The sequence below is a fragment of the Pinus tabuliformis genome, chromosome Q (genome assembly GCF_031772625.1).
Source record: "Pinus tabuliformis cultivar Carrire ecotype Pingquan chromosome Q, CPIR1, whole genome shotgun sequence".
NCBI classification, from domain to species: Eukaryota; Viridiplantae; Streptophyta; class Pinopsida; order Pinales; family Pinaceae; genus Pinus; species Pinus tabuliformis.
The window spans coordinates 18,477,246-18,549,334 of NC_142296.1; the positions used below are offsets into that span (position 1 = coordinate 18,477,246).

At 38.6% G+C, this 72,089-nt stretch overlaps 1 protein-coding gene, 1 long non-coding RNA gene and 1 pseudogene across 2 annotated transcripts; 2 read left to right on the top strand and 1 right to left on the bottom strand.

Annotated features, from left to right (window-relative positions):
* Positions 1-20,442: 20,442 nt before the first annotated feature.
* LOC149218062 (hsp70-Hsp90 organizing protein 1 pseudogene) lies at positions 20,443-36,369 on the bottom strand (annotated as a pseudogene).
* Positions 36,370-38,357: 1,988 nt separating this feature from the next.
* Positions 38,358-38,669, top strand: LOC149218063 (protein GLUTAMINE DUMPER 2-like). The gene has a single exon (XM_089386467.1). The coding sequence runs from the start codon at positions 38,358-38,360 to the stop codon at positions 38,667-38,669; it is 312 nt and encodes a 103-aa protein (XP_089242593.1).
* A 9,268-nt stretch (positions 38,670-47,937) lies between these two features.
* On the top strand, positions 47,938-48,986 carry LOC149218064 (uncharacterized). Its single transcript, XR_016248606.1, has 2 exons — positions 47,938-48,472; positions 48,610-48,986. It is a non-coding gene; the product is annotated as an uncharacterized LOC149218064 (long non-coding RNA).
* The last annotated feature ends 23,103 nt before the right edge of the window (positions 48,987-72,089 follow it).

The following is a 72,089-nucleotide window of genomic DNA, read 5'->3' on the forward strand; positions in this document are numbered from 1 at the left end:
CAACTGCAAGAATTGGCATCAACAACAAAAGAAATTGGAACTTGCAGCAGTATATTGGTTGAGTACTTTTGGAGCAGGGCCATTGTGGGGCACTGGTACCCAATAGTTTCCATTGATTTCCATGAGCATGCTATGACCGATATGATGGTTAAGGCAAGTATATGACTTGGTTGTTTTATCTTCCGATGTGATGAGTTGTTTGATCTTCTGATGCGAGAATCCTTGCCAAGGGATGGACCACCCAGGATAAGGGATGTCGGGGAACTTGGAAGGTGGGTGACTGCACAGAAGAGGTGACTGGATTACCCGAGGGACTGTGTAGTGGAAAATGCAAGGTTAGGGATATATTTGTTTTGGTCATGAGCGTTGCTTGATAGAATCAGATGCACATTGGGAGTGTGCCCTCGAACAATGAGTTGGTAACTGTTTGCTAAGGGGACAAGTGGCGTAGGATTATACCCCTAGACATTGGATGCAGCTTTGACTGTGGCAATGGATTCTCGAATTCCTAGGAAGAAGGTGAATCCTTGTACTACTTTTGAGGGTGGAGGTGTGATCCTCTATATTCCCTTGTTGATTGATACAGGCATCGTATCCTTTTATTTATCGGTTTAACAAATGTGCATGTGTATATGTGGTTATTGTAAATACGATAATGAGTTGTGTTATAAAACTCCAATATGGGGTATATTGTCATGTTGTCATGATGATTTACTTTTGAACAGATCATTCATTGTAAATACTGCAAAGAGCTAAGTTATAAAGCTCCAAGGGCAGTATGCTTTATTTTCAACAGTCTTGTGGTTATAGGTGTTGTTGAACACCGAGGACAATGTTCCCCCAAGGGGGAGGGTTCTTTAACATACTTGATTAAAAACTCACGTAAAATATATAAACACCATGGATGATGGGACACGTATTCCAAGCTGAATTTTGGGGAAGACATCCTAGTGGGTGTTCATTTGGTTGTTTATGGCTAAGGAATTTGGCAAAAGGCAATGGCTAGGGCTTTAGAAAGACAAAATGGCATTTTTAGCACAATTATTTATGAAAATAACGGAGATTATGAGAAAAAAGAGGTGAAAGGTCACAGGTTGCATGTGACGAGGAAAATGAAGGAAAATAATGGAAATTTAAAAAAATAGTGGCCTCATTCATAAAAAGGTTTATGAATATCAGTTGGTAACCTTTTGTGAGTTCAGTTTTGGAGCTCTCTCATTATTCTCTCTCTCTCACTCACTCTTGGACACTTAGATTTTCTTGGAGCACTTTGGCATTGATGAAAGAAAGGCAAAGAAGGCAAGAGGAAGCAAAGATGAAGCAAGGAAAGGCAGGATCAAGCAGCTGCAACATTATTAATTGCAGGTATCGATTTGCATTTGTATTTGCCTTGCTATATTTGGCATGCATGGTATTTCATGTGGTTATTTTCTATCATGGCATGGGTTTTTCCAGGTGTGACAGTGTTCTTCAGCCTATCCTTTCCATTTCCTAATACCTTTGATGAGACAGGTTTTCATACTTCGGTTGATGTGGGATGGTGGGATGGATTCGAAGTTGAGTGGGGTGGATCTCCGAAATAACAAACACATGGCCTAGCAGTCCCTAAACTAGACTATGGATCACGGTAAAGCCACTCGCCTAGTAAACCCTGAGCCAGACTGTGGTTTTTGGTAAAGCCAAGATTGTGTGGCTCGGTGAGCCTAAGAATCCTTGCCAGTGAATGGTGGCATATACAGTAAATACAGGAGGTGGATTTCTCTCTGTTGGGCCTAGTAGTCTCGGGATGGGATGTACGGTAAAGCCTAGAGAGTGTGTCTCAGTGTAGGGCCTAGTGATCCCTAGATTGGACTGTGGATTACGGTAAAGCCTAAGAGACTAGGAGGCACTCAAATTCCTCACGGTGTAGGTGGAGAACTCCGGTGGCATCCATGCTTGTTTGGTTCTTTTGTTGTATTCTATGAGTCCCACATTCATGCTTGGAATATGGCACAGGGGTGATTGGTTGAAGAGAGACTTGGCTCATCCAATCTATGGTTGGGTGGAACATGGTAGTCCCATCTCTGGTTAGTTTATTGCATTCATTAATTAGAAATTCATTCCCTTAGTTTTCATATGTAAATGTATTGATGTATATGTGGATTTTATGGTTGATATGTTTATGATATTTTTGTCTCTATTATGTTGGTTATATGTATGTTCTATGACAACAACTATGTATGGCTCTCAGCATGTTTTTACTTGTAAATGAATGGATAATGTATCTATGACCTAATAGATGATAATGCAACAAATGACATGAGGAAACAATAGTTCTTAGCAATTCTCAGATAAGTACGAAATCCATATGTTTAATTTTGTTGGTTACGCCTGTAGATTACATGTTTGAGATATGTTTGACAAAATGTTTTTCATGGCTAGTAGGGATCTAATTAAGGTCTTGTTTAACTTATTGATTTTGCATAATTATTTCCCTGTTCTTTTGCTGGTCTTAAGTTATCATTCCATTATGGGCAGTGACCTAGGAGTTGGGCTTGAAAAAGTGGGTCAAATTTCGGGGACACTGGCACAGGTCTGTTGAAAAGAGTCCAGGGACGCTGGCACATAGGCCTGTGAGAGAGACTTTGGCTTTTGGACGTTGTCATGCCTATAACATGAGACCTACTAGGGGTTAAAAGTCTTAAGACTTCAGTAGGACCCAAGGGAAAGCTGTCTAAAGTGTTGGATTGGTTCATGAGGGTCCTGAAGCTAATGTGGAATGTATCTGTGTTATGTTTCTGTTGATTCCACTTCCTTAAGGTCACATAGGAGGTTGAATCCAAACATAGTAGCCTCTCGTCGCATCTTTACCCTGGCTGGCCGATTGCTTGGGTAGATGTGGGAGGAGGATGTTACAATACTCCATTCTTGTCTTCTATATACTCTTCACGATCCAAGAAGTTTTTTTCTTGGCAAGAGTAGTTTCTTGTCTTTCTTATTTGCCCCATGGGATCCTAATTATCTCGCTTCTTATCTCTTCATTAAAAAAAAAAAAAAAAAACAAACAAACAAACAAACAAAAAAAAAATCATCTAACCCCTTCACTGTAGTTACATACTCAAGTCCCTTGTAATTCTATAAATTCAAGGCAAATTCTAGAGAAATTCCATCATAGTAGCCCCTTAGTTTTTTAAAATATCTTAACCAATGACTCATATGAAAATTCTCCACCACCTCAAGGTTTTGATAGACCCTCATGGGGTTTGTAGGTTCTCTTCGATTGAAACTTGTCTCCATTATTACCAAAAAAAAAATTGTAGGTTACCTTGCAGAGAGGGTCTTTCTTATTTTTATATTGAAAAGAATTTAAGTTGTCAAGCGTTTCGTGTAGGTTAGTTTTGATTGAAAATAAACTTGAGAAGATCAATCTAGTGGGGTTCATTACCCCAAGTAAATATTACTACAATGAGGGTTTCAAACAAAAAAATTGATAACAAATAGGGAGGAAAGAAATTTATGCAACATGTGCTTTATATAAATGTCTAGCAAAGATTCCAATAACCAATGAAGATATATATATATATATATATATATTGTTTGCGAAAAAATGAACCAACTTGCCCCACTTAGTGTTGTATTCTACGTCTGCATCACTTCTTGTAATGTTATTTGTAGCTTCTTATAGGAGGAGCATGTTATTGTAGCTTGTAAGAGAAATATGTCTTGGTTATTGTAGACTTCGATGACTTGCATGCAAGCAATGGTCGAGGAAAAGGTGATGGGTTAGTTCAAATTTAGCTCGATGATCCAAAATGGATCCAGTTTTGCTTCCAGATAAAAGTCTTCAAATGTAGATGAAAGTAGGATCAAGTCGAAATGCTCGTCAATACGATTCCAATGGTGTGAACGACGTGTAAATTCGAGTCTGAATGAGGAAGTTAGAGGTAGTCAAAGTTTTTGGGAAAATTAGGGCAAAAGTAAAAAAAGTCAAAGGTCAATAGTCAATGGTCAACAGGATGATGTCAGCAGGACATGTGTCGTCCTGGGAATACACCACTTGTCCAGGATGATGTCAGCAGGTTGACGACGTGTCGCAATATGATTGGTTAATGTGGGCCAATCCGGGGCTGACACGTGGCAGCTCGAATTTTGCCCAATATCACCTATTTTCCAAAATTTTGGGGATCGGGGAGGATCGAACCCTTGACCTCCCAGAAGGGCTGCACCGGACGGGCTCTGGTGGATCTTGTTAGGCTTATGGATGACTTTGTATTTATGGTGGCAGATTGGAGGCGCTAGAAAAAAGGGTTGACGGCCAGGGTCAACCCCACAGCCGCCAGACCCCTTAATTTGTTTCAAGTATTATCCCACATTCACCATAGGACATAACCATATATGGTATATATAACCATATGTTCAATGTGTAAACCAACGGAGCGCAGAGATGTATGCCACCAAAGTTTCATGTGAATATATGTTGCTATATATGAATGTCAATCCATATCAAAACGCCGAAGTGTCGGGCGGGGGTTTCGACTCGCTGACCTCCAACGTTATATACCAATGCCTTCAAACCTTCGGGTTAACCAACATACCCTCTGTTCAGGCTTGAAACAGAGCCGAACCAAATTTTTATTAACTTGTTGCAGATCCAAACCTGCCAAAACCAGGGTGCGCGGACCGAGATGGTTTCCACAACACAGAGTGCAGTTTCTGGTAAGCGAAAAGTGGTTTTACAGAAGGCAGAGGTGGTTTTGCACATTCCATGGATCTGGAGGTCACAATGGCCAAATATGGGCAAGTTTATACTCGTTTGACTCGAAATTTCGAGCTAAATGCAATGGTGAGATCCTTTTTCTCATTTGAGTCTCTGTTTTTGAGCTCATGTATGTAAAAGAATTTTGAAGACTAATAAAGCGGTCACACTGGAAGCTAAGGACCCAGAGAGGTAGCCAGGAAGTCTGGTGAACTCCGTTATCAAATTGTCTGTCAGGCCAGGCAGTAAATCCATTAAGCAAAAACTGATTCGTATATTCATTCAATCAGGTAGGTCTGTTATATACATGAGGGAGAGACTTTTCAGTTCATCTCCCGATGCCTGTTCACATTTCTCATTTATTTATTTACATATATTTACCCAATCACAAGGATTAGGTGTCAACATTCCCCCCCTTAATCTGAAGGGATGTTGGTGAGTCCAAGCATCGTTCTGAATCGTTCAAGCTTTTCTCTTCCAAGCGCTTTGGTGAAGATGTCTACAATTTTCTCATTTGTGGAACAATGACAGAGATGGATTGTTTTGGCCTCAACATGATGTCGAATCAGATGATATTTAGTATTGATGTGCTTTGTTTGATCATGGAACTTTAGGTTCTTGGCCAACTTTATTGCAGAGGTGTTGTCAATCATGAGTGGAGTTGATTGTACTTGTTTTACCTGCAAATCTTTAAGAATTTTCCTAAGCCACACAATTTCTTTTGTTGCTTCAGCTGCTGCCACGTATTCTGCTTCTGTTGTGGAATCTGTTGGAACTGATTGTTTGCGTGATTTCCAGGAGACAGCTCCTGATCCAAGACTCATAGCATATCCTGAAGTAGATACCCCAGTTTCTTTGTCTCCATCGAATTCTGAATCAGAGTATCCGATCAAGCTAAAGTCGTCCACCTGTGTGTACTTGATTCCAAAGTCTTGAGTTCCCTTCAAGTACTTTAGAACTCTTTTTGTAGCAGACCAATGTCCCTCACAAGGCTTTTGCATAAACCTGGAAAGGATTCCAACAGCAAATGAAATGTCTGGTCTGGTAGTAGTTAGGTAGTTGAGACTTCCTACAAGCTGTCTATACTTTGTTGCATCCTCAAATTCCTTTCCTTCAATAGATGTGAGCTTTAAGTTTTGTTCCATTGGAGTAGTAAGAGGATTGCACTCTGTCATGCCAAACCTGCTCAAGAGATCTCCAATGTATTTTTTTTGAGAAAGAAATATGGACTTTGGATGTTGGGTTACTTCAATGCCAAGATAGTAATGAACATAGCCCAAGTCAGTCATTTCAAAACTTTTCCCCAATTCCTTCTTTATGGATGCAATGTAGCTTTCATTGTTCCCTGTCATCAAAAGATCATCTACATATACCGCAAGATATACAACTATTTTGCCAACTTTCTTGAAAAATAAAGTTGCATCATCAAGATCAAAATGTTTGAAATTGAGTTTCAGAAGATGCTCAGTCAGTTTTTCATACCAGGCTCGCGGTGCTTGTTTGAGGCCATACAAGGACTTCACAAGTTTGCATACTTTATGTTCATGTCCTTTCACAACAAATCCTTCAGGCTGGGACATAAAAACATTCTCTTTTAGATCTCCATTCAAGAAAGCAGTTTTTACATCCATTTGATGGACTTTCCAACCGTTCTGAGCTTCTAGTGCAAAGAGTGTCCGAATGGTAGCCCATTTTGCTGTGGGGGCAAAAGTCTTCTCATAATCGACCCCTTCTTTCTGTGCAAAACCTTTTGCCACAAGCCTAGCTTTGTGCTTGTCAATTGAGCCATCAGCTTTATACTTGTCCTTGTAGACCCACTTGTAGCCAATTGGTTTGGTTCCTAATGGAGGATCAACCAGCTTCCAAGTGCCGTTCTTTATGAGGGAATCATACTCCTTTTGCATCGCTTCTTTCCATTCATCATGAGAAGCAGCTTCTTTGAAGGAAGTTGGTTCAAAATCTATAGACAAGTTCAATTCACAATCATAAGAAACATCCATATCAACAGGTGAATTAGAGTCATCTACATCACCTCCATTTTGCCGGTTTGAATTTTTGGTTCCTGTCTTTCCAACTTCATCGGGATGAACACTTTCAAGGGTCTTTGTCAGCCACTTTGGGGACCTTTCTGAGATGGTCCAGGCTGCTCCGTTGATTGAGTTGGGACTGAATCAAGATTGAGTCTCCCAATTCTATCAACTACATCACTTAAAGCATCATCCGTTGGGGAGTTTCATGCGGGGGAGAGTGTTCTTCAGAAGAAGATTCCACATGTTGATATAGTATAGGAATCCCCCCTTCAAGATGTGGAATCTGATTATCAAATTCTTGAAATGATTTTTCTTTTGTGAATATATCCAAGCGATCAAGTTGCCGCTCAACAACATTGTCAGTTTTGGATGATTCAAGAAAAATTACATCTCTAGATACAACAAACTTCTTATTTACTTCATCACAGAGGTGGTATGCTTTGGAGGTGTTTGAGTATCCCAAGAAGATACACTTACGACTTCTAGCACCAAGTTTGTTTCTATGTACCTTTGGTATCAAGGCATAATAGGTGGAACCAAAGACCCTGAGATGCTTTACTAAAGGAACATGTCCATACCACATTTCATATGGAGTCATGTTTCTTATAGCATTAGATGGACATCTATTCTTTATATATGCAGCACATAGAACAACATCAGCCCAAAACATTATCTTTACATTTTTGAAGAAGATCATGGTGCATACCATATTTAAGATTGTCCTATTCATTCTTTCAGCTACACCATTCTGTTGGGGATTATAAGGCACAGTTGTTTGATGTTTGATCCCATGTTGGCGAAGATAGTTTTCAAATTCATTTGATGTGTATTCTTTTCCATTATCAGTGCGAATAGACACAATATGAGATTGTGCATCATTTTCAATCCATTTATGAAAATTCTTGAATGTTTGAAAAGCATCAGATTTGTTCTTCAATAAATAAACCCAACACATTCTGGTGTAGTCATCAATAAATGTCATGATATATTTATTTCCATTTGCAGAAGGAACAAGCATTGGACCACATAAATCTGAATGAATGAGTTCAAGTTTCCTATGTGCTCTTGAATGTGAATCATGAAAAGACTGTTTGTTATGCTTTCCTAGAATGCAAGCATCACATTGCTTAAGTTTCCTAGGAATTGTAGGCAAACCAGCAACACCATTTTTCTTCAACAAGCGGAGACTGTCATAGTTCAAATGTCCAAATCTAGCATGCCATAATAAACTTGATGGAAGTGTACCTTCTTCATGATGAGATTGCATGAGAAATGTTGTGCATGAGCAGAGGTTCCTTGCAGTTTGAGAAGCCTTTCTTCTTCTATTCCCCTCATGACAAGTGAATGGTCAGATGCTTTTCTTACCTCAAGCTTGCCATTGGACATATGAATGGAGTGACCTTGCTGGTGGATGTGGACCAAGGACAACAAGTTTCTCTTGAGCTGTGGGAGATATAGAACATGATCCAGAAGAAAGTCTGGAAGACCAGGCAGTTTAAGCTTGATTGTGCCAAGCCCTGATGGTTTGTTTTGATTGATCTGCAAAGTATACTGCTCCATCAACATTGTCAGTGAAATCTTCAAAAAAATCTTTTCTATGAGTCATGTGCCAGGTTGCTCCTGAATCAAGCAACCAATCATTTTTCTAAGAAGCAAGTGAAGCATTAAACAAATCTTCATTTACTCCAATGTTACATTGTGACTCAACATAGTGAGCGGATTCAGGTGCTTTACCTTTGTCTGTATCATCAGTTTTACCTTTCTGTTGATTTCTCTTCTGCTCAATTTTGTCCCATGGTAGCTTGCATGTAGAGGCATCATGTGATCCATTTATTTTGCAGCGAATGCAGTGCAAATCTGCCTTTTCTCCTTGAGAGTGTCTGCCCCCCCTGCCTCTGAAATATCTTCCTCTTCCTCTTCGTCCACCTCTTCCTCTTGTAGAATCTTGAGCAGGATGCTTTTCTTTATGAGCAAGGCACACAGTCTCTTCAGAAGATTCAGGCGCTGTCTTCTTTCCAAAAGCTTTCTCTCTTTCATCAAACTTTTTCACAAGAGAGTCAAAGGTTATATCTTTGAGATTTCCATTTTTGTTAAAATTTGCAACAAGGGCAAAACTTCATGTGGGTCATCTTATTCATGGCTAATAATATTTTTATTAGATTCCTCTCGTCGAGAGGTGTAGGATTGATATAAAGATCATCCAATTCCGATAAGTATTCATGGAGATATGAATTTATTTTGATTATGGAATTATTATCAAGCCGACCTACAACTCATGTAGGCTCAGAAGCCCAACAGTCGCATCTATTCACCCACCAACGTTGTGTATAAATATAAGAGGACTTTTCCTCATTTGGACTCACTCATCTCATCACATATCTCTCTCTCTACTGCGCAGATATGAGTCTCTTCTCTACTGCGTTGAAATGGGTCTCTCTCTCTCACACATGTGAAGCCGGAAGCTGTTGAATTTGAAGCTGCAACTGCAGAAGTAAAGATTGACTTGCGTGGCCTAGAAGATCTCCTCTTTGGAACTGCACTGTAGGTTCATCTGAACCTCCTTTGAAAGCCGCAACTTTTGGTGGTGGAATGAAGTCAATCCGACGAACGGTTTGCAAGATATTGACTGCCCTAGTTTGAAGCCGGAAACTGCTGAAACTGAAGCTGTAACTGCAGAAGTAAAGATTGACTTACGTGGCCTAGAAGATCTCCTCTTTGGAACTGCGCTGTAGGTTCATCTGAACCTCCTTTGAAAGCCGCAACTTTTGGTGGTGGAATGAAGTCAATCCGACGAACGGTTTGCAAGATATCGACTGCCCTAGTTTGAAGCCGGAAACTGCTGAAACTGAAGCTGCAACTGCAGAAGTAAAGATTGACTTGCGTGGCCTAGAAGATCTCCTCATCTGAACTGCGTTGTAGGTTCATCTGAACCTCCTCTGGAAGCCGAAACTTTTGGTGGTGGAATGAAGTCAATCCGACTGTCGGTTTGTGAGATATGGTATGCCCTAGTTTGATAATGAAGCCGCTAATGCTGATGCCACTGATCTAGGGTTTGCTACTGCTGATATGAATCAGATTTATTGTACTATTTCTCTCTGCCGAATTATTGAAGATAAAAGAAGATTTGATCAAAGGGTTTCCCCACACATTGTGGGGTTTGTCCCTGGCTAGCCGCCACATCTTGTGTCTCTTGTCTTGGCTTGTTTTCTGTCGATCGTTTAATGTTCTATCTGCACTTTACTTTATGTACATGTGATTGCTAATCGGTGGAATATAATAAGAAAAAGAAGTAAACTGTTATAAGCATAGAACATACCATAACTTAACATGGTATCGGAGCTGAGGTGAAGACAAAGCCCGAGCAAGAGCAAGAGCATTCATTGAAGAGAAGATTGGGAAGGCTATCCTAAAAGAACTATGGGGTCCTCAACACTCTTTCCTGTCGAAGACAAGCTCCGTGAGAAAGCTGACTATCACGGATAGAAGATGTCTATCGATCTAACCCTTGAAGATCAAGGAGTGTTGGACCATGTAAGAGGCAATATTGTTGAGCCTTCATCAAATGCATCTGCTGCTGCCTGGAACAAATGGAAAAATGGAGAAGTCGAAACAAAGAAGATCATCTGGGACTCTATCGACAAGCGCTTGGTGGCCTACATCTCTGATCTAGACACCTCCAAGGAAATCTACGACAGACTGGTGAGTTTATTTAAAGTTAATGATGCAAATCAAGTTTTGTTTCTTAGAAATAAGCTGAGGGAAATCAAGAAGGGTAAAGATGAAAGTCTGCAAGCATACTTCTTAAGAATCACCGAGATCAAGAACGATCTCCTATCTATTGGGGAAACTATTACTGACAGAGAAATGTCACTCACAACTCTCGGAGGATTACCATCTGAATGGTATGTGTTCAGGACTACTCTTCTGAACAATAATGTAATTCCTAGTTTCGAGGAATTAATGGCTAGATGCATTCAAGAAGAAACAAGGGAAGAAGTGAAAAAAATGCCCATGCCTAAAGGTCCTCCTGCTGCCTTTTCTTCTCATGTAAAGAAAAGAAATAATTCCGGGACTAAATCAAAAGGAAAGGCTGGACCTAAGGCTAGAAGAAAATGACGATGTTACATTTGCGATAAAACAAGTCACTATGTATGAGATCATGAGCATCATGATGAATGAGATCATGGACATAAAGGGCAACATGAGATCATGGACATATAGGATAGCATGATGATGATGCACACTAGTTTAAGCAGCATTATGATGGATAAAATCATGGACATGGGCAGCATGATGATAATCATGATTGGAGAAGCATGGTACAATATGCAGTGGTGCAACTCGAAATCCCTCTAATGGCAATCAAAGGAATGACAAATTCAACAGCAAAGGTAAGAGGAGAGCTGGGAATCAAGGAAGAAGACAAGCATTCAAGAAGGCTAGAAATTCTAGGATGTATTAAATGCACCTGACCTCAAAAGGAACCTAGTGTCCATCTTGGCAATGGAAGACAGAGGCTACAAGGTAACCTTCAACAATGGCAAGGTATGTATATGGAAATATAATGTTAAAGATGCCTTTACTCTTGGGTTTAGTGTTGATTCATTATATCAGGTCGATGCAAGTCCGCTAGGTGTCATGTCTTGTGACACAACTCTTTAGTCCGAACTTTGGCATCGGAGGTTTTCCCACCTTCATTACAAAGCTCTACCCGATGTAAGATAGATGGTAACAGGGATGCCTGAATTCCAAGTAGAGAAAGAAGGTGTATGTCTGGGATGTGCCAAAGGAAAGCTCAAAAGGGGACCATTCCCCTCAAGCCAAAGCAAGACCTCCGATATATTACAATTGGTTTACTCAGGCATACCTGAGGTTGGCATTAAGAGGGAGACTACTACACCACATACTCCTGAGCAGAATTGTGTGGTGGGAAGGAAGAACCACACGATGATGGAAGCTGTCCGGGCCATGCTACATGATCAAATACTTTCAAAGTTTCTATGGGCTGAAACTACAATCACCGCCGTATATGTACAAAATCGATGCCCTCATCAAGCATTGGGTTCCAAGACTCCTGAAGAAAAATTCACCGGTAAGAAACCTGATGTTTCTCATTTTAAAATTTTTGGAAGCCCTGTATACTTTCATGTGCTGAAAGAGAATAGAAATAAATTGGGAGCATCTGGAAAGAAGGGAATTTTCGTGGGCTATGGTGAAAATACTAAAGGCTATAGAATCTATGTAGCCGGTCAAAGGGAAGTCATAATTAGTCATGATGTCACCTTTGATGAAGATATGGCTCTCAGCAAGGTGATCAATCTTCCGACTTTGAGGAGCTCTCAAGAAGCCGACACCAGGGAACCGAAAGAAAAGGATGATGAATCAATCCCTGATGTAGAAGAACCCATGGATCCGATTGATCCTCCTCCATATGAGCCTTCCTCTTCTAGGAAGAGGCCTTCATGGCTTAAGGGGTTACTTGATGATGCTGAAGGACATGCTGCACCCCAAGGAACCTTTCGTGAAAGTAAGAAACCTAATAGGTATCAAGGATACCTGACCATCATGAGCACGATCATACAAAATGAGCCTTCGTCATTCTCAGATGCCGTCAAGCATCAAGTATGGAAGGATGCTATGACCGAAGAATATGAGTCTATCATAAAGAATGATGTTTGGGAAGTAGTTCCCAGACCCCGGGACAAGACTGTTGTTACTTCCAAATGGCTTTACAAGATAAAGCATGCAGCAGATGGAAGCACGGAAAAGTATAAGGCTCATTTTGTTGCTCGTGGTTTATCCCAGAAGGGAGGTATAGACTATGATATTTGCACCTGTTTCCAGATATACGACCATCCGCTTGATCATAGCCCTTGTGGCTTCACAAGGATGGAACCTACATCAGATGGATGTTAAGACCGCATTCTTGCATGGTTCTATCAAAGAAGAGGTCTATGTGGAGCAACCTGAAGGATTTGAGATTTATGATTGAAAATCTCATGTATGCAGGTTGAAGGAGGCTCTCTATGGGCTGAAGCAAGCACCCCGAGCATGGTATGAGAGGATCGATAGCTACTTGATGAAGCTGGGATTCACTAGGAGTGAAGCTGATCCTAACCTCTACTTTAAGGTTGAAGATGACACGCCTCTCATACTGGTGTTGTATGTGGATGACCTCTTTGTAACAGGTGCAAACCCTCTCATTCACAAATGTAAGAGGGAGATGGCTTCTGAATTTGAAATGAAGGACCAAGGACTTGAAGTGTGGCAGAAGCCAAGGGAAATTTTCCTATCTCAAGGAAAATATGTGGTAAATATATTGGAAAGATTCGGTATGATGGATTGCAAGCCTGTGACTACCTCGAGGATCTTAACTTTTAGAAGTTATATGGTAGTGATGTCGGACTAGACTTGGGAAATGCCTTTGAGTTTCAAAAACTCATTCGCATTGATGTTCTTGGTGAACCTCCGTCCGAACATATGTTTTGCAGTTAGCATTGTGAGCTCATATTTGGTTGAGCCTCACTGGATTGATGCCAGGAATCTTCTGAGATGTCTTGAGGACACAATCTCTCATGGATTAAGATACACTGCCGGAGATGTGAGACTACTTGGATATACTGATGTTGATTGGGCAGGCAGTGTGGTGGACTGTAAGAGCACTTTCGGGTACTGTTTCACCTTGGGATCTGCTTCGATATCCTGGATGAGCAGGAAGCAGAAGTTGGTGGCTTTGAGCCCCGCTGAAGCAGGATATATTGTTGCTAGCATAACCTCGTGTGAGGCAGTCTGGTTGTGAAAGCTCTTCAGTGAGCTGTTTGGATTTATATTGGATACCACTGTGATTCTCTGTAACAACCAGAGGTGGGATTCGATTATTGAGGAATCCCATATTCGTCAATTGCTCCAGCAGATAGACATCATCTGGGATATGGTAAGCCGATGAGCAAGGAAGCTCCATCACATTAAGATGATGTACAGGTTCATACACCTTGTCAAAGCCCCGAGGAAAGATCTAATTTGTGATTTTCCCAAACGACTTGGAGTCGGCAAGAAACCTTTGTACAAGGGTCCTGCATGTTGCATACATTGAGCTCTGGGAGCTCTGAGGGCTTGCGGTTCCTACTGGAGCAACATATGACCACAGGGTGACTCACCCTCCCCTGGTGGTGCACACTAGAACAAGATGATTCGCTCTCTTGTGGGACAAGATGATTCGCTCTCTTGTGGAACAGGATGATTCGCTCTCCTGTGTAGCAGGATGATTAGTTCTCCTATGAGGCCTGGATTGATGTGTTCTCCATGGCAGCCTGGATTGATGTGTTCTCCATGACGATTGTAGCAGGATTGATGTGTTCTCTTGTGAGGACAGGATTGATTAGTTCTCCTATCGAGGCATCCTACCCATGCAGTCTGGGACTCATGGGAAGTACCTCTCATCTGATCAATGAGCAGGGAAATGAAGTTAGGGACCATAGTAGTACCGATGGACGCATCGTTGTAACTACTGTACTCCCTACGCTAGGATGACCTCCATTGATCTGGGATCAATGATACTGGTCTGGGACCAGTGGTAGGAGTTGTACCATACTATGACGCTGACTTCGGGTCGGTTGAGACTGGTCTGGGATCAGTGGTACATACTCTGAGACTGACTTTGAGTCAGTGGAGGATGATATTGGTCTGGGACCATTGGAGTTGTACTCACTATGACGCTGACTTTGGGTTGGTTGAGACTGGTCTGGGACTAGTGGTACATACTCTGAGACTGACTTTGAGACAGTATGATACATCCTCGATCATTTCTTCTTCTTCATAATTCGGACAAAAGCAGAGTAGAACAGAACAATGCAAGAGCAGAGTAGAACAGAACAAAACAGTACAGATCAGTGCAGGGCAGAACAAGACAAAGCAGAACAGGCAAAATAGAGCAGAGTAGGGCAAAGGTCAGGCTGTACAAGGCAGTGCATTTGATGGATGAATAGTAACGACCGATAGACAGATTGCAGATGAAGTTCTCCATGGTTGAGAGGGAGTGTTAAAATTGGCAACCAGGGCAAAAACTTCATGTGGGTCATCTTATTCATGGCTAATAATATTTTTATTAGATTCCTCTCGTCGAGAGGTGTAGGATTGATATAAAGATCATCCATTTCCAATAAGTATTCATGGAGATATGAATTTATTTTGATTATGGAATTATTATCAAGCCGACCTACAACTCATGTAGGCTCAGAAGCCCAACAGTCGCATCTATTCACCCACCAACGTTGTGTATAAATATAAGAGGACTTTTCCTCATTTGGACTCACTCATCTCATCACATATCTCTCTCTCTACTGCGCAGATATGAGTCTCTTCTCTACTGCGCTGAAATGGGTCTCTCTCTCTCACACATGTGAAGCCGGAAGCTGTTGAATTTGAAGCTGCAACTGCAGAAGTAAAGATTGACTTGCGTGTCCTAGAAGATATCCTCTTTGGAACTGCACTGTAGGTTCATCTGAACCTCCTTTGAAAGCCACAACTTTTGGTGGTGGAATGAAGTCAATCCGACGAACGGTTTGCAAGATATCGACTGCCCTAGTTTGAAGCCGGAAACTGCTGAAACTGAAGCTGTAACTGCAGAAGTAAAGATTGACTTACGTGGCCTAGAAGATCTCCTCTTTGGAACTGCGCTGTAGGTTCATCTGAACCTCCTTTGAAAGCCGCAACTTTTGGTGGTGGAATGAAGTCAATCCGACGAACGGTTTGCAAGATATCGACTGCCCTAGTTTGAAGCCGGAAACTGCTGAAACTGAAGGTGCAACTGCAGAAGTAAAGATTGACTTGCGTGGCCTAGAAGATCTCCTCATCTGAACTGCACTGTAGGTTCATCTGAACCTCCTCTGGAAGCCGAAACTTTTGGTGGTGGAATGAAGTCAATCTGACTGTCGGTTTGTGAGATATGGTCTGCCCTAGTTTGATAATGAAGCCGCTAACGCTGATGCTACTGATCTAGGGTTTGCTACTGCTGATATGAATTAGATTTATTGTACTATTTCTCTCTGCTAAATTATTGAAGATAAAAGAAGATTTGATCAAAGGGTTTCCCCACACATTGTGGGGTTTGTCCCTGGCTAGCTGCCACATCTTGTGTCTCTTGTCTTGGCTTGTTTTCTGTCGCTCGTTTAATGTTCTATCTGCACTTTACTTTATGTACATGTGATTTCTAATCGGTGGAATATAATAAGAAAAAGAAGTAAACTGTTATAAGCATAGAACATACCATAACTTAACACATTTGCTTGCAATGGCTCAAGATAATTGGAGTAAGTAGGATAAAGTGCCTTGAGAAAAGTAATAAGAGGAATATCCAATTCAACCTTAGTGTATTTGATATCATGCATTATAGATTTTACTTCAGATGCAAGAGCAAGAGGATCATTATTTTGCAGTTCAAGAGTGAAGAGTTTAATCATGAGTTGGACAACTTCAAGTGCAGAATGTGAGTCATAGAGTTCTTTCAGCTTTTGTAAGGTTTCAAAGGCAATTGAATATGACGAAATATGGCGACTCACCTCTTCATTTACAGATGTTGCGATTAATGCATAAGCTTTGTTGTTCTTGTTTTCCCAAAAGACGAGCTCTTTGTCTGAGGTAGGCTGTACTGGGTCATTGTCTCCTTCTCCGACACACACTCCTTTCCACAACTCATTGAAAATGAGGGTATGTTTTATCATCCAGGACCATTCAGGATAGTTCTCCTTGCCAGTGGGAACTATTCCCACCATGGATATGATTGAATGCATTCTGTAAAAAAAATAGTTTTGCTGATAGAAAAATACTTCTGCCAATATACAGTAAAAATGTACTCAAAAGGGAATTCTCAAAGGGCATTATCGTCCACTAAAACTTCTAACACAAGGTTTTCATGTACCCATTGAATCACGACCATCACAACTTCAATACACAGAGAAAAAATGATCTTCAAAACGTACACGGCTACCAATAAAAAAAATCAATGCATACGCAGCATACAAGTCCAATTCTTCATACCATACGACCTCCTTTTAAAAGAGCTCAACGCATCATGGACGTTCTGCCTCCACCAAACATTCTGCCATATCAATATAGGATTATATAATAAAATGTTACTGAATGTTGTGTTGCTTTCACAATGTTAAGACCTTCTCTGCTCTGATTGCGAACTACATATTGCCACTGGCATTGCGTACTATCAGAATTCAATAAAACAATTATGCTACTTCTACAATTAAAAAATGCTTGCTGAGAAAATTATCTTGGAATTATTGGATGTGTCCTCAGGCCAGCGTTCAAATGTCAGCTTTCAAACGCCCCTACCATGTCAGCGGAACCATGTCAGGCCAGCGAAACAAACGCCCCTGGAGGCGCAAACGAGCCCAAGAATCACCGATAGGATTTACTCCAATACTATGAGACCATGGCTGTGCAGAGACCTGACGTCTCAGAAGAGGAGCGCCTCGCCCAAACTCAGAGATACGAGGAGATAATTGTTGCTGGAGGTGGCATGGGTGTTGAGGTATTCAATCGAGGTATGATTCCACTAGCATATGCTATAAAGAAAAAATCTGTCAGGTAAATCAAACACATATTTGGACGGGATCTACCTGCTATTCACATACTTCCCAAGCCAGAGTCCATACCAGAACTTGAAAAGAAGCTCAGAACAGATCGGCTTTCAAGGTGAACGCAAGGAAATATTAGTTTCTCTTTGTATATGTTTCATGTGGCTTCTATCGTGGCACCTGTGAGGAGTGCAGCAGTGTTAAGCTTTAACAACGATGGTGTTAGAAGCTCATCACCTCGTCCTCAGCAGAAAAGGAGGCAACGGTTCGAATGCCAGCTCTCACGGAATATGAATAGAGTGCAGGTAAAGGAATATGAATACCATGTGAATATGGCAGCGTAAGAGTAGCAGGCTTGACAGATGGTGTGGGTAGGCTTGACAGAAAAGGTCAGACACCTGACACCAACAATTATATGGGCAACGAATTTATAAAACGTTTATGGACAGAGAGCGCAGGTATGGCAGACAGAACGCAGGCATACAGACACTCAATCACTGAATTATATGGGGAGCAGTGGAGCAGACCAGGAGTTACAAAGACATAAAGGCTAAAAAAAGGAGCTAGCTCTGATACCATGTCAGGCCAAGCAGTAACTCCATTAAGCAAAAACTGATTCCTATATTCATTCAATCAGGTAGGTCTGTTATATACATGAGGGAGAGACTGTTCAATTCATCTCCCGATGACTGTTCACATTTCTCATTTATTTATTTACATATATTTACCCAATCACAAGGATTAGGTGTCAACATTGTCGTTGTGTTGATATGTTTGATTATGTTTCAATTTGCTTATGTGTTTATGTTATTTGCAATCTTTTCAATCCATTGCACCAAGTAACATAAACAAATTTCACATAAAGTCTATAATACCTTTTCCATTAACGGATCACTCGATATACAACTTTTCATTAATGTCTCTTATTCATGTCCTCAACCACCATCACACTTAACTCGATTTTCACTTCAAACACTTCATACTTAACGCTCCATAGTCATCATCTGTTGACACCTAATCTTTGGGATTAGGTAAATCCATGTAAATATTGTAAATAGAAAATAAGGAGAATTAGAAGATTAAGAGACACTGGGAGATGAAACCCAAGAGCCTCTCCCTCCATGTATATATCTATGATCAATCTTAATGCAAGGACACAATTCGACTTGGGGAGTTACCTCTTGGCATGATATGGTATCAGAGCCAACCCCTTCTTTTGGCTTCTTTTCTTCCCTTGTAACTCCTTCCTTCCTCTATTCTGCCTATTTTTTAGAATTGCCTATATTCTGCATATTTTTTCAGAATTGACACCTCTACCTTCCAATCAACCATACCTCTCCAAAGCTATCCCAACAACCAATCTTGACATATGACATACCAAGTCTACAGAAGAGCCCACAACAACCAATGTATGTGCATTACATTTCCCTCCTCTCACCTCCATTCCCTTCCCTCCTCACACCTATATTCGTCTCCCTCCTCACACCTCTGAGCCTATGGCTGTGAAATCACAACGCTTTCGGGAGACTCATCACACCTCCATTTGCATGCCTCCCTCCACCAGTGCGCTCTGCAACTCCTTTCCTTCATACCTGCTACACAATGGGTTGTCACAGCGTCGAAGACTGTCGGGGTATTATAGTCTCTGTCAAGTGTAGAGTCAAGCTCAGTCATACCCCAACCCACCCTTGTCTGGTGTGTTGAAGCTCCTGTCGATTGGTTTTGAAATTGGGTGCTTGTTTCCTGAGAAGTTGAATTTGCTCAGTAACAGAGACCGACCTTCTAGATTCTTCTAAATGACGAGGTTGTAAATTCACTACTATAGGTATACCTCGTGACCAGGTGCTGAAACTATTAAATTTTCTCAACAAACTATCCGACGTCACTTGTTTAGGTTCTAAATGAAGCTTTTTTACAGCTTCGATTTTCGAAGTTCTGTAGACACAAGTTCAAGGTGTGAAATTGTTGTATGGTGATTGTGTATAGTATGAATGTGCTTTGTTATATGTTGGATTGTCGATATATAATACATTACCTTTGAAGAACATATGCTCCTTTATGTGTTGAGTTTTTTAAGGGCTGCCTTGTATATGGATAATATAGGTGATAATGTTTTGGAGACATAGCCATTGAATTTTATTACAAATACATCAATTTTTATGTGAAACCATTGAAATTTTTTGAGGCCAAATCCAATTTTTATAATGCATTCACTAATTTATATTGTTGGTGTGGTTCTCACTGGTAAGGAGAACTATCCTGAATGGTCCAGGAAGATAAAACACACCCTCATTTTCAATGAGTTGTGGAAAGGGGTTTGTGAAGGAGGATACAATGCACGTGAAAAGCCCACTTCAGGTAAGGAGCTTGTGATTTAGTAAAACAAGAACAGCAAAGCCTATGCCTTGATTGTAGGGTCAGCAAATGAAGAGGTGAGTTTCCATATTTCTCCATTTTCAAATTCTTTTGAAGCCTTAAAGAAGTTGAAGGAATTGTATGACTCACACTCTAAACTTGAAGTTGTTCAGTTGATGATTAAGTTGTTCAGTCTTGAATTGAAAAATGATGAATCTCTTACCTTAACATCAAAAGTAAGATCAATTATGCATGATATAAAAGCCACTGGTGTTGAGATAGATATTCATGTTATAGCTTATGTCAAGGCACTATATTCCACTTATTCACATTATCTTGAGTCATTGCAAGCAAGTGGAAACCTTAAGGAACCTTTGACTCCCTTGAAAAGAAGTTTGTTGAGAGAGAGAAGGATTTTGGGAAGAAGATAACTCCTCAATCTACTGAATAAATTGTATGAGTTGCACAAAAGAAGAAGAATCATGCACAAGATTCTTCTAGAGGAAGAGGTGGCCACAAAGGAAGAGGAAGAAGGAATTTTAGAGGCAGGGGGGCGCAAATAGTTCCAAGGAGAAAAGTCTTATCTTCATTACATACGTTGCAATAGAGATGGACATGATGCATCCACATGTAAGTTGCCTTGGGACAAAATTGAGCAGGAAAGAAATGAAGGGAAAGGTAAAACCAATGACAAAGGGAAAGGTAAAGCACTTGAATCTGCTCATTATGTTGTGGCTCATTTTAACATTAGAGTAACTAAAGACTTATTCAATGCTTCACTTGCTTCATGGAAAGATGATTGGTTGCTGGATTCAAGAGTAACTTGCCACATGACTTTCAGGAGAGATTTCTTTGAGGAATTCACTGACAATGCTGATGAAGCAATATACTTTGCAGACAAGTCAAAACTCAAGCAATCAGGGCTTGGCACCATCAGGCTCAAATTGCCTGGTCTTCCAGACTTTCTTCTACATGATGTTCTATACCTCCCGGAGCTAAGGAGAAACTTGTTTTCTTTGGTCCACATCCGCCAGCAAGGACACTCCATTCATATATTTGATGGCAAGGTCGAGGTCAGAAAAGCATTAGATCACTCACTTGTCATTATGGGGATAGAAGAAGAAAGACTTTTGAAGCTGCAAGGTACCTTTGCTCGTGCACAAAACTTTTCATATAGTTCTCACTATGATGAAGGTACATTTCCATCAAGTCTTTTATGGCATGCTAGATTTGGACACTTGAACTATGATAGCCTTTGTTTGTTGAAGAAAAATGGTGTTACTAGTTTTCCTACAATTCCTAGGAAACTTAAGCAATGTGATGCTTGTATTCTAGGAAAGCACAACAAACTGTCTATTCATGATTCTCATTCCAGAGCACATAGAAAAATTGAATTCATTCATTCATATTTATGTGGCCCAATGCCTATTCCTTCTGCAAATGGTAATAAATATATGATGACATTTATTGATGGCTACACCATAATTTACTGGGTTTATTTATTGAAGAACAAATCAGATGATTTTCAAACATTCAGGAACTTTCATGCATGGATTGAAAATGATGCACACTCTCATATTGGCTCTATTCGCACTGATAATGGAAAATAATACACTTCAAATGAATTTGAAACTATCTTCGCCAACATGGGATCAAACATCAAACAACTGTGCCTTATAATCCCCAACAGAATGGAGTAGCTGGAAGAATGAATAGGACAATCTTAAATATGGTATGTTCCATGACGTTTTTCAAGAATGTTAAACTGATGTTTTAGGTTGATGCAGTTCTATGTGTTGTGTATATAAATAAAAGGTGTCCATCTAATGCTATAAAAAACAAGACTCCTATGAAATGTGGTATGGACACATTCCTTCGGTAAGGCATCTCAGGGTTTTTGGTTCCTCTTGTTATGCCGTGATACCTAAGGAACAAAGAAACAAAATCGGTGCAAGGAGTCGTAAGTGTATCTTCTTGGGGTATTCAAATACCTCCAAAGAATATCGTCTCTATGATGAAGTGAACACAAAGTTTATAATATCTAGATATGTGATATTTCTTGAATCTTCCAAGATGGACAATGTTCTTGAGTGGCAACTTGATTGCTTGGATAGATTCAGACATGCAAAATATTTTCAAGAGTTTGATAATCAAATTCGACATCCTAAAGGGGGGATTCCTATACTGCATCAATTTGTGGAATCTTCTTCTGAAGCACTCTCTCCCACACATGAAGCTTCAACCACTAATGACACTTTGAGAGATGGGATTGACAGAATTGGGAGACTAAATCTTGATTCAACACCAACTTAGTCAATTGAGAAGCATGGGAAATCTACAAAAGGTCCTCCAAAATGGTTGACAAAGACACTCGAAAGAGTTCATCCTGATGAGGTTGGAAATATAGGAACAAGAAGCTCAACCAGACAGAATGGAGGTGAAGTAGAAATTTCTAATTCACCTGTTGAGATGGATGTTTCTTATGATTGTGAACTAAATTTGTCTAAATATTACGAACCAACTTCCTTCAAATAAGTCGCTTCTCATGATGAATGGAAAGAAGCGATGCAGAAAGAATATGATGCCTTGATAAAGAATGGCACCTAGAAGCTGGTTGATCTTCCATTGGGAACCAAACCAATAGGTTGCAAGTGGATCCTCAAGAACAAGTATAAAGTAGATGGCTCACTTGACAAGCATAAATCCAGGTTTGTGGAAAAAGGTTTTGCACAGAAGGAAGGGGTCGATTATGAGGAGACCTTTTCCCCCACAGCAAAATGGGCAGCACAGATAGGTTGGAAAGTCCATCAATTGGATGTAAAAACTTCCTTCTTGAATGGAGATTTGAAAGAGAACGTTTTTATGTCCCAACCAGAAAGATTTGTTGTGAAGGGTCAAGAACATAAAGTATGCAAGCTTGTAAAATCCTTGTATGTCCTGAAACAAGATCTGTGAGCCTGGTACAAGAAGTTAACTAAGCATCGTCTGAAACTCAACTTCAAACATTATTATCTTGATGATGCAACTTTGTTTGTCAAGAAAGTTGGCAAAACAGTTGTATATCTTGTGGTGTATGTAGATAATATTTTAATGACAAGGAATAATGAGAGTTATATTGCATCCATAAAGAAGGAATTGAGGAAAGGTTTTGAAATGACAAACTTGGGCTATCTTCCCTACTATGTTAGTATTGAATTAACTCAACATCCACATTTTATATTCCTCTCATAGAAGAAATGCATTGGAGATCTGTTGAACAAGTTTGGCATGACTAAGTGTAATCCTTTAACCACTCCAATGGAACAGAATTTAAAGCTCATATCCACTGAAGGAAAATAATTTGAGGATGCAACAAATTATAAACAACTTGTCGGAAGTCTCAACTACCTGGCTACTACTAGACCATACATTTCATTTTTTGTTGGAATCCTCCCTAGGTTTATGTAAAAGCCTTGTGAGGGACATTGGTCTGCTGCAAAAAAAGTTATAAAGTACTTGAAAGGAACTTGAGCCTTTGGACTTAAGTATATACAAGTGGGCGACTTCAACTTGATTGGATACTCTAATTCAAACTTCGATGGAGATAAAGAAACTAGGGTATCTACTTCGAGTTATGTTATGAGTCTTGGATCAAGAGTTGTCTTCTGGAGGTCATGCAAACAATCAGTTCCAGTAGATTCCACAACTGAGGCAGAATATGTGGCACCAACTAAAACAACAAAGGAAATTGCCTGGCTCAGGAAAATTCTCGAAGATTTGGAGGAGAAACAAGTGCGTTCAACTCCTCTCACGATTGACAACACTTATGCAATAAAGTTGGCCAAGAACCTAAAGTTCCATGATCGAACGAAGCACATTAATACAAAATACCATTTGGTTCGACATCATGTTGAGGCCAAGACAATCCACCTATACCATTGTTCCACAAATGAGCAGATAGTAGACATCTTCACCAAAGCGCTTGGAAGAGAAAAGTTTGAAAGATTCATAATGATTCTTGGACTCACCAACATCCCTTCAGATTAAGGGGGTGAATGTTGACACCTAATCTTTAGGATTATATAAATCCATGTAAATATTGTAAATAGATAATAAGGAGAATTAGAAGATTAAGAGACATTACGAGATGAAACCCAAGAGTCTCTCCCTCCATGAATATATATATGATCAATCTTAATGTAAGGACACAATTCAATTTGAGCAGTTACATCATGGTCTGATCTTGTGTCCTGTTAATTTGTCATGGCTACAATCTCCTTATTGATTACAAGGACTTCTTGGTCATATTATGTCTTCCACCCCCTTCCCCTCCGCGTGTGGGAGTTAAGGCTTGCCCCATCTAGGGCTTAATGTGAGTTTTATTATTATTGTTATTGTTATTTAGAAAGAAAAAAAAAATTGTACACTCGAACTTGCATGCAAACTAAAAGATGTTGTGAGAATATAAGAAAATAGGAAATACAATTGAAAAACAAACATACTCGAATAGGAGTATGTTAGGTTTGGAATGGATGAAGTTAGATTACTTCTTGTTGTCCATGATTGAGTGCAAATGGTACCATAAGGATATTTTTTTCAAAATATGGTGGCCTACAAATAAATATTTTTATGGTTTGTAGCTTCTTAGTGTTGTTGTAGGTTTGTTGTGGAAATATATGAATTATGTAGCGAATCTTGTGGGTGGGTACCCAAATGATGAAATGATTATTTGAGGCTAGAAAAAAGGTTATATGGATGAAAATTATGATGAAGAGGAAGGAATATGGTATGCTAATCAATATTTATCGTATGTTATAGTAGTATGATGGTATGATTAGATATATACTTATGTGTGAATGAGTGATCATGTGGCAGAGATGATGGAGTGATAGTTTTACAATAAAACTATGTGGAATGAAAAATGCAAATAATGGTAAATGAACTATTGAAGCACTAGGTTTATTTATGAGCTCTAAACTTCAAGTAACCTTGTTGTCATCTCTTTCATATTTGAGGTTTTTTTTGGATTGATGTATAATTTTGGATTTGTACTAAGATGACTTGTATCCTTTGATTGCATGTTCTTGAAGGGGGTACCTACATTCAATAAGAGCACAAAATTTGAATATTTATCTTTCCCCCCCTTTTTTTTCCCTTTTTCTTTTCCTTTTTTATAGGCTAACGAAACCACCTTTAGTTTTTGTTATTGCCTTGCTTTACTAAACCTTGAAAGGTTTTCTTGGTAGAGGAATTATTGCAAACTTAGAGTTTCCTCTAAGGATGTTTTCAACGGAATTTTGTCTTAGGCGCCTCAATGAGGTTTTCACCTGGGTATTTATTATGTTTTTCTTTTTTCTTTATTTCAAGGTTTGTATATATTAAGAGAATTTTTTATTTCAATCACATTCAAATCTTATTTCTTGATTGCCTCTATAAACTCTTCCTTTGTGAAAGGATTTATATAGATATTAAGCTTGAAATGATTCACCAAAAGTGGAATTTGTTCCTTGTATATGGAGCTAATTTTAACAAATCCATTTCTAACCTATGTATTGTCCAAGCCATTTTGTCATGAGTTTTCTCTTGAAATCCTTGAACTTAGAATAATATAGTGATCACTAGTCTCCTTCCTTGGAATTTCTAGTTTTAATGCACTTGTCAAGCCAAATTTTACTTTCCGTCTAAACTATTTTAGCATGGAAGTTAGTTTGCATTAGATGTTCAACCAATGCATTGAGTTGTTGCCTTCTTTCTTCTTATGCATCTTATAGGTCTATGTCCAACTCTAAGGTTATCCTCAAAGTGGAAAACTCAAATTCAATGGGTAGCATGGCTTTATTGCCAAAGACCAAATCATGAGAGATAAATCATGTTGTTGTCTTCCATGTTGTATTTTATGCCCATGCTACTTCTATAACTCTATCAACCCAATCTTTTTTTCTCATGTTGATTGTCTTTGTGAGGGTGTTCCCCAAATCCCTGTTGGTTACTTCAACTTGTTCATTTTCTTATGGGTGGAAAGGAGTGGATTTCTTATGGTGGATGTGGTGTTGCTTAATGATTCTCTGAATGAGGTTGGAAGTGAATTAATCATCTTGGTATGTAACTATCTCCCTTCGAAATCAAAATTTGTAGAGAACTTTCTCTCAAGAACACAACTGTGTTTTATTCTATAGCTACCTTGACTACCTTTACCTTAACCCACTTAGTTAAGTATTCAATGCATATGATGATATATTTCTTTTGCCTTGAAGGAGGACCATTGGGTCCTACAAAATTCATAACCCATTTATTAAAAGGTTCAAGTGATATAGGTGGTTGCAATGGCATCCCATTCCTTTTGGTAGGTTTCCATTCCTTTGGAATTCGTTACAATGAGAAGCGTATCTATGAGCATCCCTATGGAAGGTAGGCCAAAAGTAACCAACCTGCAAGATTTTGTAAGTTGTTATTTTTGCTACATAATATCCTCCACATGGGTCATCATGACAGGTTTGTAGGATTCCATGTACCTCTTCCTCCCTCACACACCTTCTCATATTCTAACTTAGTCCCAATTTGAACAAACATCCTACAACCCATGTGTAGGAGGCACTTTACCTGATAACTTTCCATATTTCCTTGTAGAAAAAATGTTGAGGAAACCTCCATGTTGTCAAATAATTGGCTATGTTTGCAAACCAAGGGGTATGTATTGACATCGAAAAGAGATGATCATCTAGAAAGTTATCTATCATCTCTTCACCTACAAAAATTGTTAGTCTTCACACAATATTTGCAACAACCTTCTCCTTCATTGGTGTATAAAATATGGCTACATAAAATTACTGCAATAACAAGATCTATCTGATAATTTTTCCATTGATATCAGGTTTATTCATTAGATATTTGATTGCACATGATCTATGTGCACAAAAACATGGTAACTAGTAACATAGTGCCTAAACTTATTAAGAGCATGAACAATTGCAAGAAATTATTTTTTAGTGACTACGTAATTTAGTTGTGCACTAGTAAAAAAAAATCTAATAAAATATATTGCATAAGGCATTCTATCCTCTGGTTGATCAAACATTGTTCCTATTACTCTTTCGAAGGCATCAATATGGACATGGAAGGGTAGGTTCCAATTAGTGCCTTGTAAAACAAGTGCTAATATAAGCTTTTATTTTATGCACTTAAAGACTTCTTGGCATTGAGTTGCCCAACACAAAAGTATGTCCTTGGCTACCAGGGAAAATAAAGGTGAGGCATTTTTGTTGAAATCTTTGATAAATATTCTATAGTATCCTGCATGGCCAAGGAAACTTCTAATGTCCTTTTGTTTCTTAGGAAGGGGAAAAGCCTTATGATATTTACTTTGCTTAGGTCCACTTCAATTCTTATTGAAAATAAATGATATCTTAAACAATCCCTTCATTCATAAGGAAATGGATTTTTTTCATGACTAAAAGAAATATTCTTTTCTTCCCATATTTGTACAAAAAGAAAGATTCATTTCTTTCCATCTTTGAACAACTTTATCAATATTTGTGAGGGCTTCTCGAAAGGAGTTTCCATTAAGTGTGAAGTCATTTATATAGATCTCTATGTTGTCATGGATAAGATCTAATATTATATTGATTATAGCTCTTTGGAATGTGGTAGGAGCATTGCATAAACCAAAGGAGAGAACGTTATAGGCAAAGGTTTCTGAAGCAACAAAACTTATAGCTTGTTGACTCCAAATGTTAAAATACACAAGAGTTATATGTAATATATATATATATATATATATAATATGATGATGATGAAGATGATGGTTAACGTCCACTGAGACCAAATTGGTCTATCGGACCTATAATTTTCTTAGTTTTTAATTGTCTGGCGCCTCATCTTTCTTGGCGAGATTGGTGTTGTAGCTTCTTTTTTTTCTCTACGGTCTTCCAACTTCCTTTATCTTGCATCTCCTTCATCTCTTCTGGTTCTTGGGACATTGGTGTCTTAGCTTCGCAATCTATTGTGTTCATCCTTTTGAAGATAGTCGGAGAAGAAGTTTGGTCTAGTAGATCTGATTTGTTGTTCAATGAAGATTTATTTTGTGCGGTATTCAAATCCTCATAACTGTTGATGCTTGAGGGGTTGTGGAGTTCACTTTTTTGTTGTTGGGCGAGGCTTTCTCCTTGCTTGTCTTGAGAGTTGTTTCTTTCTTTCCCGCTTTCTTGTGATTCAGAGTTTTCTCTAGAGTATTCTTCTTTGGTGACAATGTAGTGTTCTTTTTGTGCTCCTTCCCACCATGTAGATCTGTGGTGGTTTTTTCAAGCAGAATTTTTCTGGGAGGCTTTTGGGCAATTTTTGGCTAGATGGCCTGTCTTAAAGCAGGATCAACATTTGAAGAGGACACTTTCATAATCGAGTTTGGTTCCACACATAGTCTTTACTTGTTAGGTTTATTTCAGCTGGGAATCCGGTGCTGAAGTCCATTTCCACATAGATGCGTGCATAGGTGGTTCTTTCATATTCCTCTATTTCTGGGCACCTGCAGTAAAATTTCCCAATTGCATTTCCAATGGCTTTTAGCGATGAGAGATTCTGTAGAAATTTTGAATAATAAACACATATTCAACAGAGATTATCCCGATTATACACTATTGCGGAATACATGCATAATACATAACCTCCTCTACGTTGATCATCAATTTGCAGAAGCAAAAACAATAACATGCGCACATAGAAGCATCAATCACACATAGCAACACAGTATTTTCCCGGGGAAAGCATCTCGCTTAAAACCCCAACTGTCTGTATATTATATTGATTGAGAACATGTAAAAAACATAGTACAATACTCCTCACAAGTACTCAATACTATCTCCACCTGTTACACACAATACAGCTCAGATCTGACCTCCAAATCTCCTCTGCTGCTTTGCCTGCCTCCACTGCACAATCCTGCAAGAGAATGAATAAGAATGGCTGATCCAAACTCCTATTTACCTTGTGAAAATCACCCACATTGTAAATCACGTGAGCACAAGCTATATTTCACTTGGTATTGGCCCAAACTACGCAGAGATCATTGGCATAACTCAATCCCATGCATGTGCACAATCTCAACCTCTAACACCTGTCTCCATTGAACTGTACATGCACTGAGTTAACTGATGTATTCTTCAGTTGCATTATGAGTTAGTAATTAGTGAATTAATTAATAACCAATTCACACAACTCATCACTTAGTCTATTGATAAGTTAGACTAAATACAACTAGTTCAACTAAGTCAAATTGAACACAACTCCATTAACTGCTCATCCAACTCCACAGAACTCAACCACATGAGTTCTAACTGATGTCCTGCATGCAATAGCTCAACTAACACATAATAAACCACGTGATTCCTTCTGTCAGCTGCATGTGCCACATTTGTAGCTCAAACTGAAGTGCTCCAAGAGAATAAGATAAAGTTTATAGTCTAAATATTATTATGAGAATAATATTTGACTTTTCTATTTTTGACTAGCAGTCTAAAAATAGACTCTGATCACTCCTACTGTGATCACTCCTGTTGTGATCACTCCTGTTGTGATCACTCGTGCTGTGATCACTCCTGCTGTGACACTCCTGTTGTGATCACTCCTGTTGTGATCCAAAAATAGACTTTGCGCCATAATTTGCTTGCGGGCCCACTTAGTGAAGGCGACTCCTTTCCACTAAGCTCCATCATCTTGTTGCATTCTCAACAAGCATTTCTTGTTGCACACTTTTCAACACTCTCTCTCAACAAGAAAGGCTTCCTCTCAAACCCGATCCTGTAACTCTGGAATGTTCTGCATGCAACACATTTGCCCGGTCCACTTTGCTCCAACAACACTTGGAACAAAAACACTCCCAACTGACCACTCTATTGGGCTAGGAACATACTCTGATGCTGAAGCTCTACCTACTGCTGATAAGTGCTCCCTCTCTGACATCTGCGCTACTGCAACATCTCCATGCATCTCGCACCATTGCACACCTCTCTGTGCCACCTAGCACTGTGCAAAACAATTGTGCCTCTCGCATTGCTGCAGCCTGCATGCTATGCGTTGTCCTGGGATTCCCTACACTGTCGCTCTCTCTGTCGCTCCATCCGCATCTGTCTCTACCCAATCATTCAGTTCCTGCTACTCCACATCGGGGCTCCTGTAGCAAGGTCTCATCCAAGAGGTTGGGTACCTCAAGGATCCTACCCCTCCTCCTTGGGACGATCAATCCACATCACCCCACCTCCTGCCCGGAGGTATGGTTGCATGCGATCCCTCAACCCACCTGGCTCGAAGTTTCCCCCTACTAGAGGTCTCTGCATGAGTAGGTGTCTCTACTCGATCTCCTCTCAGCTTCCCTTGTTGTGGCTGCTCCACAACCTCCTGAAGCTGCTGCACCAATCGTGGCTCCTCCACAATTGTCTGGGTCTTCTTCTGGCTCTGCATGTTGAGAGGTAATATACGCTCCCTCTCAACCACCAAGTCTCCATCAGTTGCCTTGCTACTCAAGGCTTTGCATGCATCTTGAACCTCAAGAGCATACATGTTCTTGACCCGTGAACCAATCTGCTTCACCTATCTAGTGATGATGTGTCTAAGGAAAACCTTTCCCTCACTGAAGACTACATCATAGCCTCTATCTTCCAGCATCGCGATCGACACCAAGTTTCTCTTCAGTCCTGGTACATACTTGACATCAGTCAAGGTAAGCCGAGCTCCATGCTCCCTCTGAAAAATAACCATGCCTACACCTGAGACACTATACTTCTCATCATTACCCATCCCTATGAGTATCTGGAGATCTTTCTCCTCCAAAGTACTGAACAAAATTTTGTCACCGGTCATGTGGAAAGAAGCTCCACTGTCAAGAAACCAACCACTTCCCACCATGGATGAAACCATGCATGCGAAGAGTGTGAAATCCAACTCAAACTGTGAAGCAAGTGCCTCACCTTCAGATCCTTCCCCAGATCCCTTCTTGGATTTCTTCTTTAGGCAATTAGTAGCATAATGGCCCAACCCATGACAACGAAAGCATCGCACCTTCGACTTGTCAACCTTCTTCCCATCATTGGAAGAAATGGATTCAGAAAGAGAAACCTTCCCCTTCCCCTTCTTCGCCTTACTCGCTAAGGCACAGTTCTCCTCATCATGCATAGATGAAGAAATGTATCTGGTGCGCTGTCTAATCTCCTCTTGCACAAGATCCGACCAAAGTCTCTCCCATCCTGGCAATTTCTCCCTTCCATTCACCGAGTCCTGGTAGCTATGCAAACTCTTTGGAAGGCCAAGGAGTGCTAGACTCACCATATCCTCATCCTCAACAGTTACCCCCACACTTCCCAGCTCATCCCGGCATTGGGTGAACTTCGTGAGATACTAGGGCATATTGTCTCCATTCTCACACCTAATGTTTCTAAGTTTATCCTTGAGCGCCAACTTCCTCTGGTCGCTCTTGCTTTGGAATAATTCTGTCAATGTTTTCCACATCAAATATGGAGAAGCCTTTCCATGGAGGCTGGACACAATGTGATCCCTCACGCCCTCCAACAGAATCCTTCGACACTTTGTTGTCTTCTTTTGCCAATCCCCGACTTGAGCAGCATCAGTAGGTTTTGGGACATCCGCATCTATGAACTCCTTCAACCCATTATCATCTAACACCGCCTCCATCCTGTCCTTCCATGCAATATAGTTCGAGCTGCCCTTAAGGGCATACTCCAATCGCAATCCGTTGAAAGACATTTCAACTTTGACACCAAGAAAACACTGCTGCAAATTCGAATTCCACCAGCTCGAAAACTTAACCGCTTCTGATCTAAAATTCGTGAGAACAAAGTATTTCTTGTACAGAGATCGACTATATGGGCATTCACCAGATATCTCACCTTCCAAAGGAAAGATGAATCTAGAGGCTACCTGGCCCGATTACAAACTCTGCCTGAAGAAATAAAATGTAAACACTTTCTGAATAATAGATCTGATGATCAATAGCTCCGATACCATGTAGAAATTTTGAATAATAAACACATATTCAACAGAGATTATCCTGATTATACACTATTGTAGAATACATGCATAATACATAACCTCCTCTACGTTGATCATCAATTTGCAGAAGCAGAAACAATAACATGCGCACATAGAAGCATTAATCACACATATCAACACAGTGTTTTTCCAGGGAAAGCATCTCGCTTAAAACCCCAACTATCTGTATATTATATTGATTGAGAACATGTAACAAACATAGTACAATACTCCTCACAAGTATCAATACTATCTCCCCCTGTTACACACAATACAGCTCAGATCTGATCTCCAAATCTCCTCTGCTGCTTTGCCTGCCTCCACTGCACAACCCTGCAAGAGAATGAATAAGAATGGCTAATCCAAACTCCTATTTACCTTGTGAAAATCACCCACACTGTAAATCACGTGAGCACAAGCTATATTTCACTTGGCATTGGCCCACACTACGCAGAGATCATTGGCATAACTCAATCCCATGCATGTGCACAATCTCGTGCACAACTGATAGCAATCTCAACCTCTAACACCTGTCTCCACTGAACTGTACATGCACTGAGTTAACTGATGTATTCTTCAGTTTCATTATGAGTTAATAATTAGTGAATTAATTAATAACTAATTCACACAACTCATCACTTAGTCTATTGATCAGTTAGACTAAATACAACTAGTTCAACTAAGTCAAACTGAACACAACTCCATTAGCTGCTCATCCAACTCCACAGAACTCAACCACATGAGTTCTAACTGATGTCCTACATGCAATAGCTCAACTAACACATAAGAAACCACGTGATTCCTTCTGTCAGCTGCATGTGCCACATCTGTAGCTCAAACTGAAGTGCTCCAAGAGAATAGGATAAAGTTTATAGTCTAAGTATTATTATGAGACAATAATATTTGACTATTCTATTTTTGACTAGCAGTCTAAAAATAGACTCTGATCACTCCTGCTGTGATCACTCCTGCTGTGACACTCCTGCTGTGATCAAAAAATAGACTTTGTGCCATAATTTGCTTGCGGGCCCACTTAGTGAAGGCGACTCCTTTCCATTAAGCTCCATCATCTTGTTGCATTCTCAACAAGCATTTCTTGTTGCACACTTTTCAACAGATTCCAAAGATGTAAGGGTAGGCTTGGAAATCTCACCCAAACTGGTGCTGAGGTTATGACTGTTGTTGAGGGATCGAATGATGGGTTCCATGGCTTCATGAATAGGCCTAAGTTTTCCCAAAACCAAGGGCCAGAATCTAGAATACATTGTCTGCTTTCAGGATTTTCAAAATCTACTATAAAGAAACCCCTAGCACAGGGGTAGATATTAATTTCATCAGAAATGACAGGCTTCCATACCTCCGAGATCTAATTGTGGAGAGTTGTTAGCCGCGGCCAAAAGCCATTGAACCGGCAGATTAGGGCACTTTCAGAAAACTTCAAAGCCTCATCGGGTGAGGCCTAGACCACCTGGACAGTGGGAGTTGGGGCTTCACTGACAATATGGGCAGGAGCTTTCCCTCCAGAAGCGGACAAAATTGAGCCAACAACTATTTTCGTGAAGCTGGGAGCCATATTTTACTTGCCCGTAGAACCCAGCCGCAGAGAAATAAGGCAGAAGATTAGATCTAGATCTAGCTGCACATTGAACAGGTGGTTCGTCTATGAAACCGAAGATTAGATCTAGAACCCAGTCGTAGAGAAATAAGGAAGAAGATTAGATCTAGATCTAGATCTAGCCGCAGAAGATTAGATCTAGAACCCAGCCGCAGAGTCTCAATAAGCCTTTTAATCCTAGCTTTGATAAGAGAGGAAAAAGCATGCCGCTGGGCACATTTCCTTCATTCCAAATCGCGGACGTTTGAGCAGTGCCGCTGGTTTCGTTAAAAATTTCTGCAGAGGGAAAACATAACATACGCCACAGGTAAAAAAACAAAAACACCGGTGAGAACCAAATTTTGATCGTAGTATTAGAGAGGAGATAACATGCTTTAGTCCAACCGCTGTAAGATTAGCCGGACCTCCCCTACGATCCCATTGTCATAATCCTCAGATTTGAGACGGAGCTCGACTGCATACCGCCCAAATCCGTAAAAGCAGAACTACATTATCTTAGCTCGACTGCATACCGTACAAGTGATGTAGAATGTTACAATGAGGACCTGCGCATATACTAGACAGGTGTCCCTTCACGATTGGGCATGTCTTTTAGACATGTCTTTTCACTTAACTTGATGACTAATTAACATAATCATTATTTGATTTTAACATTTATATTATTTATATTTATTGATTTTGTTAAGAATTATATTCATAGCATTGCCTTCCCCTTCTAAAAGTTTTGTCCTCAAAGCTTATTCACTAATAATTCCTTCATTGCCCATGTCTTCCGAGTATGTGTAAGTCATCGGTACTAATGTCTTGGAATCCAGGTATTTCGATTTCTCCTTCAATTGTTGTTGTTGTTGTTTTTTTTTTTGAAATATACATATAGTTTTTATATTATTTTTAAATAATACACACACACACATATGTGTGTGTGTGTGTGTGTATTAATTAATTAAAATATATAATTGAATTAATTAAATTAATTAATTTGTAATTATATAATAAAACTGTATGGTGTATTAAAATTTATATAGATCTATTTATATCCTTTGCGTTTAATAATTGTGACCCCTTTTATGATGTTATCACCTTGGTCAATCATATAATGAATCGCCTTAAAGAGAGATGTGACCGTGATTTGAAAAACGTGACTTATGGAACTGGGTTGGCTGGCTTTTACACCAATGGTGATTTGACTGTGGACGCAACGTTGAACAACAGAGATGACACGTTATTAGGTGGTGGTCGAGCAACTTTTTGACTGGCGTGGATCTGGAGGTGTCACAACAAAGTGAAATCGATGGAACAACGAATACGACGATGCCCATGCAACGTTTGACTGATAACCATGAAGCCTCCATGATCTGTGGAATGGAAATCTGCATGGTTGGGTTTGGATCCACCATTTCGTATAACAATGAAGCCACCTTATCGTCCAATGACTCCAACGGTAAACTCAATTCTTTGTTGCACATTTTCCTATAGAGCGTCAATTCATCTCCATGGAAGGGTAGGAAGCGGTCCTCCCCTGTGTTCTCTTTCATTTCCTCAATACATCTCCGGACACCTTCTAATAGTTCCTGGTTGTTTTCATCATGTTTTAGACCTTCCTGATAGGTTTCCAAGGCTTTTTCATATTCTTTCATGAAGAACTGAATAACATCTTTCCTTGAATAGCCTTTTGTAAATGATGGATCCAACTCAATACACTTATTTGCATCCTTGAGACCTTCTGGCAAAGCTGCAAGCTTCGTATAGCAAGCTACTATGTTACTATATACCCTTGCATCATTGGGATTTCTTCTAAGAGCTTCAGTATAATGCTTTATAGCCTCAGGATACTTTTGTTGCTTAAAGAATTCATTTCCTTTCTCCCGCTCTCCATCTGCCAACTTTGGATCAAAACCTTCTTGTTGTTCTAAATCTTTCTTTGCTTTCTCAACTTCATTAAGTTGCTTCAATGTATCTGGATTACGATGTTCTGTAAGTGCTTTCTGGAAAGTTTTAATTGTTGGCTCATAGTCCTTAGAACATTTAGCCATCTTAACATATGTAGTTCCTTTTCTAGTTAAAGCTCGTGCAATCATTTTAAAATATGAATGAAACTCCCTCCCTTTTTCAATAACCTTGTCAAAAAAAATTATGCAATCTTCATACTTCCCCATTTCCAAATAGATAAATGTTCTATTTGTTAAGAAGGATATATCTTCATCATCCAGATCCATTGCTTTCGAATAATGTTGAATAACAACCTCAAAATATTTCTTCTTATAAGATGCATTTCCAAGTTCCTTTTCCTTTTGTGCCTCTACTTTTTGAGTGCCTTCTCTTTCTCCTCATCTTGAATATCCATTGGTTTTGGCTCTGGCTTTGGCTAAGATTCTAGTTCTCGTTTTGGTTGTGGCTTGGGTGAACTAGTATGCTCAAAAGCATCCTCCTCTGATGTGGCATTACGTAAGTTAACATTTAGTAACACACCCAAAACTTGCATCATGCATTGATCATTAAGATACATATTAATGTTGTTAAGATTTTTTTGAACATCTTGAATCATCTTAACAAAATCAGGTTGCTGCAAATACAATCTTGTTTTTGGGTCAACTGTTAATTTTGCCCACAATTCTGGCCCCTGGAATATGTTTCCAAATGGAGAGGATGTGGCTCGAGATCTACTTGTTGCATGTGCATCAACAAGGCATGATTTTAATGCTTCATTTGAAGGATCAAACTCCAGGCCCTTTTTGTAATAAGAAATTGCATCATCATATTTTCCAAGTCCAATATATGCTGCTCCAAGCCTGTTGTAACCCTTGGACAAATCTGCTTAATTTCCACTATCTTCTTAGCATCCTGAAGAGCTTCATTATACTTATGTAGTGAAGCATATGTTGTAGAATGATTTGAATATAAAACATGATTGGTTAGAGCAAGAGCTATAGCTTCAGAGAAATGTTTTATAACTTCCTCATAGTTTTGATATTGTTCATCTTCAACATTATCGTCATTATGATCAAAATATTCTTCTCCTACTTCACCTTGTTTCATTTCTTCATTTGTCACTATCATCTTCTTATTATCGATTTCCTTTAGACGTGTTGTAACTTCTGCGTATGATTTTTCCCATTTCTAAAGCTTTTCTTGAATTTTATGAAACTACTCAATGAATTCAGGGTGAAAACTTAATGACATATTGTGTTGCGAACAACATTCAAGGACTCGCATGGTTATATTGTACGTCATGGCTCTGATACCACTGAAGCAACAAAACTTATAACTTGTTGAATTTAAATGTTAAAATACACAAGAGGTATATATATATATAATGTACAAGTGATGTAGAATGTTACAATGAGAACCCGCATATATACAAGGCAAGTGTCCATTTACGATTGGGCAAGTCTTTTAGAGATGCCTTTTCACTTAACTTGATGAATAATTAACATAATCATTATTTGATAATTTATCATTTATATTATTTATATTTATTTATTTTGTTATGAATTATATTCATAACAATTTCCTAAGGGCATATGAAGGTGGTTTTATCTTGGTCTTTGGGGCTAATTTGTATTTGATTATATCTACTAAACCCATCCAAGAATGTGATGCATTTCTTCCCTACTAAACATCTAGGACATGGACAATAAAGGGCATGGGACAATAATGATTAGGTGCATTGATTTCAATAATAATACATCACAAATTGTCATGTGCATTGACTATGACAATAGTATAATACAAAACAATTTTAAAATACATATTACAACATTTCAAAAGGAGTTGTTTGTTATAAGGTAAAGTCATATTCCTTGATTTGTTGGTGTGATTTCATTTTCTATTAGGATTTGCATATAAAAAATATTAAATCCACCTACATTTTTGTGAAAAAATTAATGTAGGTACATTACATTTATTTCAACAATGGTTTAATGAATGCATTAGTATTTGAGTGTTTTAATTTTTATAATTCATCTTGACTAGTACAACCATATAAATTAAATGGTCGAAGATGCCGATAGGCATGAAAATACGTAATAAACATTAAAGCACTCACTTCATAATATACCTCACATTGTTGAAATAAAATAAAAAATCATAAAACTAACTAAATTATAACTTTGTTTTAAATTACTATTATTGTTGTTGTTGTTATCAAATTATAAAAATAATTAATATATAAGTTAAACATATATACATTTTAAAAAACATGGAACAATATTCTTATCCATGGAGATTACCCTTGCTTTACCATGAAGATTCTTAATTTGTAAATATACTTTCTTATAATACGACGGGCCAACACCATGACTTGCCAATACCACATGCTAAAAAGACCATAACTCATTTCATATGACACTTGCTCATATGACATTTGTTTAAGTAGTTAATTTAATTAAAAGAACAAAAAGTGCATAACTACTTTGGAGATAAATCTCAACCTTTGATTTGTGTATGCTACTAGGAATATTCTAGAATATTCCATGGTTGTTAAATCCCTATCATCCACATAATAACTATTTACGCCGTAAGGCGTTCCCTTTGAGAGGAACTCCCCTCCGTGCCGCGGTGTCTCATTATCGGCCCTTAGATCGATTGTTAGACGATGGGATAAACTCTAGCCATTAGATCATCGGCATTTTTAGAAACCAAGCGTCAGCGAAGAGAGGCCAAGCGTCTGTGGAGAGAGGACAGCAAGCGTCTGTGGATGGATGAGAGAGGACCGCAATGTGAGGCGCCTCGATCCCCTTCGATCTGAACATCAGGGAGCTCTATGAAGCGGATCATGTCCCTTTGACGAAGATGGCAGGGTGTGGTAAGGAGAGCCATCCATCCATTCGGCGGTGAAGAAGGTGACAGAAAAGCCATGGTACACAGTCAGCCGCTTTGCAAGCTCGAGCAGTGGGATGTGATGGCCCGACCCAAACCCAGGGAAGATTGCGACATGAGGCTTTTGGCTCTGCTCTTGCGACTCCATGAATGTCTCTATATTCCAACAAGAAAATGCCAATATTTGAAGGGTGGGTTTTGTAATGATGAAGGGGACACATTTGCGATGGCATTCTCCTGCCCTGTATTTATTCGTTGGAGTTGCAGGTATGCTGGCTCTGATAGGCCTCACATCCATGGTTCTTCTGTGCTTTTGGTGGAAAATAGGGGGTGGTCAAGTGGAAGCAAATGATCCAGAGCGTGTGAACCCTGGAATTATTGAAGGAAAAGAGGAGAATTTAAGCTATGAAATTGATAAAGAGGAGAAAGTCCTTGTGATTATGCATGGTGATGAAAAGCCCACATTTCTGGCCAAGGAATTGTCCTCTGCCTCCACTGCTGATGGTTCTGAAGTCTGAGGAGTAATATTTTGCATCAGTTATGGGAGCTCCTCTCCTCCTCGTAATGCAGAAGGCAAGTGAAACTAGAATCTTGGCTTGTGGTATTGGGATCCATTGGTGGTCAGAGAAGATCAGTATCAAATTACTTCTTCCGCCATAATGTATATATTATGCGGTGGATTTTTCTGTAGATGCAAAGATTACAGACAGGACTTTAGTATGATAATCAGAACATAGAAATTTTGGTTTTTTGTGGCCTTTTAATAGAAAGAGTTGTGTACAGACATTTTTAGCTCAATGAAGCCCTGTCTTGTCGCGGCAGCAATAGCATGTCAAGAACAGGCATAAGATATCAGATTGCGCTAACGATTTATAGTTGCTTTGTAAGAGAATCTTTTTAATTGGGTACATGATTTCAGTCTTTGCTTCATCGGTATTATGAAACACAAAAACATGTACAGGAACAGGATGAAAGATCAAACCTTTTTCCAAGACACTTAGGCAGTACCAGTGCTGCTACAGACTTTCTGTGCTTCAGAACTTTTCCATAATCTTTTCATGTATGAAAAAGTAATTGCTACATCATTTATTTGAGGAAAATTCTGTAGATCATAGATCTATAATAATGAAAAACAGAGCAGATGAGTCTATTGACCTCTCTAGCATATACACACAGAATTTTATTGGGTTGAATAATCTCATTCAATGTGTTTCGGTTTCTAAATGAGCCAATTCTTCAGGTTGCAATGGATTTTCTTAATCTTTCTCTGTACCATCATAATCATTGGATCAGTTGGTTTTGGTTTTGACTTTTTTTAATACGGTGTGATAACAGTATGGATTAGTCTCCAATGCATTCCCATAATCATTGGATCAATTGGTTTTTGGTTTTTTTTTTTTTTTTAATACGGTGTAGTAACAATATGGATTAGTATCCGGGTTACTGCATGATGTTTAATATTTATTAATATTGTCTGTACACTTTTTAGTTCTGCTGATGACAATAATATTTACGCCGTAAGGTGTTCCCTCTGAGAGGAACTCCCCTCCGTGCCGCGGTGTCTCGTTATGGGCCTTAGATCGATTGTTAGACGATGGAATAAACTCCAGCCATTAGATCATCGGCCTTTTTAGAAACCAAGCGTCAGCGAAGAGAGGCCAAGCGTCTGTGGATGGATGAGAGAGGACAACAATGTGAGGCGCCTCGATCCCCTTCGATCTGAACATCAGGGAGCTCTATGAAGCGGATCATGTCCCTTGACGAAGATGGCAGGGTGTGGTGAGGAGAGCCGTCCATCCATTCGGCGGTGAAGAAGGTGACAGAAAAGCCATGGTACACAGTCAGCCGCTTTGCAAGCTCGAGCAGTGGGATGTGATGGCCCGACCCAAACCCAGGGAAGATTGCGACATGAGGCTTTTGGCTCTGCTCTTGCGACTCCATGAATGTCTCTATATTCCAACAAGAAAATGCCAATATTTGAAGGGTGGGTTCTGTAATGATGAAGCAGAATTTATAGTTATAAAACAAATGTATGGCATTCACCCATTTTTAGCACAACTTATCATCTCATTTCAGGGCAAAAGTTTGGAGGTTTAATCCGAACTTGCAGGAGACCAGGAGGACGAAGAGGAGCACCAGGAGGACGAAGAGAAGCATTGAGGTCCATGGCGTTTGAGTGTTTCAAGAAGAAACATGATGTGAGGGGTTGCATCCTCCGACTGAGGTGCCGGGTATATTTGTATATTTCAGAAACGAAGACTACTCCACGGATGGACTCTGGTCTATTATAATTGAACTAGCCTGTATCAGTGTCACTGTTCAGACTACTTACAATAACAGATTAGTCAACAGGAAACTCATTAACTCTGTCTTATAGTGTATTAGTATTTTCTTTCGAATACATCAAACCCTCCCTTGACTTTTCTAGAAAAAAAAGATTTCTTGACAGAAAGATTTTCCCTTTCTTTCATCATAATTCAAATACAATATTTTTAATGAAAGAGGAAAATAATGTTTTTTTTTTAATAAGTCCACTGCAGATTTCTTAGCATTCTATTCTTTCCTTGTAAACCATTCCCTCTGCATATCACAAAATTCCAACATGAGATGATAGAGACTCTGCACCTATATCTAATATGTGTATTGCTCCTCAATTTATGCCTTACGACGTTTCTTTTGCACCATTTGGTGCAAATGCTAGTGATAATTAAATTAAAATTATGGAAACCTTATTCTAAAATAGACACACCTATCGACATAATTATAGTAGTAGATTTGTATTTGAAATGTTCCCAACATTTTTAGTGGACTTTCTTGTTGGGTGTGGAGCTTGATTATCTTCCTGATTCAAAGGTCTTGTTTTAGCCATGTTTGGATCCCAATCCTCGATAGGAGGGGGGGAATGGGGGGGCTTTCCCCCCCACTAATGTTGCATGGGGGGGTGCAAGGTGGTTACCCCAGTGAGGGGGTTGGGGGGTCGGGGTTGCACGTTTGGAGCCCCCCCCCCCCGGTGAAGCTAAAAATAGATGAAAATTTGCCTTGTAAAATATTATAATTTCGTAGTCAATTTGGGATGTTCATTAGGTGGATGATCTGACAGTAGAAGTTATGTTTAATTTAGGGTTTTTTGCCCTAGAAGGAAACCCCTTGGTTTGTATGAGGGAATTGTATTGTGGATGTGTATTATTATTCTGAGCAAGAAAGAGAGAGGAGACTGTGTGATTGAGAAGAGGAAATTACAGTGGATATGTTGTAGGTTGTATCTCTTCATTTTGTTGGGTAATATAAAAGGAAGGGTTGGTTGTTTCTCCGTGGACGTAGCCCAAATTGGGTAAACCACGTATATTTGTATCTCTCTTGTTCTATGCATTTTGGTATTTGTATTTCCGCAATATTTTATGTATTTCATTGCTTAGTTAATTAATTTCTAACAATTCCACCCATCATTAAGGATATAATAGTGTTGGAATGATGGACAATATTGAATACCAATAAATATAAATAAGTTAACATTGAAACTAACTATTAAATCCATGTAAAAGTGAAATATTAAAATAATAATATAATATTATAAAAGGCAGGTTTGGTCAATCATTCACCAAACAACATTAAATATTGATAATACCATTATCTTAAAAACATATTTGTCAAAATATTATGATTGGACTAGTTGGGTGTACTTAAGACTTCAACTTTTCGGTTAGGATTCAATTACCCTATTGTGAGGTGAATAATGGGTTGTGTCTCATTGATGTCTTTGTTGCAAACTTAGTTATACTACAAGGGGGGGGAGGTTGAATCAGAATAACGTCAAAAGAATCATCATAACCAATTTTTAAAATTCAATTAAACAATTTAAACAACCAACAACATAATTTATTAACAATAAATATAAACATCCATGCAACTTCAAAACACAACATAATAAGCAACACAAATGGACACCGTAGATTTTAGGTGGAAACTCTCAAGGGGATAAAAGACACCATATTGTTGCTCTGCTTGTCTTATTCTCATTAATATTTAAATTTATTTTACATAGATTTGTTGGCCACTACTAGCTAGGAAGCCCCAACTCCCAATCTCGCAAATCCCAACTTGTTAGAGGCCCCAACTCCCTATGTAGCAAGCCATAATTTGTTGGAGGCCCCAACCTCCTCAAATACTTCAGACCACCCTTTCATACATTTTCATACTAGGTCCTCTTTTGCAACCAACATAATCAGTAGCACCAAAACTCACATAGCCAAAGTCTAAGAGCAACAATACAAACCCTCACACAACCATCGATTGTGGTGTAATACAAAGCAATTTCCTAATACATTGCAACTATAGTGATGAACTAAGACTCTATAACTTTAACCTCAGAACTGATCTCTACTATGGATATATTCAAGTTCATCATGCATAGTAGCTAAAAATTGAGATCCAACCATGGCATAACACATTTATACAAATTTTGCCCTCATCAGTTTGGACCTAATCATCACATTAATTGCATTACATTTTCCTCGATGACCATATCAAAAAGGACCAAATCAAGTCAATTAATGCATTTACTCCTTACTTTTGATGATTACTAAATATGTTAGGTCCCTATAATACTAGTGTAGCCCCCTTATTGTTATTATGTCACTGCATAGTGACATTTAGTAATCATGTTGAAGCATTAGTTTGGTAATAGAAAATATTATTATGCAATTTATAATGTTCTACCTTAATCTTAAGAGGTTTCGTACCAAAAAACATTGGTTGACAGATGGTTGGTGCCACCACCAGGGCTCCAAAGACCAAGGTGAGACGTCATCCTGTCAGCCTACATGTTCATCGTGTAGGAATTTACAGGGTAAGTTCCTCAGACAGAACACCAAAGGACACCGCTCACAACCAGATCGCAGATCAATACACCAGTATTTTTGACGTAGTTAAAACCCTCAAAGAGGGAAACAGTCCACGGCCTGAGCCAACGCGGCCACTTCAGGCAATTTATTAATAAAAGAATGAAAATTTACATGTGCTTCTCTCATGCACGGATTACCCTACAAATGACCCTCCATGCGCTTTAAATAGAAATCATGGACCAATCGGGTGTCAAGCCACGGATCAAGTGTCGGTAATACCGAGGAGAGAATGAGCCGTCGGATCACTACATATCGTGACCGTCGGATTGTAAGTTACAAAATGTACAAGGTAAAGAAACACACTTTACCTAACTCTATACTAGACCAAGTTGTACTTAACTATTTCCTATGTGTCGGAATATCCTAACATCCCCCCTTAAGAACAACTTGGGATAGGATTGAAGGATTTACAAATATGACACAATAGGAGAAGGAAGGAGGCACTAGAGCCTATCCCCCCTTAGTGACAACTTCCTGAACTCCAACCATAAATCGAAGTTTAGTGAACTTCGCCTCTGTGAGAGCCTTTGTGAAGATGTCTGCAACTTGATCATCTGTTGAACAATATTGCACTTCAAGAACATGGTCGTGAATGAGCTTTCTGATGAAGTGCATGTGCAGTTCAATGTGTTTGTTGTGCTGATGTTGGACTGGATCTTTGCATAGTTGAATGGCACTTTGATTATCACACCAAAGTGTAGTCGGATGTTGCTGCTGAAAGCCAAACTCTAACAGGATCTGACGAAGCCACAAGGCTTCCTTACTAGCTTCTACGGCACCACGATACTCTGCTTCTGCTGATGAAAGAGAAATGGCACCTTGTTTCTTGCAAGCCCATGTAATAGGTCCTGAACCAAGAGTGAACACATAACCGACAGTAGACTTCCGATCATCAAGGTCACCAACCCAATCGGAATCAGTGAAACCAACCAATAGAGGAGATGCTTCGGCACTGTAATGAATCCCAAACTGAACTGTACCTCGAACATAACGAAGTATTCTTTTAGTTGCTTTCCAATGACTTTCACTGGGGTTTTGCATGAACCGAGCAAAGGAAAGGTCAGGACGAGTATGGGTTAGATACAAAAGTTTTCCTACAAGTTGACAGTATAAGGTAGCATCAACTTCAGGAGAAGTACAAGTGACTGAAAGTTTGACTCCAGACTGAAAGGGAGAAGGGGCTAGCTTACAGTCTTCCATGTGAAAGTGGCGTAGAATTTCACAGGGATACTTGGACTGAGAAAGGGAAATAACTTCCTTGGATTGCAAGACTTGAAGACCGAGAAAATAATGTAAGTGTCCTAAGTCTGTCATTTCAAACTTCCTTTTAAGGCTAGACTTCACATGGTTGATAAGGTTGGGATCACTACCAGTTAGGATAAGATCATCAACATAAAGAACAAGAATGATAAGAGACTTGCCCACTTTCTTGGTGTAGATAGTATTGTCAGAATGACACCTAGAAAAGCCATATTCTAAAAGAAAGTTATCCATTTTGGCATACCAAGCTCGAGGAGCTTGTTTGAGACCATAAAGGGATTTTTTAAGCCGACATACAAGGCTGGAGTCTGTTTGTATAAAGCCAATAGGTTGTTCCATGTAGATTTCTTCATGCAAGTCCCCATGCAAGAAGGCAGATTTAACATCCATCTGATGGACTTCCCATTTGAACGAGGCAGCAAGGGAAAGAACAAGGCGGATAGAGTTCATTTTGGCAACAGGGGAGAAGGTTTCAGTGTAGTCAATGCCTTCAACCTGTGAAAAACCTTTAGCAACAAGACGAGCTTTATGTTTATCAACTTTCCCATCTGGTCCATACTTGGGTTTAAGTCTCCATTTTGTGGGGGCGGACTTTTTCATTTCCGCACATTCTCGCACTTCGTCGACAACTTCAACTTTTTTTCAAAAAGCCATAACTTCTTCATCCGTAAGCCGTTTTCAGAGCCGTTTTTTTAAACCAACCTAATTTTTCGAGATCTATCCATTGGAACACTTAGTTTCAGCATCTTTAGCTTCAGTTTCCGTTGAAATGGAAAGTCAATACCAAGTTACCCTTCACAGCACCAACTACTTCCAATGGTTGTCCTACATTGAGGATTTACCTAGAAGTAAAGGTCTCTACAGAATAGCCTCAGGCCAAGAAAAGAAACCGAAGGATGAAGATAAGGCTGCTAAATGGGAAAATAGGCAAGATCAAGCACGTGGATTGATAGGGATGTCTATTTCTCCAGATCTTAGATTCCATATTGCAGAACTTGATACTCCTGATGAAGCAATGAAACAAATCAATAAAGTTTTTGGGATTAAAAATGAACTTAGAGCCCATCAACTTGAAAATGAGTTGCTTACATTGGACCCTAATAATTTTTCTTGCATTGAATATTTCTTGTCCAAGTTCAAGACCCTTAGATATCTCTTGGAAGGTGTTAAAGTTAAGAAAGAAGATAGTAACCTTATCTATTCCATTCTTACTAAGTTGGGACCAGCCTACTCTGTGTTTGTTTCCACCTTCCATTCTACAAGAGAAGCCTTCATTTCTCAAGGAACATACTACAAGTCCCCTTCCTTTGACTCTTTTTGTGATTCTTTAATAAGAGAACAAGAAAAACTCTTACACCTTGGTCTTCTTAATCTTGGAAACTCTTCCAAGAAAGCGTTAGCCGCCCAGCAGCAACCAAATTCAAAGAATCCTAAGAAGTCATATCCTAAAAAGAATGGTCCTAAACCAAACAAGGGTCCTAAGCAATCTCAGATGGCCACTTAGAATCCAAATGCTTTAAGAAGATGGAAGCCTTGGAAGCAGCGATGAAGAAACATAACATTCATTTGGAGCAATCTTCAACATTGCAACTTTTGTAATCGAGATGGCCACTTAGAATCCAAATGCTTTAAGAAGATGGAAGCCTTGGAAGCAGCGATGAAGAAACATAACATTCATTTGGAGCAATCTTCAACTTCAACTTCATCTTCAGGAATGGCACTTTCTGCATGTGGTTGTCAAGCATCTCGGTCTGGCTATGCACTAAATGTATCTTCTTCTTCTCATTCTCATGAGTGGCTCATTGATTCTAGAGCTTCTTATCACATGGCCAAAAACAAAGCCATGTTTTCTTCTTTAAATGATTGTAACACCAAAAATATATATGTTTGTGATGATAGATCTCTTAGTGTTGTAGGGACTGGAACTGTTCATCTAGACAATGGTCAGTTTAATGATGTATTATGTGTTCCAACCTTATCCTGCAACCTTCTATCTGTATATCAAATAACTCATTCAGGTGAAGGTAAAATTGTTGAATTTTCACCTCATGATGTTGTAATCAAGGACCTAAGAGATCCTAAAAATATTTTAGCTACTGGCATTGCTGATGATTCTACAAGGTTGTATAAGTTTCACAACTTTGAGTCATCAAATCTTCCCTCAGTATTTATTGCTCATAACGATGAAGTGAGCAAACTTTGGCATGATCGATTTGGTCACTTAAACTATCGCTCCCTTCAGCATCTATGTAAAGAAAATATGGTGACAGGTCTTCCTATGGTATCTTGCAGAGATGGTGTTTGTTCCGGATGTGTACTCAGAAAACATCATCGGGACAGTTTTGAAAAACGTGCCTCTTGGCACGCCTCAGCCCCTTTACAGCTTGTGCATAGTGATTTATGTGGTCCACTTCTAGTTGTGTCATTCTCTGGCTGCAAGTATTTCTTAACTTTCATTGATGATTTCTCCAAACGCACTTGGGTACACTTCTTAAAACTCAAGAGTGAAGTATTTAACACATTTTTGGCCTTCAAGGCCTTTGTTGAAAAACAATCTGGACATCAAATTCTTAAGCTAAGATCTGATAATGGCGGAGAATATGTTAAAAACACATTCATCAACTTTTGCATTGAGAATGGAATTCAAAGGCAACATAATGTTCCATATACTCCACAAAAAAATGGTGTAGTTGAAAGGAAGAATCACACCTTAAAGGAAATGGCTAATTGTATGCTACAATCTAAAGGACTTGGTCTTAGTTTTTGGGCAGAAGCAATTAACTGTGCAAATTACATAATAAATCGCACTCCTACTAAGGCTTTAAAGAATATCACTCCAGAAGAAGCATGGAGCTCAATCAAACCAGATGTAAGTCACTTTCATGTTTTTGGAAGTGAAGCGTGGGCCCATATTCCAGATGAAAAGCATAAAGCTTTAGAACCTAAGAGTGAAAAATGTACTTTTGTTGGATATTCTGAAGATGTCAAAGGCTATAGACTTATTCCATTTAAGTCCAAAAATGTTATCATTAGAAGAGATGTAAAATATCGACCTGCGAGCCTAGTCCGGCGGATGTGCCACCTCTCCCTATCTCTTCTACTTTTGAAAACATTTCTTCTTCAGATGATGAAAGTGAGGATGAAAATCCTCCCCCACCATCTCAGGATCCTCCTTCAGCTCCTCAGCTTCCAAAATGGGTTCGTGCTACTCGAGATGCAGCAGCTGATCTTGCCAGTGATCCTACAGATCAGCGACGTACACGTTCTCAGTTCGAGAGAGCCTCTTCTTTACTCGCTCAAGCTCCAGTAAATTATGATCCTGACACCTTTGCAGAAGCTTCAGGCCATCCAGATTGGGAAGCAGCTATGAATGAAGAATATCATTCATTATTGGAAAATGATACATGGGATCTTGTTCCTCTACCAAAGGGACGAAAACTTGTTAGATGCAAATGGGTTTACAGAACCAAGTATGGACCAGATGGGAAAGTTGATAAACATAAAGCTCATCTTGTTGCTAAAGGTTTTTCACAGGTTGAAGGCATTGACTACACTGAAACCTTCTCCCCTGTTGCCAAAATGAACTCGAACAATAATTATATAGTAAATAAACACCATTAAAGGCTAATGGTACCTCAAAGACGTTGTATTTTATCAATAGGCCAAGGATTTTGCTGCCAGGCAATTTGTTACTGTCTTGTATAAGCCCATCATATGTGGATCTGCAGTAATTTGTGTGTTTTTAACTCGCCTTTGAACCAGAGGGTAAATCTGTGGAGGTTTTTCTACTGTGCATCTTTTTCATGGTAATTTATCCACTTCAAACCCTTGCTTCGCACTACGAGCAAGGGTTTGACATGCCTACCCATGGATCGATTCTTCCCTGACATTTGTTTTATTATGTTTCCTGAAAATTCATGGTTTCGATTCTACGGAGGGCAGCAACAGCTGGTTTGAAAACAATAGCAGTTGTTTTGGAAGTAAAACAATGTGTGTAGGTGCCATTATCGCGGATTTCATTCTCACCAATCAATCTCGGCATGTAAATTCTAGGGAGCTATGGCTGGATTTCAACACATTCGTTGAATTCATCAATGGTGGAGCAGTGCAGGAAACCTTCAATAAACCTGGCAATTTGGACAAGGGATGCAAGCATAAGAGTAAGCCCAAAAAGGGTCTTGTCAAGATCAAGCAAGAGTTTCTTTCAGTAAGATCTAAGTGTTATCTATCTCTTCTCATTTCATAAATATTTGTTGTTTCATGAGGTTCATTTTGTTGTTCTTTTCATGGTGGTTAGGGTTTGAAGGTGGGACAAGTGAGGCGATTCCTCATTTGAAAGATGTGGAAGGGTCGACACACAAGATTGCGGGGAGGAAGAGAAATAATTTTGTACAGGGTATCTCTCTCCATTGCTTGTGCCGCAATCCATTTTCGCTCAGCATAAAAGCTCCTGAACTTTCATGCAAAATATTAACGGATTCTTCAGAGCATTAATCCCTCTGCCTTAAGCGAATCCTATTTCTCAATCTGTCCCCTTTTCATGTGTTTTTTGGGACTCAACGAGTCCAAAATATCCTACTACCCTTGACCCTCTTTGGAAAGAGTTGTAATTTGACATGTAATAGTCCACCTAAACCCTGGATATGGAATATTTTCCATCATTTTTACTACTTACATTAACATTTACTTTTGTTCACGTGTATAGAACTGATATGTTGCCTCCCTTAACTCTTCGAACAAGTTTAACTACTTTGCATGGGTAACTTAATACTTGCTTGTTCCTTCTTAAGTCTTGATTTTGTTTTTTTTGAAGTTTAAACTTTCATGTTTTTAGATTTTGTTTACCACAAATTATTCATATGTTGTTGGCATTGACTCTTGCTCAGTTTCACTACAAATTTTCCTTTTGAAAGCTTGTGTTTTGTACATGTTTAGACTAATGTGTACTATATTCTTTTAGGAGTTACAACAAAGGTGTTGATCTTATAACCTCCCTAAATGCTCCATCGATTCCGATGATAAAGGTAGGAACTATGGTTTCATAGGGGTACGTTGGTCCGTCCAAAAATGGGGACCTTCTCAACTATGCCAGAGTAGTCTTCCCCAGGTTCGAAGAGGGCAGGGACTTGGCATTGTATCCCTTCACAGAGCAGCGATTCTGCTTTTACTTTTGACTAGACCGACTATAACAAAAAACTACCCCTATGTCGAGAACTCACCGACACCAAACTAGGTCGCTGCTACGTGTCACTACTTCAATAGATTCAATTTCCAGAGTTTATATAATGAGACTCAAATCCAGTTTAAACAGACACACACTTACATACAATTTGAAGGGAAACTACAAAGAATTGCAATTAAAAGGTTTAGAAAAGTAGTGAAATTGGCATACAAATCAACTATGCCGGAGTAGTCTTCCCCAGGTTCCACACTCAACCCGAACTTATTAACTCATTCTTTGGAGACATGGCGAGTGTCGTCTCTGCCCCGAACAAGAAAAGATCCACATGCTCAACAATGAAGATCTGAACAAGGTCCACTTACTTGAGTCTCTACTGACAATCCCATCTTACCAAGTCAATACAACATCGGTCATGTTGCCTTCTGCCATGGCCTTGGGATTAGTCCAACCCACCCCTGACATAGTTTAACTTACCACTGACACGATACACAAGCACATCGTCATTTATCACTTGCCATCCATGCTACACAACCTTGGATTTTTGAAACACTTCCATTGATGGGTGTCCTAACATTCGACATACCAAGCACTTCTTACTCATTGATTATTCCCCTATTGCACTAGCCTTGGCCTAGCCTCTGTTCTGTAGACCTGACCTTTCTTAGATGTGGAGAACATTGACATTTTTTTTGGGAAATACAACAAGACTTTCTTGTAATCTCTCTCACCAATGAGGAGTAGAACTCAGAACCCATTCTAACAGGCGAAAACCCCAAAAATTCTTGCTCTCAATTTCTACTCCACAGCATGCCAATACTGCTCTATGGAGTCCTAATGCACTAACTAGGTTTCACTCGTTGGCATTTCCAACATTGTCAAAATACAGTGGCTAGATGTAGTCTTTAGCTTTCTATCTGAGTTTCAATTGGTTAAGCTACTAAAGACCATCCATTTCCTTGGGCATTTGAAGGATCTCTATTTTGTGGTTGGTCATGCACAACATGCTTAGAAACAATGCACAACCTACTTGTGGAAACAATTTGGAGCATATTGTGAAGTATTGGTTACAATTTAGTGTATTTATCCTTCAGTTTTCTTGTTGCATAATTGTTTGGCATTATCTAATGGCAAAAAGCCAAAAATGTATACTAATTTGTTACACTGGTTTTTCTGATTTTGACTCTCAAATTATATGATTGTGAACACAAAAATGTGCTAGATTTGTGTTAAGGAATTAACATTGTCGGTTTATTTGCAACAAAAATGATAAAAAAAAACCTGTTAAAGATGATGCAATCTATGTATGATGCCACATTGTTTATAAAAACAAATAAACAACTCTTTCTCTATATCAATCCTATCATGTACTTTTGTGCTCCTATTTAAACATGTGGTAAATAAGGAATTTCCACAACTTTGATAGTGCTTCACTAATTTGAACATACAGTTAAGGAATTAACATTGTCGGTTTATTACTTTTGTGCTCCTATTTAAACATGTGGTAAATAGGGAATTTCCACAATTGTGAAAGTGCTTCACTCATTTAAACATACAATGAATATTTGTTTTTGGTGAAGCAAACCAATGTCTCATTTGTGAAATGTGGATTTAAGCTTGAATCTGGCCTACCACTTTAGTTTATAAAATGAAATTATTTTTTGTCATGAACTTCGGAAAGTGCCCTTCAATATATGTCAGAGTCAATTGATACATAATTGTTTTACACTTAGCGACAGGAAAAAGTACCTCGTAATTACAAACCAAAAAAGCAAAAACAAGAGCCACGTGAGCAAAGGCAATGACATTGCCACCACGTGGCTCTTGTTTTTATTGTGACCGCTTATTGTTATTGTTGTGCCCATGTAGCCTACATATTGTTATTGTTGTGCCCCACAGAAGTCCACTATTGTTATTGTTGTGTTCTTACATTATTATTGTTATGTAGGCTCTGATTATATTGTGACCCCTTAGACTCTTATATATACCAAGAAGAGATTGTTCTTTGAATAATCCAAGAATTGTTCATTTATGAGATGTAAAAGAAGATTTTTCCCTTGGAGAGGCTTATTTTGAAGCCGTTGATCTATTTATTTTTCTTTTTTTTGATATGGTTACATAACATTTGGTATCAGAGCTTTGTATTCTAGGGTTTTATTGCTTCAAAAAGGTCTTCTTAGCATGTTCGCTATAAAAAAAAAAAATATACGAGGCTTCAAAAGCTGAAATTTTGGCCACACAGAGCCAAAATCTTGGTGAACTTCATGTAAAAATTTCAGATCTTGGTTCACTATAATTTTTTTAGATATGGTCCGAGGAATTTATGATTTTCGCATGCTCCAGAATTATGTCTCAATTAGGTGACCTAGAGAAAATCATCATAACTTTATTTGCGAGCATCATATTTTAATTTCGTAAAATGTGTCTCAAAGTGCACATATTGTAGTTTTTCGTGTATATTTTTTAGCACTGAAGGTTGAAATAGTGACACATGGTATTTCGTACAAATTTGCTCTATTGAACTAGTACATAATTAGGTCACCCTGGGAGATTGGGCATACCTTTAACTTGAATAATTCAATCTAAGTCTGACTTATGGCGTTGGAAAGAAGACTCAAATGAATAACACAAGATAGAATTTTAGACCTTGGAGAGCTGAAACTACAGAGATACAATAGTTTTAATATCAAGCTCAAAAAAATAACAAGAAGTGTGTGTATATTTTAAATTTGCATAACTATTGTTTGAAAAACTAGTTTGAAGTGATTCAAAGGGCATAGTGAAGCATAGATATCATTATTTAGTTCCAACCTACCTCGCAATAAAAAATTGAACACTCAATATGCAACCAGAAAGCTCTACTATGGCGCATGAAGAAGAGGAAGATGTGAACATGATATATCAAAGTTACAAAACCAAGTGCAATAAATTTCACTCTCACAAAGAGAAACCAAAAACTAATTGAATGCTAAGATGGATGGTTTAGAAAAGAAAATAAAAGGGAACATGGATGGTTTAAAAGGGGACATGGGATGTTTAAAAGCAGAGATGGAAAATGTGAAGGAAGGTTTGAAAAAGTTGTTGCAAGAAAGGATGTAGTGGTGACAAGGTACTCGTTGAAAATAATGATGAGGATAAAAGGAATATGAGTTATGATTTAGAGACTCCAATAGTGGGTTTTGTTATCCTCCACAATATCCCAAGGCTGAGAAAAGAGATCGATGGATGTAATCTTAGACCACTTAGGGTTTAGCAGCTAGCCCTGCGAAACCAGTGAGGGATCTCTCTATAAAGCTCACAACCAAATATGACTGGAGTGGGAAAAATACATTAGGATAGGTATTACAACACTAGGGTTTAAATATTTTAAGTTTTTCTTGGATCATGACTGAAAATCAGGGAACTAGGTCAAAAGATCAAAGGTCTCAGTTGCAAGAGATAAAGGAGCAGGGTAGATATGCCTTTGTGATAATTTGGGGTTTTGTCGATGTAGTGTAGGGTGGAAAAGTAGAGATCAAAATGAGCATGGCAAGCATGAATTCATTTATCATAAGACAAGTGATATAAACATGAAGTTCCTAACAAAACAAAGCTTAAAACTAAGAATTTTTTTTAAAACCTCTTAGGAAAATCACTGAAAAGCATAGGCATGGAAAGAAGATGGATTTATCATTCATATAAAACAATAACAGAGAGAAAACATTATCACAAACTCGCAACACAATAATTCCTAAATAATAGCTGCAATTGTCCTTTGAATTTTTGCAAAAGTGATGAAGTACAAACTCCAAGAGTTCTACTCACTGATTTCCAACCTTTCACCTCTCTAATACTTCGAAATCTGAAGTATTTATACAATTTTGTAGCAAAAATATCTTGAAACAAACTTCAAGATTTATTAGAAAATTCCTAAAATAGATCAACTGCTAAAATATCAGGTGGCTGATTTCTGGTGTTGTTCTGGGTGTTCTGCTGTAACTAAAGCCTCGAATAAGCATTTTGTTATACCTATTGTTTGATGACCTGTCTGTTGTTCTATTTTCCTGCAATCGGTTATGAGAACTGTTGTTACAAATATGCAATGTGGCTCCCTTCCGTTGTTGTTTTTTCTATTAAAAGTGAGCCATGAGACTGATTCTTTCTCTACCTGTTGACCTACATCACAATCACATTTGGATCAGGCCTCTTTCGTATTACAGACATAGAGATTTTTCCATTGATTTTCCTATTTTTAACCAAAGGATGGACCTAAAAACTTTTAAAACTGTGATATATGAAATATCGCATTTACAGACTTTATTGCAATTGGAGGTCGGATGGAGGACGTTACCTTGTTTCACAATGTTTCGCCGATGGACCAGACGCGATATGTTATTTAAAACCAATTTTATAGTTTGTCGCATTCGTTCAAGGCTTATCGCAATCACAATCACATTGGGAAAGGGTATGTGGGAGTGGGACTTGAGGGATTGCTGATTGTGATATCGTAATAGGGGGCCGGGAGGATATCGCAATCGAGACCGGGAGGGATGCGATATCAGAGCGGGAGTGATATCGGCGCGGGAGTTATATTGACACCAGGAGTGATATCAGCAGGGGAGTGCTATCGGCGCCAGGACATATCGCTGTGGGATGCGGGATTTAATATTGTGGGATGAAAAGCATTTGCAGGATGCAGGAGTACTATTGCTGCGGGATTATAATGCGAGAGGTGGCATTAAATCACTGAGGGACTGCAATGCGGGATATCGCCGCGAGCCCAGTTATTGCAATCAACAGAGGGGTGAGGAATGTTGTTATATGTTACATGTAACATATGCCATTCTCCGATTTCGGGCTATAGTAATACGTGGCCAGTCTTTGCCTCAGGGGTAGTGGGCTTTATATGTATTACATTGTAATACAAAGGACTTAGCGGGTTTATTTAAATAAATAGGGTTAAGGCTATAGTTGGTGGATTTTCAATGGAATGCAGCTAGAGTATGGAATAACAAAGGGAAAATGGAAATAAGGCTAGAGTTTGTGATAAAACAAGGAAATATGGCTTTTATCTGCTCTGAAGTCCAAACTTCATTCTGGCATATATTTCAATCCAAGAATCAGATATGAGCGCAGGACATACCGTTGGAAAGTTTCTTCCGAGAACTTTTTGATGAAAACACCTACATGCTAATTTGATCCAAACATGTTATGCAAAAATCTCCTCGAACATCACTTTCCCTAGTTACTACTCCCATGACGATTTACCACAAGTGACGCCATGACTCTTTTGATCATTTTGATGACTTGACCTCAATAATGACACCTAATGGAATATGAAACTGATGATTTGGACCTTGAAACATGACTGACCATGAGATGAGACTGAGACCAAGACATTTATTGATGACTAATCATAATGAGTATGACACAACCAAAATGGAAATTTGACCATGAGACATAGGGAGTAGTAACAGGCCTCAACAACCTAACTAGTGACCAAATTTTATTTGAAGATATACTAAAACATAAAAATTTGACCCAGGGCCCTAACAAAATTTTTGAAAGAGCACATTTGATCACTGGTGACTGGCAGGACTGACAGGCACAAATATTGGCTCGATTTGGGGATGGCAGCTCCTTAGGAGGTGTCAAGAACATCGTAGACCAAGTAGCCTGATCCATTGGGCATAGAGTCAAAAACAAAAAGACCAAACTCAAAATTGAAAACTGAACGACAAACTGAACTAACTTGACACACTGTAAAAACTGACTTAACAACTTTAAAAAGAAAACATCAGCTAATCATAGAAGCATTATGGCCCTCTCCTCGGGCTTCAAACTTCTGATGATAACTGCCCACCTGCTGAAGATATATATACAATCATGTGAAATTATCCCTCTAGTGTAACCAATCCAGCAAATGGCTACTTACTTGAATCTTGCTCGTACTTTCCTTGAGCAGGCAGGCAAACAAAACATTGGCCACTCCAAGTTTCAACTGAACATGTATACATGATCCATAAATACAATAAAACTCATCTCCCTTGATGACTACAACAAATTAGCAAAATGATCTTCAAAAATCTCGAACATTACTATATCTTGAAAGTCAGAAGAAATACAAGCACACTCTTCATTTTCTGAATCTGGAGGAAGATCATCATGTGCAAGAGGCTCTAAAACAACCTGTTCTTTTTCACTACTTTCCTGTAACTCATGATGGTAAATTTGAAATCTAACATCCTCAAAATCTGAAGCTATATGTATGAATGTCTCTTCATGTAAATCTGGATTGGAAGTTTCTAAAGCAACATATTCATCAATTATTTGGAAAAGATTACTTTCAAAGTATTCTTCCACAACTAGCACAACAAAATGTAATTCAATATCACATACCCTTTTAATTCCATTGTCTTGGGCTGAATTCTTGTGCTCTTGAGAATAATCTTGATTAAAAGGATCTAAAATATGCCTTTTATCCATTAGTTCCTCAAAAGAAACATAAAGCATTTGACTATTTATTTCTTATTTTCCTTGCCGATTTAAAATCTGTTGAACAGGTTGATCATTAAGTTCTAGGAAACAAAATTGTTGCTCGCTATTTTGAACTCAATGGATGAATGATGACTCTCATGAATCTTAATGCAAACCAACTCAGAATTAGAATCTTCATCAAGGAGTGGAGGGTAGCTGAAATGGCCATTATCATATGTATCTTGTGCGCTAAAACAAAAGGCATGACTGCTGCAAATTATCACCTATTTTAGATGATGGAAGATCCTGTCATCTATTGGAGAATTATGCTCCAGTTTGTTGTCATCCAAGGTAGAATCCATGATCTTTACATGGTGGTGAAAAGGGTTTTCATTCAAAGCATCCAAGAGTTCATCATCCATAAACTCTTCATCGCCATAAGCACTTTCCAGCTCTTGAATAAAATTTTCAAAGTTATCACAGCAATCCTCAATCAAAATCAAAGAAGGATAAGCTTCTCTATACTTCTCAAAAAATACTGAGTGAAAATATTTGAGAGAATAAATACAAGCAGAAGGCAAGCTTTCATACCAAAACCATGCTTTTTCTTCTAATGTGATCGTGAACATTTTCATTAAACAATCTTCATGAAAATTAATTCTCAACTTACGCACATGCATATGAAATCTTATTAAATGAAGTGTAGCATCATCACCTTTTCCATCTCTTAATTTTGGCAAGTATGTTTGCCAATCTACCTGAGGCATACGATTTGGAAATCCTCGAACATGATCTCGGTGCATAGGAGCATACCTTCTGGATTGAGAGCTCACTTCTATTTCTGGATCCTATTACCAGTGGAGTCTTTGGATCAAGTGGGAGTCGTCGGGTGAATGGTTCAGCCTTCATATGTGTTTGATCATTGTTCACCATTAGAAATCATATCTAATCTTTGTTGTTCTTTCCCAGGGAAGATATGATCTTTCATTTCCCTGGCAATGATGCCAAAATGTTATCCTCCACAATATCCCAAGGCTAAGAAAGGAGATCGACGGAGGTAACCTCAGACCACTTAGGGTTTAGCAACTAGCCCTACCAAGCCAGAGAGGGATCTCTCTATAAATATCACAGCCAAATATGACTGGAGTGAGAAAAATATATTAGTGTAGGTATTACAACATTAGGGTTTAAAGATTTTAAGGTTTTGTTGGATCAAGAGAGAAAATCAGGGAACTAGGTCAAAAGATCAAAGGTCTTAGTTGTAAGAGATATAAAGGAGCACAATAGGTATGCTTTTGTGATACTTTGGGGTTTTGTTGATGTAGTGTAGGGTGGAAAAGCATATCAAAATGAGCATGGAAAGAATGAATTCATTTATCAGAAGACAAGTGACATAAACATGAAGTTCCTAACAAAACAGAGCTTAAAACTAAGAATTTTGTGTAAAACCTCTTAGGAAAATCACTGAAAAGCATAGGCATGGAAATAAGATGGATTTATCATTCATATAAAACTATAATAGAGAGAAAACAATATCACAAACTCACAACACAAGAATTCCTGAATAATAGTTACAATTGTCCTTTGAATTTCTACAAAAGTGGTGAATTACAAGCTCCAAGAGTTTTGCTCATTGATGTCCAAACTTCCACCTCTCTAATAATTTGAAATCTGAAGTATTTATACAATTTTACAGCAAAAATATCTTGAAACAAACTTCAAGATTTATTAGAAAATTCCTAAAATAGATCAAAACTGCTAAAATATCAGGTGGCTGATTTATGGTGTTGTTCTGGGTGTTCTAGTGTAACTGAAGCCTCGAATAAGCATTTTGTTAGACCTATTGATTGATGTGCTACCTATTGTTCTATTTTCCTGCAATCGGTTCTCAGAACTGTTGTAACAAATATGCAATGTGGCTTCCTTCGCTGCTAATTTTTCTATTAAAAGTGAGCCATGAGACTGATCCTTTCTCTGCCTGTTGACCTACATTGCAATCGCATTTGGATCAAGCCTCTATCGTATCACAATCGAATTACTGACAAAGATATTTTTCCGCTGATTTCCCTATTTTTAACTAATGGACAGCCCTGAAAACTTTTAAAACTGGGATATATGAAATATCGCATCCGTGGGATTTATCACAATCAAAGGTCGGATGGAGGACATTACCTTGTTTCACAACATTTCGGCGATGGACCAAACGGGGTATGTTATTTAAAACCAATTTTATAGTTTATCACATCCTTCCAAGGCTTATCGCAATCGCAATCGCATCGGGAAAGGGTATATGGGAGTAGGACTTGAGGGATTGTCGATTGTGATATCGCAATCAGGGGCCGGGAGGATATCGTAATCGAGACCGGGAGGGATGTGGTATCAGAGCGGGGAGTGATATCGACGCGGGAGTTATATCGACGCCGAGACTGATATCAGTGTCGGGAGTGATATTGGCATCGGTAGTGATATCGGCACAGGATTTCTATCAGCGCTGGGACATATCGTTGTGGGGTGTGGGATTTAAAGCTACGAGATGAAAATCATTTGTGGGATGCTGGAGTATTACTGCTGCGGGATTATAAAGCGATCGGCGGGACTGAATTACGGGACATCACTACGGGCCCAGTTATCGCAATCGGCAGAGGGGTGAGGAATGTTATTATATGTTACATGTAACATATGCCATTCGCCGATTGCGGTCTGTGGTAATACGTGATCAGTGTTTGCCTCGAGGGTAGTGGGCTTTATATGTATTGCATCGTAATACAAAGGACTTAGCGAGTTTATTTAAATAAATAGGGTTAAGGCTAGAGTTGATGGATTTTCAATGGAATGTGGCTAGAGTTTGTAATAACAAAGGGAAAATGGAAATAAGGCTAGAGTTTGTGATAAAATAAGGAAATATGGCTTTTATCTGCTTTGAAGTCCAAACTTCATTCTAGCATATATTTCAATCCGGGAATCAGATTTGAGTGCAGGACGTACCGTTGGAAAGATGCTTCCGAGAACTTTCTGATGAAAACACTTGCATGCTGATATGATCCAAACATGTGATGCAAAAATCTCCTCAAACATCACTTTTCCTAGTTACTACTCCCATGATGATTTACCACAAGTGACACCATAACTCTTTTGATCATTTTGATGACTTGACCTCAATAATGACACCTATTGGAAAATGAAAATGATGATTTGGACCTTGAAACATGACTGACCATGAGATGAGATTGGTACAAAGACATTTACTGATGACTAATCATAATGAGTATGACACAACCAAAATGGCAATTTTACCATGAGAAGTAGGGAGTAGTAACAAGCCTAGACAACCTAACCAGTGACCAAATTTTATTTGAAGATCTACTAAAACATAAAAATTTGACCCAGAACCCTAACAGAAACTTTGAAAGAGCACATTTTATCATTGGTGACTGACAAGACTAACGGGGACTAACAGGTTTAAGACTGACTACATTCCAAAGATTGATATGAGGAAGTTTGATGGCAAGGATCTCATAACATAGATACTACCGATGGAGAAATTTTTTGATTTACATGATGTGCCTCACACACAAAAGGTGTGCATTGCATCTTTATATTTAGAGCAAAATCAGTTTGTGTGGTATCGATAGCTTTGTTCTCGTAAATAAATTGTCACTTGGATAATTTTTACTGAAAAATTGGTAGCAAATTGTGAGGATACAAAGAGCAATACCTTCTTTAGCCAATTAATAAATCTCAAGCAAGAGGGTTCAATGAAAGAGCACATTGAGGACTTCTAAAGATTGAATATCAAGGTAAATGATATTTCAGAGGAGCATAGGATTGATGCCTTCATAAGGACTTTAAAGGATAACATCCAACATGATGTTCACCTTTGGGAACCTAATTCATTGGAGAAGGCATTCAAGGTAGCAAGAAAAGTTGAAAGCAAAATTATGGTAAAAAGGAAGTCTACCACTTACAACTATAAAGATGGAAGTGTTGTTGTTCATAGCCTCCCACAACCTACAAGGATGGCACCACAACAACTGGATGAAAAAGGAGAAAAAGGGATTTGTTACATTAGTGATACAGAATACATTAAGGGTCATAAGTGTGCTGAAAAGAAATTATTTTACATAGATCGAGAAGAGGAGGGAGAAAAGGAACAAGAAACCTCAAAAAAAGAGGATAAACACCATGAACCAACCCCAAAGAAAGAATTAATGAATCCAACCATATCGTGTAATGCATTGGCAAGAATTTCCACTCCTCAAACATTCAAGTGAGAACAATATATCAAGAAAAAAAAACATAAGATTGTTGATCGATTATGGTAGTACCCATAATTTTTTTCATTGTAAGATAGCCAAGGAATTAAATTGCTTTCTATATCCAGCACTATATTGTCAAGTGATGGTTGCAAATGGAGGAACTATAAATTGCTATGGGAAGCAACATAATATCAATCTGACCGTGGGGGAATATGTATTGAATAGTCCAATGCTTTCCATTCCAATGGGTGGTGTTGATGTTGTATTGGGAGTCTAATGGTTATAGTCTTTGGGGATGATAGCTTTTAATTTTTAAGAACTTTTCTTGAAAATTTCCTAGGAAGGAAAAGAAATTGAATTAAGGGGAATCGCAGGGAAATCAAGGAATATAATCAAATCTAATGGGCATGAAAACGGTTTTGAAGAAAGAATAACGAGGCATAATTGCACAATTATGCTCACTAGATGTTCAAACATCGAAATTGTCTATTTCTTCAGATCTCTAAAGAATTATGGACAATCATTCCAAGGTATTTGAGACCTCCAAATTCCTCCCACCTATTTGTGATCATTATCATGCTTTTCACTTGATTCCAGGAAGCATTCCTCCAAACATTGACCCTTGTAGATATCCCTATGCCCGAAAGAGTGAAATTGAATGTATGGTTGCAGAAATGCTAGAGGTAGTCATAGTTCAACCTAGCCTTTCTCTGCTCCAATATTATTGGTACACAAGAATGATGGATCATGGTGTATGTGTCCGATTATAGGCATATAAACACACTCACTATTAAAGATAAATTTCCCATTCTTGTCATTGATGAATTGTTGGATGAACTACATGGAACAATTTACTTCACCAATATGGATCTTCGTTTAGGATATCATCAAATTAGAATGAAGACTGAAGAAACTCCAAAAACAACATTCAAAATTCATGAAGGTCATTGTGAATTTTTGGTCATGCCTTTTGGCCTTACTAATGCACCTTCCACATTTAAAGGTTATATGAATTTCATTTTCAAATCCTTCCTTAGAAAAATTGTGTTCGTATTTTTTTGATGATATACCAATCTACAAAAGGTCTTGGAAGGATCATGTTCAACATGTTAACAAAGTGTTCAAACTATTGGAGAGAAACAATTGTATGTAAAAGCTCCAAATGTTTCTTTGGGGTACAAGAGGTGGAATATTTTGGCCATATTGTTTCTCATGAGGGTGTTAAAGCAGATCCTAACAAAATTAAAGCCATCAAGGAATGGAAAATCCCCACAACCCTAAGTCATATTCAAGGATTTCTCGGGTTGACGGGGTATTATCACAAGTTTGTTAAGAATTATGGGAAAATAGTAGCAACTCTAACAACATTACTAATGAAAGATGCATTTTTTTCGATTCCAGAAGCAACTAAGTCCTTTGAACATCTTAAAGTGGCAATGTCCCAAGCTCCATTTTTATCTATTCTAGACTTCACAAAAACCTTTATGGTGGAATGTTGTGCCTCAGGAAATGGAATTGGTGTTGTTTTAATGCAAGAAGGAAGACTTGTTGCTTTTGAAAGTCATCCAATGAAGGCAAAATATTAACACAAACCTATTTATGAGAAGGAAATGTTGGAAATACTACATGCTCTAAAGCAATGGCACCCTTACCTAATGGAAAGACACATACTACATGCCCTAAAGCAATGACGCCCTTACCTAATGGGAAGACACTTCAAGGTAAAAATAAATCATGATAGTCTTAAATACTATTTGGAACAAAGATTATCTTCGAAAGAGCAACAAAAATGGGTCACTAAGATGTTGGGTTATGACTTTGAAATCGTCTACAAAAAAAGGAAGAAAAATGTTGTTACATATGCACTCTCAAGAAGGGATAAGGATGTGGAAGCATTACTCTATGTCATTTCTATTATCTAACCTGACTCGATAACTAAAGTAAGGGAGAAATGGAAGAATAATGAAGAGGTGTGGACACTCATTCAACAGTTGCGACAAGATCCCAATACATCTGATACATTTATCTAGAAAAATGACTCATTATGGTACAAAGATCACTTATATCTATGTAAGAATTCCCAACTCAAACAAAAGATTCTTTTGGAATTGCACACCTCTCCTTTAGGAGGGCACTTCGGATTTTTAAAAACTTACCACAGGGTCAAGAAGGAATATTTTTGGGATGACCTTAAATTTGATATTCAGAAGTTTTTGGCAAAATGTTTGATTTGCCAACAAAATAAAGTTGAGACAATTAAGACCTCAGGTCTATTACAACCTTTAGCCATTCCAAGTCCGTTTTGATGGATTTTATCACGAGTTTACCTAAGTCCGAAAGAAAGAGTGTCATCATGGTGGTAGTTGATAAACTTACCAAGTATGCACACTTTTGTGCATTATATCATCCTTTTAAAGTTTGTACATTTACTATTGCATTTACAGAAACAATTCAAAAGTTACGTGGAAACCAAATATTATTGTAAGTAACAGAGATCCCATTTTCACTAGAAATTTTTGGACAGAATTATTTTCTTGTCTTGGTACTCAATTAGCTCATAGTTCATCTTATCATCCTTAATCTGACGGGTAAACTGAGACAGTGAACAAATGTTTGGAAGTATATCGTTGTTGCTTTGTACCTGATAAATAAACACAATGGGTCAAGTGGTTACCTTTGGCTAAATGGTGCTATAACACTTCCTTCCATAATGCAGCAAAAATGGCCCCATTTATGGCACTTTATGGATATTATCCACCGTCCATCACATCATCATTAAAATAAAATTCTAAGGTTCAAGCAGTGGAATATCACATCGAGCATCAAAAATAAGTTCTCCAACTCTTAAAGGAAACCCTCACTCTGGTGCATAATCGAATGAAACGACATGATGATCAATATCGCAGTGAAAGAAGTTTTGACGTAGATGATTGGGTATTTTTACAACTACAAACATACAAACAAATATTCCTCAAGCAAGCTAAGAAGGATAATAAATTAACACCCAAGTACTATGGTCCTTACAAGGTGTTGCAAAAGATTGGTACTATGACATACAAATTGGAGCTGCCCACATCTTCTCGAGTACACCCAATTTTCCATGTTTCATGCTTAGAGAAGGTTATCTGTGACAAGCTCCCAGTTCAAACAATATTACTAAAACTTGATGAGGAAGTAAAAATTGTATTGGAGCTTGAACCAGTCACGGAAACAAGAACTCGACAACTACGAAATCAATCAACTTCAGAGTATCTCATTAAGTGGAAGAACTTACCCATTGAATTTTCCACATGGGAGGATGAGAATTTTATATAGAAGTATCCAGAGCTACTCAAGATTTGAGGACAACACTCTTTTTTAAGGAGAGGGACATGTTAGGTCCTTATAATACTAATGTAGCCCCCTTATTGTTATTGTTGTGTCCATGTAGCCCCCATATAGTTATTGTCATGCCCCATAGAATCCCATTATTATTATTGTTGTGCCCTTACATTATTATTTGTTATGAAACCAACTCACAAAAAGATAGAAAGATAGATCAACGACTTAGAAATTAGCCTCTTCGAGGAGGAAACCTCCTTTACATTACACAAATGAACAATTCTTGGATGATACAGATAACAAGGGGTCATAATATAATCAGAGCCGACATAACAATAATAATGTAAGGGCACAGCAATAACAATAGTGGGCTTCTAAGGGGCACAATAATAACAATATGGGGACTACATGTGCACAACAATATAATAAGGGGGTTGTGCTAATAACAATAAGGGGTTACACTAGTAGTATAGGGACCTAACATGCCCCTCTCCTTCAAAAAGTGTTGTCCTCAATGCTTGAGTAGTTCTGGATGCTTCTGTATAAAATTCTCGTAATCCCATGTGGAATCTTTAGCGGGTAAGTTCTTCGTATTAATGAGATACTTTGAAATTGATCGATTTCGTAGTTGTCGGGTTCTTGTTTCCATGACTTCTTCAGGTTCCAATATGATTTTTCCTTCATAGTCAAGTTCCAACAATATTGTTTGAACTGAGATCTTGTCACCTATGACCTTCTTTAAGCATGAAACATGGAAAACTGGGGGCACTCGAGAAGATGCAGGAAGCTCTAATTTGTATGCCATAGTACCAATATTTTGCAACACCTTGTAAGGACCATAGTACTTTGGTGATAATTTATTGCCCTTCTTAGCTTGTTTGAGGGACATTTGCTTGTATTTTTGTATTCGTAAAAATACCCAATCGCCTATATCAAAACTTCTTTCACTGCGATGTTGATCTGCCTGTTGTTTCATTCGATTCTGATCGAAAGTGAGGTTATTCTTTTTCTTCTTGATATGTTCTTCTATCTTGAGAGTTTTAGTAGTGGTAATTCCTACCAATGCATTACAAGATATGGTCGGATTCATTTCTTCTTTCTCTCGGTTTGGTTCCTAGTGTATATCCTCTTCTTTTGATGTTTCTTGATCCTTTTCTTCCTCCTCTTCACAATCAATGTAAAATAATTTCTTCTCAACACAATTATGACCTTTAGTGTATTTTATATCACAACTGTAACAAAGGTTGGTTTCTCCTTTGTCTTCCAATTGTTGTGGTTTCAACCTTGTAGGTTGTGGACGGCCAGGAGAAACAACACTTCCATCTTTATAGTTGTGAGTGGTAGGCTTCCTTGTTGCCATAATATTTTTTTCCATTTTTCTTGCCAACCTGAATGCCTTCTCCCATGAATCAGGTTCCCAAAGATGAACCTCATGTTGAATGTTATCCTTTAAATTCCCTATGAAGACATCAATCTTCTGCTTCTCTGGAATATCATTTACCCTTATATTCAATTTTTGGAAGTCCTCAATGTGCTCTGCCATTGAACCATTTTGATTGAGATTTAGCAATTGGCTAAAGAAGTTGTTTCTCTTTGTATCCTCATAATGTGCTATCATTTCCTCCATGAAAATTGACCAAGTGACAAGTGGTTTACAAGAACAAATCCCTTTATACCATAAAAATTGATTCGGTTCTAAATATAAAGATGCAATACGTACCTTTTGTAACAGTTGCACATCATGTAGATCAAAATATTTCTCCATCTGTAGTATCCATGTTATGGGATCCTTACCATCAAACTTCCTCATATCGATCTTTGGAATATGGTGGGTCTTCAATCCAATGTTAGATTCTATGAAATCATGATTAACATTTAATTTTTTCTCATCATGAGTTTCCTCTACTACCTTTTCATCATTAGGAGGCCTTTCTTGTAGCAGCTTTGTCCCACCTTCCTTCAAACCTTCCATGTATTTCTTCAAATCTTCCATGCCTTTCTTCAAATCTGCTTCCATGGCACATATAAAACTATTTATCTTATCTTTGATTGCATTCTTCAAATCATCCATCCAAACTTGCTTACTAGGTGTTTCTATTTTCTTGATTCGAGTCATTATTTTTCTTTCTTTTAGGAGCTCGATATATAAATGATAGTAACTCTGAAATTTCATATATTTAAGTTTTGAAATTTTGGCCTGTGGTATCCCTTTGAGTCCTCTCTCTAACCCCACCAGTCTGATCAATATTGGATTATTCAATAAAGAGTTATGCCAAATCTCCTACGATGACCCGATTATAGACTAGTTCAGTAGAGAAAACTTGTACGACCTACCACGTGTTGCAGTTTCGACCTTCGAACATGAGAACAATATACAAAAAAGTGCAGTCCAACCTATTTTTATAACTTATGAAATTTCAATCGGATGCTCAAAGAGAAAGTTATGACGATTTTCCCAAGGTCACCTGTTTGGGATGTAATTCGGGAGTCTGCAAAAACCCTAAATGTCTTGGGCAATATCTCTGAAAATATAGTGAAACAACATCTGAAATTATGGCCCAAGCTTCACCAAGATTTCAGATCAAATGGGTTTTAATTTCAGAGTCTGAACCTTCGTAGAAACAAAAGTATAGCGAAAATTCCACGATGACCTGTTTGAGATGGAATTCTGGATCTTGCAAAAACCCTAACTTCCTCAGATCATATCTCCGAAAATACAACGAGACAAGATCTGAAATTTGGACCCAAGGTTCAAAACAATTTCTGCTCAAATCAGTTTTTTGTTTAGATTCTGAAACTTCGTAGAGAAATTTATAGCGAAAATTCCATGATGACCTGTTTGGAGCAGCGAAACCCTAGAATCCAAAGCTCTGATACCAAATGTTATGAAACTAGCCCACAAAAAGATAGAAAAGATAGATCAAAGGCTTAGAAATCATCCTCTTCGAGGGGGAAACCTCATTTACATTACACAAATAAAAAATTCTTGGATGATACAAATGACAAGACCTCCTTGATATATATAGGAGTCTAAGGGGTCATAAAATAATCAGAGTTGACATAACAATAATAATGTAAGATCACAACAATAACAATAGTGGGCTTCTAAGGGACACAATAATAACAATATGGGGACTACATGGACAGAACAATATAATGAGGGGGTTGCATTAATAACAATAAGGGGTTACACTACTAGTATAGGGACTTAACATTATTGTTATGTAGGCTCTCATTATATTATGACCCCTTAGACTCCCATATATACCAATAAGGTCTTGTCATTTGAATCATCTACGAATTGTTCATTTATGTGATGTAAAAGGAGGTTTCCCCCTTGGAAAGGCTCATTTTGAAGTCGTTGATCTATTTCTGCTTCTATTTTATGATCTAGTTACATAATAAAATAGGACCAAATCAAATCAGTTAATGCATTTACTCCTTAATTTTGGTGATTATCAAGTAAAGGATTGATTGTGTTCCATTACCCTTGATGAATAAACCATAGTCTCTCTAAAAGTTGACATCAATGCCAACTAAGAAATATTTTTTCCAACATTCTCCCCCTTTGGCATTAATGGCAACCCCGACTGATTCTTCAACCTGAAACTAGTCTCTGAAAATTGATCTCCTCACTCTCTCTCTCTCACTTTGACATCAATGGCAAAGGGCTACAACTGAAAATATGACATCAATGTCAACGGTGCCAACAATATCCTCCACTCATCACATAGCTCCCCTTAGACATATACTCTCTCTGATTTTCTTGAAGACTTAACCATACAAATGCTTCATGGGTCAAGACATACAAGATAGAAACTCAAGGCAATATATTGACAATACATATGATCATGCTAGGTCATGATAAACAATGCAAAGTCATCCTCTCTATGTTCAAGCATCTACATCAACTTAATCCAATATTACATCATCAAAGCACAACAAAACGCTTGTGGTTGAAACCATAGCAACATAGAATGACATGAATACTGGCAACAATACAACTCTTCTGCTCAAATACTAACATCTTCACACTATACCACTGGGATTAAAACCTAACAACATTCCCATAGCAACACATCAAAACTTATCTCATAATCAATATGTGCTCAAACAATCAACCATACTCATAATCTCGCCAACAACATACATACATCAAGATGACAATACATGGCGCTTTGTTGCATACATCATGACAAAGACATCAACCCCACTCACAACATCAATCAACTCAACCAACTACACATAATCTGCTCATACAATCACTAGATATAAATCTCTCCTTTGTAGGAGCACACTCTCCTCATAGACAAGACTCTAGCACCATCTCTACGTAGAAACACACACGCAACAAGACTTAACTTAGCCATACAAAAGCATCTCAACAACATACATATATCAAATAACTCAAACGCACAATGGAAAACTACATACAAAGTCTATTAATTTTACACAACAATGGTATGTTCTATGCATTAGAGAAATTTTACTTCAATTTCTTTACTACCCCAATATCAATATATAGATTAGCAATCACATCAACATGATAGTAAAATGCAGATAGAACATAAACATAAATAGTAAAAGACAAGTCAAGATAAGAGGATACAAGATGTGGCACCAGCCACAGACAAACCCCAATGTGGGGAAACCCTTGATAATTTCTTCTTATAGTCTTCAATAGTTCAGTAGAGAGAGATAGTATAATTTACAAATCTGATAATTTATAACAGTAGAAAAAGAGCCCTAACCAAAAAAGTCAATGTTGATCACAAGTAAAATTTGACCCTCAACAAATTGGTCAACTGCACTCAACTTCGGCCTCTAAACAACAATATGAATCAGCCCTCAAAATAGTCCAAAACGGTCTTGTCAAACCTGGTCAAACAACCAACCCTGCGGTCAGCACTAGCTGCAGTCAACACTAGTCAAAGTCACCATTTGACATTAATTTCTGTGCCTAGAAATGTGTCCTGCCCAAAAAAAAATTCCTCACCCAAAAACGTAGTCAAAGGAGTCAACGTTGTTGGTCAACGCATGGTCAAACTATCCCAAAATTTGGTCAACTCAGGCAATGCCCAAAAACATAAATTCATCCTCCTTTCCTTCGCGTGTGTGAGAGAGAAAGCTGCCCATAAAATGCGTACCCAATCAAACGAAGAGAGAGAGAGATGTGTGAGGAGTGAGTGTGTCCAAATGAGGCTAAGGCATCATGTATTTATAACAAACGTTGAGGATGAATGGACGTGACTGTTGGGCTTCTGAGCCTACATAAATTTGTTGGTCAACCTTGACAATTTGTCCATAATCAAAATAAATTCATAACTTCATTTGTACATGTCGGAATTGGATGATCTTTAGGTCAATCCTACACCTGTCGGAGAGAGGAATCCAAGAAAAATATCAGTTATCATAAATAATATGATCCATGTGCAGTTTTTCCCTAATTGCCAATTTTAACACTCCCTCTCAACTAGGGAGAACTCCATCTGCTAATCCATTTGCCAGTCTGTATTGTCCTTGCCATTAATGCACTGCTCTGCTCTGCTGAACTATGAAGAAGAAGAAGTGATTGAGAATGTATCATACCATTTTCTACTGACCCGAAGTCAGTCCTAAATAAAAAAGAGTGTTTCATACCACTCTTACTGACCCGAAGTTAGTTCCAATCAAAAGAGAGTGTCTCATACCACTCTTATTGACCCGAAGTCAGTTCCAATGATCCCATATCAATATTGGTCATCCTAGAATAGGGAGTACGGTATTACACGATGCGTCCATCGATAGTACTATGGTCTCTATCCTCATTTCCCAACTCATTGGCCATATGAGAGGTACTTCGCATGAGTCCCAGATTGCATGGGTAGGATGTCTCAACAGGAGAAGGATGAACCACTCATCCTGCCTACATGTCACCAAGGGGTATCATAGGGGAAGGTTGAACCACTCACACTATGATTGCTCATCTCTCCAAGAAGTAACCCAATCCCCCAGAGCTCTCAGAGCTCAATGTCCATATCATATAGGACCCTCATAAGAGGGTCTCTCCATGACTCCAAGTCGTTCTCGAAAGGCCAAGAACTTGACCTTCCCCGGGGTCTTTGTCAGAATATTGACGACCTGCTCATCAGTCCCAATGTGATGGATCCTTATTGCTCCTCGTAGTACCATATCTCGGATAAAGTGGTACTTGATATCTATATGCTTGGAGCAATCATGAAACACATGATTCTTTGATAATCGGATCCCACTCTGGTTGTCGTAGAGGATAACGGTGGTAGCCAACGCATGTCCAAACAGCTCACTCAAGAGCTTCCTCAACCAGACAGCTTCACAGGAGGCCATACTAGCAGCTATGTATTCAGCCTCGATGGTGCTTAAGGCAACCGATTTCTGCTTCCTGCTCATCCAGGATATCGAAGTAGAACCCAAAGAAAAACAACATACAGAAGTTCTCTTGTGATCCACCACACTGTCAGTCCAATCAACATCAAAATAACCATGCAGCCTCACATCTCCGATAGTGTATCTCAGTCCATGAGTGATTGTGCCCTGAAGATATCTCAGAAGATTCTTGGCACTAACCCAGAGTATATGATGAGGCTCAACCATATATTGGCTCAATGTGTTAAACTGCAAAACATATGTCCGGACAGGAGCTAACCAAGAACATAAGTGCTCCTAGGAGTTGACAATACTTAGAAGCATTTCCCAATTCAGGTCCGAAAACATTACCACATAACTTCTTAAAGTTAAGTTTCATCGGGGTAGTCACATGCTTGTAGTCTGCCATCCCAAATCTTTCCAATATCTTCACAACATATTTTCCTTGAGATAGGAAAATTTCACCTGCCTTTTGCTAGACCTCCAACCCTAGGAAGTAGTGCATCGATCCTAGGTCCTTCATCTCAAATTCAGAAGCCAACTCCCTCTTACATTTGTGAATGAGAGGGTCTGCACCTGTCAGAAAGAGGTCGTCCACATAAATTACCAAAATGAGAGGCTTATCATTTTCAACCTTAAATTAAAGGTTCGGATCAGCTTCACTTCTAGTGAATCTCAGCTTCATGAGATAGCTATTGATCCTCTCATACCAAGCTTGGGTGCTTGCTTCAAACCATAGAGAGATTTCTTCAACCTGCATACATGAGATTCCTGGTCATGAAACTCAAACCCCTCTGGTTGTTCCACATAGGCTTCCTCTTTGATTGAACCATGCAAGAAAGAGGTCTTGACAACCATCTAATGTAGGTTCCATCCTTGCGAGGCAGCAAGGGCTATGATTGAGGGGATGGTGGTGTATCGGGCAACAGGTGCAAATATCTCATCATAATCTACACCTTCCTTTTGAGAGAAGCCTCGAGAAACAAAGCGAGCCTTGAACATTTTTGCACTTCCATCAGCTTCATGCTTGATTTTGTAGGGCCACTTAGAGCTGATAACCGATTTGTCCTAGGGTCTAGGGACCACATCCCAGACATCATTCTTCATAATTGACTCGTATTATTCATTCATAACATCCTTCCATACGTGTTGATTCACAACTTCTTCAAATGATGAAAGCTGATTTTGAATGATAGTGCTCATGACGATCAAGTATCCTTGATACATGTTCGGCTTCTTGCTTTCACGGAAAGTCCCCTTTGGTGCAATATGTCTCTCGGCATCTATGTCTCTCGGCATCTTCAAGAGTATCCCTAAGCCATGAGGGTCTCCTCTTGGAGGAGGAGGGCTCTTGAGGAGGAGGATCAATAGGATCAATAGGTTCATCGACGTCCGACATCGTTTCATCTTCTTTTGCACCTTGTTTTCCGGTGTCAGCTTCTTTGTCCTTGCTTGGGATAGGAAGGTTGTTGATCTTTCTAAGGGCCATATATTCATCGAAGGTGACATCATGACTTACCACAAATTCCCTTTGACCAGCCACATAAATTCTATATCCCTTAGAATTTTCACTATAGCCCACAAAGACTCCTTTCTTCCCACATGCACCCAATGTACTTTTCTCTTTTGGCACATGAAAATATATGGGACTTCCAAAAATTCTAAAATGAGAGACATCGGGTTTCTTACAAGTGAACATTTCTTCGAGAGTCTTGGAGTCCAATGCTTGATGAGGGCATCGGTTTTGAACATACACAACAGTATTTGCAGCGTCGTCCCATAGGAAATTTGGAAGCCCTTGATCATGAAGCATGGCACGGACAACTTGTACAATAGTGTGAATCTTCCTTTCAGCCACACCATTTTGCTCGTGAGTGTATGGAGTTGTAGTCTCCCTCTTAATGCTAAATTCTCTGCAATAATCTTGGAATTCATCGGATTTGTACTCGGTCCCATTATCAATCCTCAATATCTTGATTTTCTTCTTGGATTGGTTTTCGATCAAGGCTTTGAAGTGTCGGAACTAGGTGATCACTTCATCCTTCTTTTTCAGGAATTAGATCCAGTTCTTGCGATAATAATCATTTGTAAAGGTGAGATAATATAAGTATCCTCCCAAAGAGTTTACTGGCGTCATACCAGATATGTCGGAGTGGATCAATTGCTATATATCTGTGGTAT

Bases quoted from the DNA above. Each gene is read 5' to 3' on its own strand.
- LOC149218063 (XM_089386467.1), top strand. From the start codon at position 38,358: ATGAAGGGGACACATTTGCGATGGCATTCTCCTGCCCTGTATTTATTC.